Consider the following 62,044-nt stretch of genomic DNA (forward strand, 5'->3'; position numbering starts at 1 on the left):
GGCGTCTTGTGGTCCTTTTACCGGTGGAAGATCAAGTAAGGGACCAGCCCACCTGAGTGCGATCTTTCCAGACAGTGCTGAGCAAAGATCGAGTGGGAGGTGTCGCGCTGACCTAGTAGGTGTGGCTGTTATTCCTCTTTTCCTCCTCCTGCCCTCTACCTGTTCGGTGCTGCTGCTTACCCATGGCCGCTGATTAGACCTTGGGTGCAATCAACAACTAAGCACGGCCTGGTGTGCGCCGCCCTGCCAGGTGAGCCACATTAGAGCAATCAAGGGTGGGCGTGCCGAGTAAACCTTTAAATGCATGCAGCAGTCATTTGACCCGTGCAACATACTGAGAGGACGGCAAACAAAGCACTTTTCCACTGTGAGGAAGACTTTGAACAAGACAGGCTATCGGTAAGCTCTTGAGTTCACATTTTGCTTTTGCAGATGTATCTGGGACTATGGAAGCTCAGTTGTGCAAATGTTTTACGCTTAGGGAAATAGTTGCTGCATTTAAGTTATATTATTATATTATATTATTAAGTTAAATTATATTGACAAAAATGAATGTTTAAGTTTTAATAAATTGTTTGTGCAGTTAGTGTTCCCACATATTTATGTTAATTAATATTAAAAATAGTTACCCCAAATCCTTGGGTGGATCGTAAAACTAGTGAATAAATGTTTGGTTTTGATTTAAAGAAAATAATTCTTTGTAAAGAAAATCCTTAGTTAAAGTCTATTAAAATGTTTGTGAACTCTAAAATGTATACTTTAAAATACAATTGTTTATAAAAAAGTGTTAATGCAAAGAAGACACATTTTGTATATTTAAGAACCACAGTTAAATTAACACAGTTAACCACATGGTAAATGGCTTTACTGAAGTGTATTTTGTTATTTCATCTGTCTTCTGTGTAATGCATGTAATTTATCTGAATGGTTAATGAAATGTTCTTTATTTTTGTGTTGAAAGGTTTTTTACCTGCTGCTACCTACCAGCTATCAAACTAGTTGGTCTAAATAAAGTTGAGTGAAATTCAAAGTCTGGTCTTTTTCAAGTGTGGACACCTCACAGTCAGAGGAACACTTGACACCTACCAAGTGGGGGGAGGGAGGAGGAGCTGTATGCATCCTTGACGTTAGCATACAGTAAGTCTAAAGTTTTCTCTCCCCTGGTGGGACAGTCCACATATTGTCTGAATGTTGGTGTATTGTCCAGTGATACATGGTTGAAGTCACCCGAGATCACAATAAAGGCACTCGGGTGCTGAGTCTGTAACAGAGCTATGGCAGAGTGGATAGTGTCACATGCAGCTGTGGGGTTAGCAGAGGGGGGAACATAGACAGCCACCAAGATGACGTGAGAGAATTCCCTGGGTAAATAATACGGCCTGAGTCCAACAGCACACAGTTCAGTGTCCGGGCAACAAATCCTTTCTTTGATTGTTATGTTGGCAGGGTTACACAACCGGTTGTTAACTAAAACAGCAAGCCCACCTCCTTTCCACTTACCGCTAGCGATGCTGTCCCTGTCTGCCCGAACAGTGTGGAAGCCTTCCACGGAAGCATTCTCATCGGGAATGTCCTGGTGCATCCATGATTTGGTGAAACACATCAGGCTACACTCTCGGTATTCCCTCTGACTCCGTACCAGTGCTGAGAGCTCGTCGATTTTATTTGCCAACGATCGCACATTTCCCATCACGATAGACGGCAGACACGGTTTATACCTCCTCCTCGCTTCGAGCCTCCGCTGTCTCACCGTCTCCTTTTTTCTTCTCTTCTGTCCTTGACCTCTGCACCCCCCGATGTGTTTCCCTCCAAATTTCAGCTGGTACAGCGAGCCGGCCGGCATCAGGGCGATCAGATGATCTCTGGAGTAAACAGTCCGTGCATGTAGAAGATGTGCCGCGGTCCCGTTCCTTGATAAAAGTAACAGTTCCACGGCCACCAGAAGAACAAAAACTCTCAATCCACATGATTGAGTAAGAGCTAAACTAAGAGAAAAGCAGGAGTGACTGTAACAGGCTGCACGCTGGTTGGCGCATGCGCACATAAAGGGTGGGGACAAAGTGAGGTCAAGCTGTAAACTTTTGAGCCAAAGCTTGGTCTGTCTGTCGTCCCAATTCTGTTAATCTATCCATTTGTGTTGTGGTCTTGCGCATAGCGCATTGCACACTCGTAAGCAGGCATAAGTTTTGGAAGCTTGGTTTTGCCTTTGCTGGATACTGATCTGAAAACTCTTTTCTTGCTGCGTCACGACTGACTTTTTAGCTAACGTAAGCTAAAGTGGCAGTGTCTGTTTTTGTTTTTGACGCTGTCGCCGGTACGAGATTCCGGAATGGCACCACTTACCTCAACATCCAGCTGTGAAAGCTGCATCAACCTGAGCCAAAAAGTGATCGAATTGGAACAAAGGATATCCACGCTATACCAAATCCAGGGGGCTGAATGCGAACTTGACACGATCCTCCTTGGCAAAGATCAAACCACCACTACTAGCGCTGAGCTAGCCGACACAGTGCACCATCCAGCTGCTGTGTCCCAAGATCCCGCCAACAGTCAACACAGGCTCTCAACTTGCGTCGCTGGTGCTTCTGCCAAGGACGAGAACTCCTGGTTTCAGCTAGGGGCCAGACCCAAGGCTCTGGTCAGCTCCACTCCACTCCAACCAGCACCATGGACCATGGTTGAGACACATGGTGGCTGCAGAGGGGGCAGGAGGATCCGTCTCTCGCACCCTCACCCCTCTGGTGCGGTAGTATTGGAGAATAAATTCAATGTCCTGGATCCTGTGGACTTTCCTCCTCTGACCGCTAGCCCTCGCCATCCCGCTGTGTCACTGAGGTCTGCGCCATCTCCACCACTACGCCCCCGGAGCCGCGGCGGGCAACCAGACGCTGTGGTGCAAACTCACCGCGGAGAGCTGTGCTTTACCCCGGCTCCTCGGAGAAGAGGACCCACGGCGCGGCTACCTGGGAGTCACTCACGCAGTCCGGCTGGCGCATCTCCATCTGAACACCCCCGGTGTCGCGGCGTGGGCATCTCAGATGGCCAACAGCCCCCGGTGGCACCTCCTCTCTCCACGCTGGTCCTCGGGGATTCCATCGTCAGGAACGTGCGGATGAGGGGGGCTCACGCTGTCGTTCCCGGGAGCCACTGTTGTTGACATAGTGGACAGAATTCCCAACATTCTGGCATCCCACCCACAGGTTAACCGGCTCATCATCCACATCGGCACCAATGACATCCCCAAACAGCAATCTGAGCTGCTGAAGTTGGACTTCCTCGAACTCTTCAGCCTCCTTGGTTAGTTGCAGGTGAGTGCTTTTATCTCTGGGCCCACCCCCACCTGTGGCAGAGGGATAGGCCGTTTCAGCCGGCTGCTCAGCCTTAACACCTGGCTTTCCTCCGCCTGTGTCTCCCACGGCTTGGGTTTTATTAACAACTTTGATGCCTTCTGGGAGAGGAGGCATCTTTTTGGGGCAGACGGGCTCCACCTCAACGCCTGGGGACGCAGTTTGCTGTCCGCCAATTTGGCATTTGGCGTACAGCACTCCCGCACATCGCCCTGTCACTACCCCAAACTGACATTACCTGCTGATCTGTCTGCCACTGACTGATGTTCCCCTGGTCCCAGCTCCTATATTTGTTCCACTTTTAACAGTAATACACAAAACTCTGGACTAGGACCTTTCTCTCCCACAGTCAACACAATACCCGTCATAATCACAGAGAGCAACAGAATTATCATAAATCCAGTAACTCCAAAAACATTAATAACCTCCGGCCTCTTCAAAAATATCAACATCCATTCAACTCTATTGTCAAAAATCCACCAGTCTCAATCAGTATGGCACTTTTTAATGTACGCTCTGTCGAACAAGTCTTTTATTATTAATGATTTAATTTTAGATAATAAACTTGACTGTTTATTTTTAACTGAAACATGGCTGGGTTCGGATGCACCAGTTGTTCTCACTGAGGCCTCCCCACCAAATTTTAATTTCTCTTTTTCTATTAGAAGTGGTAAGAGAGGTGGTGGGACTGCATCTTTAGCCAACAACACACTCACCACCAAACAAATTTTATTTGATCATTTTACCACTTTTGAATTCCATGCTATTGTTTTCAGCAGCCCTCCAGTTTTATCTGTCACAATTTATAGACCACCTAAAGACAGCGCTGCTTTTATCAAGGAATTCTCAGAATTTTTAACAAACATACATTCAAAATATAATATGATAATTTTAACCGGTGATTTTAACCTGCACATAGATAATCCTTCTGACCCTGCAACAAAAGAATTCTTAAACATTCTTCACTGTTTGGATTTTATCCAGCACGTCACGCAGCCGACTCACAACAGAGGACACACTCTGGACCTGGTCATCACCCATGGGCTGTCCACCAGCGTGTCCTCTGTTGTTGACTTGGCTGTCTCTGACCACTACTGTGTGTTTTTTAACATCACCGGTTTTATTCAGCGGGAGACCTCAGTGCGAACTGTGAGGAGGTGCTATCTAACCTCTGAAGTGGCTGCAAATTTTACCAGGGTTTTAGTCGAATGCCCCCCTGTGATTTTACCTGCACCCTGCGATTTGATCTTTAGTTATTTCAACAGCAAACTGAAGAAAAGCCTTGACTCCGTTGCTCCACTCACCACCAAAAAGATTAACGTAAAACATGCATCACCCTGGAGAAACGAAGAAGTCAAAAAACTCAAAAGAAATTGCAGGGCAGCAGAAAGGAGATGGAGGAAAAATAAAAATACTATCAACCATTAAATATTTTCCGAGCAACTTAAAATGTACAATAATACATTAAGGAAATCAAGAAATTCATACTTCGCCAAAATAATCAGTATTAACAAAAATAATCCCAAGGTCCTCTTTTCCACTATAGATCATTTATTTAACCCTGATTTTAAAAGCTCCAAAAGAACCCCCACAGACTCGCTCTGTGAGCAGTTTGCAGACCACTTCAGGGGAAAGATCAGCGCCATCAGATCTGATATTTTATCTAATCGCGATATGATTTTAAACACATCTGAGGGCTCGATTGTACCTGAGGAGACACTGGACAGCTTTGTCCTGGTTAATGCTGAGAACCTTCAGAAAGTTTTCTCCACAGTGAGACCCACCACATGTCTTTTAGATCCAATCCCTTCTTCACTCTTTAAAACACTTTATGGATTTTTTGAGGCTGAGCTTTTATGCATGATGAATTGCTCTCTTCAGTTGGGTGTCTTCCCTGCTGCCTTTAAAACGGCGGTGGTGAGGCCCATTCTGAAGAAGAGCAATTTGGATTGTAATGATTTTAATAACTACAGACCTGTATCCAACTTACCATTTTTAAGTAAAGTCTTAGAAAAACTTGTTTTTACTCAGATTACTGATTTTCTCAATGATAGACAGATCCTGGAGATATTCCAGTCTGGATTTAGGGTGAACCACAGCACAGAGACGGCTCTCCTAAAGGTTTTAAATGATCTTAGATGTAACTGGGACGCCCAAAAGCTCTCAGTCCTGGTGCTACTGGATCTAAGCGCAGCCTTTGATACAGTAGACCACGCTATTCTTTTAAACAGACTGAAACACATGGTGGGCCTCTCTGGTGCTGTACACAACTGGTTCACTTCCTATCTCTCTGACAGATCTTTTATGGTGAGTATGGATACATGCTCCTCTAAGATCCATAAAATGACATGTGGTGTGCCTCAAGGGTCGGTTCTAGGCCCTGTACTTTTTAATTTGTATATGCTGCCTCTCGGCAGTGTCATCAGGAGGCATGGAGTGAACTTCCACAGTTACGCTGATGACACGCAGCTGTACATCTCCGTGTCTCCTGATGACACCAGACCAATGGATGCCCTTTTTAACTGTATCTTGGATATAAGATCTTGGATGGCAGAAAACTTTTTACAGCTTAACCAGGACAAGACTGAAGTTTTAATTGTCGGTCCTGAGGCTCAGAGAGAGAAACTCTTGTCTAAATTAGAGGCATTTTCACTATGTCCTTCGCTACAAGTGAAAAACCTGGGTGTTATTTTTGACTCTGAGCTTGGTTTTATCCCACATGTTAAACATGTAACCAAAATTGGATTTTATCATCTAAAAAATATAGCCAGAGTCCGCCCTATTCTCTCTCGGGCCAACACGGAGATGCTGATGCATGCTTTTATTACCGGTCGCATTGATTACTGTAATGCCCTGCTCTCTGGTCTTCCTAAGAAGAATATTTCAACTTTACAACTCTTGCAAAACTCGGCAGCTCATGTGCTGACGAAGACCAGAGGGCGGGCCCACATTACACCGGTTTTAGAATCGCTGCACTGGCTCCCCGTGTGTTTCAGGATCGATTTTAAAGTTCTTTTATTGGTTTTTAAATGTCTTAATGGTCTTGGGCCTTCTTATCTCTCAGATCTGCTTTTACCATACGAACCCTCGCGGACCCTGAGGTCCTCTGGTACTGGCCTTTTGATTGTCCCTAAAGTCAGGACACATACTCACGGAGAGGCAGCTTTTCAGTGGTATGGTCCTCGTCTGTGGAACAGCCTGCCGGAGGAGCTCAGGGCCGCAGAGAACGTACATGTTTTTAAGAACAGGCTCAAGACCCACCTTTTTAATTTAGCTTTTACTTAGCGTTTATTTATTTTATGCTTATTTATTCTATCCTGTTATTCTATTATTAATTTAGGATTTACCTAATATTTTTTGATTTTATTCTTATTCATTTTTTAATCTTCTTACTCTATTTATATTTATATTGTATCCTGTTCTTATTTATTTTATCATTTTACCCGGTATATATCGTATTGCGTCATATCTCCAGTGTTTCCTCGGAGGGCGCTCTCTGCACCGTGGCTGTGATTGACCGTGGCTGCTGGGTCTCTGGGGGTCCTCTCAGCCTGGCTGGGGGGCTCCTTGGCCTCCCTCCTGCTGTGTGCCCAGCCTGGAGGCTGCAGTCTGTGACCGGCTCCCGGTGCAGACGGCTCCCTGTTATAGTGTTTCCTCACTTGGCTCATGCGAGCCCAGCCCAATTTTTACTCTTTAAGTGTGCGCGTGTGTGTATGTGTGTGTGGGTGGGGGTGGGGGGATATATGTGTATTGAGAGTGTGGGGAGTGAGTTGGAGGGTGGGGTGGGCTGCTTTTAACTATGTAAAGCACTTTGTGCTACATTTTTTCTGTATGAAAAGTGCTTTATAAATAAAGATTGATTGATTGATTGATTTGCCGCTGTACTCAGGTTTCCAGGTTGAGAGAAATCCACCTGTATTAACACACTAAAACATTCACTTACTATTTCTTTTCTGAAAACATCGATTCGCTTTTAGATTTTACTCTCTTGGTGCATACTTCACGCAATCAGGCAGTTGCCTTTTATGGGCATGCAGAGTTCCTGTCACACACACAGCTACTCACTCCAGCAGCTGCAAAGCTGTCTTCACGTCCTCTCTCCACGCTCTCAGCCACAATCCTCCGTCCTCAATATGAATGTATAAAACCAGTAATAATTATCCCTAGAAACACACACTCAAGACAATTCACTGTATTCAGTCATTTATTCATACTCACTGTGACAAATGCAATTCATGTAAAGAAGATCCCCTATAGGTGAAACTTCAATTCGGCACGACCCCGAAATAAGCATGCCTTTTATCTAAATCAAATGAAATTACTACACCACCTCTAGTGCTGAAATTCGTGCTTGATCACACCCTATATTATGATAAAACCAACCGTAAATCAAATGTAACTGCCTATATTATTGAACTGAACCAAGAGTCACTTAAAAATCTTATAAATCCTGCTTCACACCACAAAACTGAAACAAATCACCCCCCGTATTTATCACTCAAACTCCTCCACTCAACTGAAATGCCCTGCCGACTGAAGTGCCGGTCTAAATCATGCACGATTTGTCTCTTCTATATCAAAACCCAGCCATATATCAAACATTCACAACTTTATTTGTAATATTATAATCAGCAAAATCAGCGTCTTATTTACAGGTCTTTAACAGTATTTGCAAATCATAATTATAAAACTCAAAAATACGCTAAACAGGAAGCGAAAGTCCTCTGTGCGCTTCACAGCAGCCACCTCATTTGCATGTTGACACACTGTCTAAAAAAAGCTAGCAGCGCGCTGACGTCACACACAGCCTCGTTTCACACCCAATTCTCTATTTTATATTACAAAGAAATCTTATATTTACAATCACTCTCAGGCCTGACAGCTTTAGCGCCTACACAATTTTGACCAATTTAAGTTAACGGGTCCAACCGAAGAAGGTCCAACTTTTTTGTAATCAATTAACCAGTATCAGACTCTAACTGTTTCTGGCCTAATCTCTAAAGTCCCTAACTCAATTTAAAAGTGTCCAAAAAGCACAGATAACGTTGCAAACGGTAGTTATTCTGGAGTGCCCCAAGCTCCACAGTGACCAACTGACTATCCCTCAAAGAGGACAAGGCCTAGGCGTCCCCGGCCTTGGCAAGCATTACCTCTGAGCACTGCACTTCTTAGCGATTCTAACCCCGTTCTATAATAATTTATAACACTTTGAAACAGCAGTCAACACCCCAAAACAAGAGTATGACTGAGGCAGGTGCAACCCTATGATCAACGGAGCCTCTAACTCACAAAATGACCAATTCCCTATTAAACTACTTGGGCTTCTGACCCAATTTCACTGTTTTCCTTTTCTTTGGGCCTCTAACCCAGTACTGTAACTTACAAACTTACTTCAACTTTCTAATCTCATGAGATTTTTTTCATCAAAATCAAAACAGGCCATCTACCAGTAATTTCAGTGAGTAGACTTAAATTTTTTTCATGTCCAATTTGGCACACTTTGGAAATAGATTCAACAGGTAGTGCCTTACCTTTGTATAAGCCGGCTTATGCCCACTCACGTCAGACCACTGGCTCGTGCCTGTCCGTTCGACAACCGCGGACCGTCCAAACCTCCAACTTCCACCCCAATACCACAGGACGAGCCCCCAAACTGTTGTGGATTCAAATATTGGGGATGGATACAAGAAGAAAAACCACAATAACAACACTGGTCCGGCCAGGTTGAGTCAAACAATGATTTTAATGAATACACGTGTGGGAGATGGACACCGTACGCAGACAGCATCAGATCTCAAAATGGTGGAGCATTGATCAAACTCTTATAGCCTCTGGTGCCCCCACCTTATCATAAAAGCTTAAACATTCACATGCTTTCTCTCACACAGCGCCTAAGCTACGACCTTGGCTCCCTGTTTATCTGCTCCTGCTGAGATGGGGCAGAAAACTCCAGTATGTTCTGTTCTCTTCTAATCAGACAAATAAGGCGATGACTTTCTGCGAACAGTATTTCTTATAACTCAGCAGTATAATGCATCATAAAACAATATCATTCATCCACAATAAATCAGCAGTCTAATGTAATGCAAATCAGTTTAACTAATGCAATAGTTATCAGCTTCTTCTAATTCAGGAGAATAATGCAAACTAAAACTACATAATAATTCACAATCTTTAATTAAGGGTCTAACATTGCATAAAATAATATTATAATCTAACACTATGTTTTCCCATCTGATGTTGTTAAACTGTAGCTGCTGCAGACCTCCAGACAAAGAGGAAGGTCTTTGAGAAGGTGATGGCTGTGAGGCGCCTGAGAGAGGAGGAGATTATCCTTTGCAGGGAGATGCGGCATCACTGGACAGTGTTGCGAATGCAATCTGTGGTGTTGGGGACAATCTCCTCAGACTGTAAGCACATTATTTATTTATTAATTTTTCGATGAATCGATTGAAAATAGGAGCAGATGCTAAAGTCTTACTGGATCTTTTACCTATATCTAGGTTGGTGGCTAACACTGCCTTCTCCCTTTAAAAAAAATGTTTAATTACAGGATCCTAATTCCTTGTGTTTATGAGGTGTGACAAAGTGGGTGAGAAGACCATTTGTCTATATTCTTAACATTCTTGTTTTGATTTAACCATATTTCACATATAATCTGCAATAGGCAAACATCTACTATCCCGGGTTTGTTTATGTTTTGCACTTTTACAGATTATATAATATAACATCTTGGTTTAAATCAATTCCTACAAGTTTGTTAAGTTAACATGTTCTTTATTTCAACTGTTAATTTGTATTGTTTAGAACTTACCTTACCTACCTGTCTTCCAGAAACAAAAGGAGGAAATGTAGTTTTACTTCCTGCTTTATACCTTCTGGGTTCATCTGAGGTCACAGGAAGAGACCAAGTGCAGGAGGGGAAGAACTCTTATAATTTAATAAAGTTGATTTTAGAGGGTTTGTGAAGAAATAGATTTATTGTTGTAATATGTATTGATTACACCAGAGTTAGGGGTTAGGGTTAGGAAACTATAGCTTAGGGTTAGGTGTTGAGTAAGAAACAGGCCACCAGCAAGCTGGCAGCCTGGAGTGCACGGGCCATCGATGGGGCCGGGTAGTGGTGTCCCTGCCCTGGTTCAAAAAATTACCCATTTCTAGGGTGTAGTGCACTTCATTGGGCCTTCGCGACGTTTCGGCGTAGTTTCGCCTTCCTCAGGCTGGCCCAATGTGTCTCTGACTGCTTGTTCTCTGTTCTGCCTCTCTTGGCTTTTATACTGTCACTTGACTCCTCCTTCTTTTAGGTTTTCTATTTGTGTTTTTCTGCTTTCTCTATTTCTGCCTCTCTTGGCTTTCATACGTGACTTCTTATTCTCAGCTTTACCTGCTTTACTTTTCTTACGTTTTTCTCTGTTTCTGCCTCTCTTGGCTTTTATACTTTTATTACGTGACTTTATCTTGTCTTACGTTTTTCTCTGTTTCTGCCTGTCTTGGCTTTTATACTTTTATTTCTCTTACGTGACTTTATCTTGTCTTACGTTTAGGGTTAGGGTTAGGGGGGTTAGGATTAGGGTTAGGGGGTTAGGGAGAGGAAAAGTGTTCCGGCCCCCGAAGGGACGCGGAGGTGCACGGTGCTTCCCTTGGGCCCTCCCGCTACTCCACTGCCTGTTACGGCCACCAGGCACAAGACGCCGTCCCCGGTACCGTACAGGGATCCAATCCTGGTCCTCATCCAGGTAGACCATTATTGTCTCGTCTGTGATGAAGCCTTTAGGGTTAGGGGAAATCAAAGTTGGGAGCACGGTCCCCGAAGGGGGCCGTGCTCCAATGCACAGACCATACCTGCTCCCTTCTCAGGCGTCCAGGACCCCACCAGTGGGGTTTCAAACTCGTGTCCAATCAGATTGGCAAATGGTTAGGCTTAGGGCAGGGGGTCAATTATTCTGGGGGTCACTGAGGTTAGGGTTAGGGCCAATTTCAAGGCCAGGATGCTCCCTTGTGAGACCTGAAAAGGCGAGGTCCCCAGAGCAGTGACAAAATGTCCATAAGTACACACATGAAAGTAATGAAATGTTAACTATATACACGTTGTTGTATTAATACCTCCTATAACCCTTTTCGTTGAGGCCATTTGGATAAACTGTATTTAGTTTAGCTATCCAAATCCTCTCAGCTCTCCATCTCTGTTGTGTTGTCCACCCTGAGTTGATTTGAATGGCTGTAGCTGTGACAGAATCCCAGCCATGCAATAGAAAGTGTTTGACCAGGTGAGTGTGAGTGTTCTTTTTCCGTGTGATGTTGTACCTGTGTTGAGTGAATCTGGTGAGCAGTGTGTTACCAGTTTCTCCCACATACTGGATCCCACATCTCTTGCATGTAATCAAATATATACAGTTAGGGTTAGGGTTAGGGGGTAGGGGTTAGGGTTAGGGTTTGTGAAAGAAAACGCAATGATCCCTCCCCACTTCGTCCGACGACTGGGTGGTTGGATGGAGGGCCACTGGAAAGGCACGGGCCACCGCACGTCATGCTCAGTCCCCATTTCCCTTCCCCGTCACAGTCCTCCTCCTTCTGTCCTTGAGAAGTGACCAGCTTGCCCCCAGGAGGCCCTGAGACAGCACTTTTGGCCACTCCCCATGTATATGATGCCCTTCATTTACACACTTAACCTTATTGTTTAAATACTCTTCTTAGTCTGAATCCATGTTCTTTTCAATCCTTTATTATTTATTGTTACGTGTTCTTTTTATTTATTTTATTGTATTATCTTTTTATTGTCTCCTTAATTTGACATTATTGTGTATTTTAATTTTTTAAGGTAATATTTAAGGACACATCATCAGTAGTGGACCTTGGAATCATTGGGTGTTTCGGCCATTTATCACTAGACACCCTCTTCCAAGGAAGGCCCCGCCCAGGTTGATCGAGCCTTGGGGTGTGTCATCAACTAAACAAAATAACAGTAATTAATTAATGCCTTTCTGGGCTTTAATTTTTAAAGTTTCCAAGGGGTCAATGTTGTATCATTAATTGTTGTTCACATTTAATGACATACTGTCTTGTTGAGTCGCATTTCAAAGAGTTAATGAGGCCCTATTTGGGCTCATGGAAGTCTAACGTATATACGTGACTTTGAAAATTTGACTCATTAGTTCACAATTCAACCAAATAAAATAACAGTAATTAATTAATGCCAATCTGGGCTTTAATTTTTAAAGTTTCCAAGGGGCCAATTAGGCCCTGTCAAGTTCAGTCCAAATCCAACGAGGTGCCGTGATTTTGTAAAATCCTAACGTTAGTCGTTTTATCTTCATTTCAATAAAACCATCCAAAATCAAGTATTCCTGTTGTACCGTTAATTGTTGTTCACATTTAATGATATACTGTCTTGTTGAGCCGCATTTTAAAGAGCTAACGAGGCCCTATTTGGGCTCATGGAAATCTAACGTATGTACGTGACTTTGAAAATTTTACTCATTAGCTCACAATTATTCGCTTTTAGCTTCTACAAATTTAAAGTATTAATATCATCACATAGATGCTTCTCCTTCATTCGTTTCCTATATTTGTTATCATGTATTCCCACTTACTTGTACCTTGTTCTTCAAATGAGGCTTCCTCACTGCCTGACCTGTCTGCCATCTGCTCCCTGAGCTCCATGTGCTCTGCCTGGTCTGACTTCCTGGTTCCCATCATGCACTTGGTCAGTATCCAGGGCAACCACTTTTGTATCCTTGAACTGCCATTTTGAAATCCGCCATCTTCTCTCCACGGTAACCATTTTGTTTATAATCGCCATCTTGGATCATTAGCTTTAGCCATAGTGCAATGTTAGCTTCCATATTAGCATCAACGAAATTCAATATAAAGTTGACTAGTCACATGTACATATTGTCCTATATCATGTGTCACTGTCATATAATTGTTAGCATTAGCTTAGCATTAGCATTAGCCCTCCACCATTTTGTAACCAAGGGCGACTGTATTTGTTTACAACGAACCGCCATATTGGATCTGGATAAGTTCCTCCACCATCTTGGGTCTTCCATCTTCTTGTCACCAGGGGCAACCAGTCCATGTCCAGCTGGACCACCATTTTGGATCCTGATGAGCACAGGCAGCCATTTTGTTCCCACTGATTTAAAAAAAGAGGTGAGAAAGAAAAAAGGAGAGAGAGAGAGAGAGAGAGAGAGAGAAAGAAAAGAGAAGGAATAGCCTATTTAATCCTATATTAATTTATTGTATTTTATTTTATTTTATTTCCTATATTATTCTATTTTATTTCTATATTATTTACTATTATCCATTATTAATATTATAAGTATTTACTATTAGTATTATTAGTACTATTGTTATTATTATTATTATAATTTACTATTAGTATTATTAGCACTATTATTATTTATTATTATTAGTATTATTATGTACTATTAGTATTATTTATTATTAGTATTATCTACTATTATTTAATATTAGTATTATTAGGACTATTATATCATTATTGTTATTCCTTCTCTTGAGAGGTGAGGAAGCAGAAGAGAGGGAGGGAGAGAGAGAGAGAAAAAGAAGAGAGGGAGGGAGAGAGAGAGAGAAAAAGAGAGAGAGAGAGGAAGGAAAAGGAAGAGCCAGGAGGGGTCCGCCAGTCTGGCAGGGTCCCCTCCCTGCCGGATCGGGCTGGCCCACACTCATTCCTCCCCTCAGCCCCCAAGAGATGGATAGACAGAGGGGAGAGAAGAGTGATGAAACAGAACAAATTCATCTAAATTAAGTCCATCCTTGGTTAGGGTTAGGATTAAAATCCCTGGTCAGGACATCCCACGGTTAGGGTTAGGATTGGATTTCTTGGCTAGGGTCCCCCACGGTTAGGTTAAGGGGTTGGAGTCCTGGGTAAGGATGTCCATCTCCGGTGTTGGTCCAATTTTAACCAAAAAAGTATACTTATCACTTCACGAACAATCTCCGATCGTATAAGGGCACAAGTAGGTACTTGGAGGGGGTCCGGACGAGGATCACTGGACTCTAGAGGGACCTGTATTCCGAAGGCACTGGCTGGTTAGGGTTTGTGAAAGAAAACGCAATGATCCCTCCCCACTTCGTCCGACGACTGGGTGGTTGGATGGAGGGCCACTGGAAAGGCACGGGCCACCGCACGTCATGCTCAGTCCCCATTTCCCTTCCCCGTCACAGTCCTCCTCCTTCTGTCCTTGAGAAGTGACCAGCTTGCCCCCAGGAGGCCCTGAGACAGCACTTTTGGCCACTCCCCATGTATATGATGCCCTTCATTTACACACTTAACCTTATTGTTTAAATACTCTTCTTAGTCTGAATCCATGTTCTTTTCAATCCTTTATTATTTATTGTTACGTGTTCTTTTTATTTATTTTATTGTATTATCTTTTTATTGTCTCCTTAATTTGACATTATTGTGTATTTTAATTTTTTAAGGTAATATTTAAGGACACATCATCAGTAGTGGACCTTGGAATCATTGGGTGTTTCGGCCATTTATCACTAGACACCCTCTTCCAAGGAAGGCCCCGCCCAGGTTGATCAAGCCTTGGGGTGTGTCATCAACTAAACAAAATAACAGTAATTAATTAATGCCTTTCTGGGCTTTAATTTTTAAAGTTTCCAAGGGGTCAATGTTGTATCATTAATTGTTGTTCACATTTAATGACATACTGTCTTGTTGAGTCGCATTTCAAAGAGTTAATGAGGCCCTATTTGGGCTCATGGAAGTCTAACGTATATACGTGACTTTGAAAATTTGACTCATTAGTTCACAATTCAACCAAATAAAATAACAGTAATTAATTAATGCCAATCTGGGCTTTAATTTTTAAAGTTTCCAAGGGGCCAATTAGGCCCTGTCAAGTTCAGTCCAAATCCAACGAGGTGCCGTGATTTTGTAAAATCCTAACGTTAGTCGTTTTATCTTCATTTCAATAAAACCATCCAAAATCAAGTATTCCTGTTGTACCGTTAATTGTTGTTCACATTTAATGATATACTGTCTTGTTGAGCCGCATTTTAAAGAGCTAACGAGGCCCTATTTGGGCTCATGGAAATCTAACGTATGTACGTGACTTTGAAAATTTTACTCATTAGCTCACAATTATTCGCTTTTAGCTTCTACAAATTTAAAGTATTAATATCATCACATAGATGCTTCTCCTTCATTCGTTTCCTATATTTGTTATCATGTATTCCCACTTACTTGTACCTTGTTCTTCAAATGAGGCTTCCTCACTGCCTGACCTGTCTGCCATCTGCTCCCTGAGCTCCATGTGCTCTGCCTGGTCTGACTTCCTGGTTCCCATCATGCACTTGGTCAGTATCCAGGGCAACCACTTTTGTATCCTTGAACTGCCATTTTGAAATCCGCCATCTTCTCTCCACGGTAACCATTTTGTTTATAATCGCCATCTTGGATCATTAGCTTTAGCCATAGTGCAATGTTAGCTTCCATATTAGCATCAACGAAATTCAATATAAAGTTGACTAGTCACATGTACATATTGTCCTATATCATGTGTCACTGTCATATAATTGTTAGCATTAGCTTAGCATTAGCATTAGCCCTCCACCATTTTGTAACCAAGGGCGACTGTATTTGTTTACAACGAACCGCCATATTGGATCTGGATAAGTTCCTCCACCATCTTGGGTCTTCCATCTTCTTGTCACCAGGGGCAACCAGTCCATGTCCAGCTGGACCACCATTTTGGATCCTGATGAGCACAGGCAGCCATTTTGTTCCCACTGATTTAAAAAAAGAGGTGAGAAAGAAAAAAGGAGAGAGAGAGAGAGAGAGAGAGAGAGAAAGAAAAGAGAAGGAATAGCCTATTTAATCCTATATTAATTTATTGTATTTTATTTTATTTTATTTCCTATATTATTCTATTTTATTTCTATATTATTTACTATTATCCATTATTAATATTATAAGTATTTACTATTAGTATTATTAGTACTATTGTTATTATTATTATTATAATTTACTATTAGTATTATTAGCACTATTATTATTTATTATTATTAGTATTATTATGTACTATTAGTATTATTTATTATTAGTATTATCTACTATTATTTAATATTAGTATTATTAGGACTATTATATCATTATTGTTATTCCTTCTCTTGAGAGGTGAGGAAGCAGAAGAGAGGGAGGGAGAGAGAGAGAGAAAAAGAAGAGAGGGAGGGAGAGAGAGAGAGAAAAAGAGAGAGAGAGAGGAAGGAAAAGGAAGAGCCAGGAGGGGTCCGCCAGTCTGGCAGGGTCCCCTCCCTGCCGGATCGGGCTGGCCCACACTCATTCCTCCCCTCAGCCCCCAAGAGATGGATAGACAGAGGGGAGAGAAGAGTGATGAAACAGAACAAATTCATCTAAATTAAGTCCATCCTTGGTTAGGGTTAGGATTAAAATCCCTGGTCAGGACATCCCACGGTTAGGGTTAGGATTGGATTTCTTGGCTAGGGTCCCCCACGGTTAGGTTAAGGGGTTGGAGTAGGGTTAGGGTTAGGGTTAGGGGTTAGGGGTTAGGATGAGTGTTTGGGCCCCTCCTCCAATTGGAGGCGGGCGGTGCACGGGCCATCCCTCGGTAAGGGGCCTGGACCTTGGATTGTCCACGGCGTCCGCCATGGCGCACCAGGGTCCAGTCAGAAGTCCATCCAACCATGGTGAGTTGGATGGAGGCGAGTGTTTTTTTAATTGGTTTTTCTACCAAATTTTAAATTAAATTTTTAAAGTAAATTTTTAAAGCTTTAACTTAAATATGTAATTTTTAACTTAAATTTTTAAAGAAATAAAATTAAAAAATGAATTGGTTTTGAAAAAAACCTTTTAGTTATTAAAGAAAAAAGAAATCAAATTACAATAGGCCAAATGAATATGAATTTGTGTGCCTATGTGGCAACGTTTCGACCTGTGAAGGTCTTCTTCAGGCCAGGCACACAGAAAAACAAATGAAAAACAAGCTTGCTCTCAGAGGTCTGCTCTGTCCGATGGCTTGGAATGAAATGAGCAGCGAGTGCCTTCCCCTTCTATTTATACCCTCCCACTTTTTTTCAGTTTGAATTTAGTTTTAGAAAGCCAAATTAGTGTTTTTACCCTTTCGCTTTTAATTTTTCGAATAGAATTTTTACAAATGTATTTTTTAATCACTCCTCACTGGCAAAAACATATTTTTAGAAAGATTTTAACTTTTTAACCATGTAAATAATTTATAATCGTAGAAACAATTTTTAACCACATTTAACCATGTCTACTGTATTTTTTTATTATTGTGTATGTAGCATTTTGTTGTAAGTCATGAATTGAGTGTTTTTAATTAATTGTAAATAATTTTTATCCAGTAATTAGGGTTAGGGCCAAATCAAAAAATATTTAATTATGAATTATGAACCCAATTAATTAGGGTTAAGGCCAGAACATCAAGTGGTTAGGGTTTGTCACGTGGGTTGGGGCTAAAGTAAGGAAGGGTTAGGGTTAGGGGTTAGGGTTAGGGGGTTAGGGGTTAGGGTTAGGGGTTAGGGTTAGGGTTAGGGGGTTAGGGGTTAGGTGAAAACAGGCCACCAAGGGCCTGGCAGGCACTGACCATCGTGGGGGCCGAGGGTTCTTGCCGGGAGGTGGAGACCCTGCCCGGGTGTTCCAAAAATTGCCCATATCTTGGGTTAACTGTCTTGGGGCCGTCGCGACGTTTCGGCTGAGTTGTGCCTTCTTCAGACTGGCCCGGTAATAATGACTCTTTTTACTTAGGTTCTTTCTCTCCCTTTTATTTAGGTTTTTTCAGGTAAGTATATTTTAACTTTACTTTTTCTTCTTTTTTTAGGTTCTGCGACAGGTAAGTATTTTTTTACTTTATTATTTCTTCTCCCTTCTTTTTTTAGGTTTTTTTCTTCCCTCTTTTTAGGTTTTTTGTTCAAAGTTGAATTTCAAACCCCCCCCTGGTTAGGGTAAGGGTTTGGGACAGGCAGGGGCATCTCCCACCCCCACGAGGCACGGGCAAAGTTAGGGGTTAGGTGAAAACAGGCCACCAAGGGCCTGGCAGGCACTGACCATCGTGGGGGCCGAGGGTTCTTGCCGGGAGGTGGAGACCCTGCCCGGGTGTTCCAAAAATTGCCCATATCTTGGGTTAACTGTCTTGGGGCCGTCGCGACGTTTCGGCTGAGTTGTGCCTTCTTCAGACTGGCCCGGTAATAATGACTCTTTTTACTTAGGTTCTTTCTCTCCCTTTTATTTAGGTTTTTTCAGGTAAGTATATTTTAACTTTACTTTTTCTTCTTTTTTTAGGTTCTGCGACAGGTAAGTATTTTTTTACTTTATTATTTCTTCTCCCTTCTTTTTTTAGGTTTTTTTCTTCCCTCTTTTTAGGTTTTTTGTTCAAAGTTGAATTTCAAACCCCCCCCTGGTTAGGGTAAGGGTTTGGGACAGGCAGGGGCATCTCCCACCCCCACGAGGCACGGGCAAAGTTAGGGGTTAGGTGAAAACAGGCCACCAAGGGCCTGGCAGGCACTGACCATCGTGGGGGCCGAGGGTTCTTGCCGGGAGGTGGAGACCCTGCCCGGGTGTTCCAAAAATTGCCCATATCTTGGGTTAACTGTCTTGGGGCCGTCGCGACGTTTCGGCTGAGTTGTGCCTTCTTCAGACTGGCCCGGTAATAATGACTCTTTTTACTTAGGTTCTTTCTCTCCCTTTTATTTAGGTTTTTTCAGGTAAGTATATTTTAACTTTACTTTTTCTTCTTTTTTTAGGTTCTGCGACAGGTAAGTATTTTTTTACTTTATTATTTCTTCTCCCTTCTTTTTTTAGGTTTTTTTCTTCCCTCTTTTTAGGTTTTTTGTTCAAAGTTGAATTTCAAACCCCCCCCTGGTTAGGGTAAGGGTTTGGGACAGGCAGGGGCATCTCCCACCCCCACGAGGCACGGGCAAAGTTAGGGGTTAGGTGAAAACAGGCCACCAAGGGCCTGGCAGGCACTGACCATCGTGGGGGCCGAGGGTTCTTGCCGGGAGGTGGAGACCCTGCCCGGGTGTTCCAAAAATTGCCCATATCTTGGGTTAACTGTCTTGGGGCCGTCGCGACGTTTCGGCTGAGTTGTGCCTTCTTCAGACTGGCCCGGTAATAATGACTCTTTTTACTTAGGTTCTTTCTCTCCCTTTTATTTAGGTTTTTTCAGGTAAGTATATTTTAACTTTACTTTTTCTTCTTTTTTTAGGTTCTGCGACAGGTAAGTATTTTTTTACTTTATTATTTCTTCTCCCTTCTTTTTTTAGGTTTTTTTCTTCCCTCTTTTTAGGTTTTTTGTTCAAAGTTGAATTTCAAACCCCCCCCTGGTTAGGGTAAGGGTTTGGGACAGGCAGGGGCATCTCCCACCCCCACGAGGCACGGGCAAAGTTAGGGGTTAGGTGAAAACAGGCCACCAAGGGCCTGGCAGGCACTGACCATCGTGGGGGCCGAGGGTTCTTGCCGGGAGGTGGAGACCCTGCCCGGGTGTTCCAAAAATTGCCCATATCTTGGGTTAACTGTCTTGGGGCCGTCGCGACGTTTCGGCTGAGTTGTGCCTTCTTCAGACTGGCCCGGTAATAATGACTCTTTTTACTTAGGTTCTTTCTCTCCCTTTTATTTAGGTTTTTTCAGGTAAGTATATTTTAACTTTACTTTTTCTTCTTTTTTTAGGTTCTGCGACAGGTAAGTATTTTTTTACTTTATTATTTCTTCTCCCTTCTTTTTTTAGGTTTTTTTCTTCCCTCTTTTTAGGTTTTTTGTTCAAAGTTGAATTTCAAACCCCCCCCTGGTTAGGGTAAGGGTTTGGGACAGGCAGGGGCATCTCCCACCCCCACGAGGGTAGGGTTAGGGTTAGGGGGTTAGGGTTAGGATGAGGAAAATAATCCCTTCTCCGAAAGGAAAAGGAGCGTGCACGGTCCATCCCTCCCTGCGGCCCTCCGTACCCGTCCCAGAAGACTTGGCGGTCACGTTGGCGGCGGCGGCCATAGCGCACCACCGTCCAGCCATCGTCCATGGCGTCCAGAATTTTTTTGTCTTTTTTCGTTTTTCCCAAAAAAAATTAAATGTGCTTCAAAAAATATTTATTCAATCTTAATGTGAACAAAAAACGCCTTCCAAAATGTGGAAAGGAAAAAATCACGAAAAAATAGTAAACAACAAAAGAAGGTGTGCCAAAAAAAACTGTTTATTCAAAAATAAACACAAAAAACACAACGTTTCGACCGTACACGGTCTTCTTCAGGTGTGGCACACAGAAAACTGTAAGCTAGGTTAGCTGGCAACAGTTGGACTGGCAGAGATGTGCTCCCATCGAGTGCCGAGTGGAAAATGAGCTCCTGTGTGAGCTCCGCCTTTTATATTCTCCCCTCGGCTGTGTAAAATCCCATTCGTCTTTTTTAACTTTGGTTCGGTAAAAATGAATTTGGTCTTTATTTTTTAATCTACATTACATTTTAACTGTTTTTTAGCCAAAAATAACCTATTTGCACTCCATGAAATTACTGTTAATGAATTTTAAAGCCAAATTAATTTAATCACTGTTTTTATTCCCAATTTGTTTTTTAATCCATTTTTAACTGTAAATAGTCTTGCAAACCCTATGAATTGTGCTAATAAATTATATGAACCCTGGTTTTTAGAATTTTTAAGCCAATTTTCCAATTCCTCACTAATTAAGTCCCCCTTTATTAAATAACATATACCGAGGGCCAGGAGGTGGGGATAAAGTGGTTAGGGTTAGGGCTAACATACAGGGCTGGGGTTAGGGTTAGGATAAGACAAAGGACTGGGGTTAGACTGACATAGGGCTTACAGTGAGGTTAGGTTTAGGGATGGGGCTTGGGTTGGGGCTAGGGTAGTGTAAAACAGTGGAGAACAAAAACGGGGGGTGGGTTTTGGGGTCAAAACGAAATCGGGTTTAAATTAACATACTGAGACCAATAGGGTTAAAGAGGTTGAGGTTAGGGTGGGATTTAAGGTTTGGAAATTAACCAAAACCTTCCCCAATAAAAGTCTAATTCCATTTTATGTTAAGTCCCAATGGTTCTTTAGTTCCCAATGCATAAATCCAATATCTCTCCCTCTTTTTTCGTTCCCAATCTGTCCAATCCATGCCTTGTTGTAGTCCAGCCATTCTCAGCGAATCCCAGCCATGTTTAAGAAAATGTACAACTAAAGGTGCATCAGGTTCCTTCTTTTTCCTGATGTTATACACATGTTGGTACAATCTACTGTACAAATCATTTCTAGTTTCACCCACGTACTTCATACCACACTTTGAGCAAAAAATAACATAAACACAATTCTTTGTTTGTGGGCTGAAACTTTGCGTAACTGAAATAATAGTCCTGTCCTTGACATTCCTAACAAACTCCAGCTTCGTAAACAGGGCCTCCAAGTACCTCGGTTTGCTCGAGTCGAGCCGTGGAAGTCTGGCCCTTACAAGCAGGTCAGCTAAGTTCTTGTTCCTCCGAAAGGCCGAAATGACCCTTGAATTTGGGATAAGAGCTGCCTGACCTATGACCTCATCAAAATGAGTCTTCATGTGTCTGTTAAAATACCTGCTATTGGAGGAAAATGTGCTAATGAGCGGGAGTAAGTCCCCCTTGACCTTCTCACTGTCCTCCTGAAAGGTCTTAAGACATTTCTTTAAAAAAGGTCGAGAATATCCCCTTTCACGCAATGCCTTAAATAAGGTGATTACTGCCTTTCTAAAGTCCGTCGGTTGGGTACAAATCCGCCGAAATCTGAGAAGCTGGGACTTAACGATACCACGGAAAGTGTGTTTTGGGTGGAAACTAAATTTGTGTAACAGGGCGTGCGTGTCTGTACTTTTGAAGAAAACTTTGACATCGAGTTTACGGGTGATGTTAAACGTCGGCCCTTTGAACACCGTGGTGTCCAAAAAGTCTATGGCCTCCCTATTGATTTCAAATTTTAATTGAATTGATGGATCATGGGAATTCAACGTTTGCACAAATTCTGTAAATTCCAATTCAGAGCCGGTCCAAATCCCCCAAATATCATCCAAATACCTCAAATAATGGGCCGGCTTCTTTTTACACTTCGGGAGCACTTCTGCTTCCCAATTGGCCATGAATATATTTGCATACGCCGGTGCAAATTTCTTGCCCATTGCGGTTCCTTTAACTTGCAAATAAAATCGTTCATCAAACATGAAATCATTCTTTGTCAAATTAATTTCTAGCAACTGTAGCAATTCCAGATCAGGCCTTTTAGGATCTGGAAATTTCTGAAAAATATTCCTTACAGTAGCGATTCCCGCCTCAATTGGAATATTAGTGTACAAGTTTTCTACGTCCATGGAGAAAAAATAAAACTCCGCAGCTATTTTTAAGTTTTTAACTATGTCAATGAAATGATATGTGTCCTTCACATATGCAGGATGCTTTACAGATAATGGATTCAAATAAAAATCCAGAAATTCCGCTGTACGATAAGTCTCGCTCTCGCAATCCGAAACAATGGGCCTCCCCGGGGGGATCTCGTACGGGATGGTCCATTTGTCTGGAGCCTTGTGTATTTTCGGCAATATGTAAAACCGCCTCTCTCTAGGCTGCGAACTGCCCAATAGGTATTTATACTGCTTAGAATTAATGAATTTTTTGTCCTTTAATGATTTAAGTATGTTTTTAACAATAGGGATTGTATCCAAATACAATGGTTTGTCCAATTTCCTGTAATATGTGGTGTCCTGTAATTGTCGTTGTACTTCAAACGTGTATTGTTCTCGACTTAAAATTACAACCGCCGATCCTTTATCGGCTGGCTTTATTACTATATGTTTAGCGTTTTTTAGCTCTCGCAGAGCTCTGACTTCTGCCAATGAAATGTTCTGTTTTTCTCTAATTGGTTTATAACACCTTTTAAACTTTTCCAAATCCCTATGAATTAAAGTTTCCACCTCTGGTGGAAGCTCCTGCACCGGCGGTGACCAATCCGACGGCCCCGTGAAAGGCATTTTATCCCTCCTTTTTGAGTTTCTAAAATACGTAGCCAACTTAACTTTTCTATGGTAAGCTTGCATATCAAATTCAAACTTAAGCTTTTCATTCTTACCTATATACAATGCTGGGACAAAGAACAGTCCTTTTCTCAACAGTTCCCGTTGTGGCCCCGAGAGTCTAAAGTTCTTTGCCAAGACCACCACGTCCTGACCTTGAAGGCCCAGTCCACTGTCGTCCCCATACTGGTCCAGACTCAGGGGGTGTCGCAGTTTAAAAAGGACGTCCAATGTTGAAACATGGCCTCGCCCGTTTCCGCCGTCCAATGGATGTCATCTTCCTCGGTATGGAACAAGTCCTCGTCCAAGAGGGGAATGTGAACCCTATTCCGGTAGATATAGTCATTCAGGACCTGCAGATTCGACTTGTCTTCAGCTGGCAGGTTCTCCGAGAAATTAATCTGGGGAACCCAAATTTCTGCATATGGGAACCGCGTCCTCGCAGCCCTCACCGCCGCCTGCACATTCTTGATGGTCGTTTCCTTAGGCTTGTTGGCCCTGCTATTGATCCCAAAGGACAAGACCATCTTCTCCACCACCAAACCCTGTGGCGGTACCGTTTTCCTCAACAAGGCTTCTGCGTGGCGGAAGTCCGCCCCTGGAAAGCTCTCCACCTGCAAGTTCGTGTTGGAGAAGTCAGGGAATTTGGTGAGGTTCGAATCTCCCAAGAAAATCCATTTGCGATTCGCCACCCAGCTCCAATCAATCATCTTTCTTGTGGTGTTCTGATGACGATTCACCCGGAAACGAGGACCCCTGGAACTCTCGACCTCATCAAACAGGTCCCCTGAAAGATCCATCCACGGCTCCTCACCCTCAGAGCCTTCGTGATGGACCTGGGCTTGAACTTGCACATCCCGTGTTGAAGGCTGGGAAGATTGTCCCCGCTCCTCTGCTGCTTGGGCCTCTCTCTCGGCCTCTGCTTCCGCTCTAGCCCTGGCCTCATCTCGTGCCTCCTCTGCTCGCATCTCATCAAACATGGCCTCCAACTCCAACAGGGAGGCTGTACGTTCCGGAGGAAACACGGGGTCAGCGTCTGACAGGTGGTCCTCCTGCACGTCTTCCAGAAAAAGATCCTCGTCATGAAGAACATCTTCCTCAGGAAGAACCACCCCTTCGGGTCTCCTCGTCCCCCTTTGGACTTCCCTCCGTCCGAGGGGAGATGGCATCCAGTCCGCCATGTTGGGGCTTGACCAGCTAGCCGCTGCATCAGGGACCCGGTCTGTCATGGTGGCCACCGAGGCCTTTGGCGCTACCCGCCGACGAACCTGAGGTGAGTCACCCGCGAGCTTAGTTGAGATGAGAGCCTCAGCGTGGTCAATGATGCTCCGCGTGATCCGTCTTAGGTTCCGCTTGGCCCAGCGGGAGGCCACCTCGAAGGCCTTCTTCCATTCACGAGTGTCCATGCTGGAGAGTTCTTCCAGAAACCTCTCCAAGCATCCTTCATAATGTTCCATCAAAATCTGGAGGGTCATCTGACCCCAATTTCGTGCATTCCCCACGATCATGTCTGCTGTATCCCGCCGTGGGTATGCCGGCTTAATCATCCCAGCTAGGATATCCACCATCTTAACAATCATCCTGGGCTCCGGCCTGCCTGGCTCTGGAGTCACGTTCTGGAGATGGTGCACCATCTTTATGATGCCATGCAGCTTACGAATCAGTCTTCCAAAATCGGGACTTGCCGCTTCTCTTATTACATCATCCTCTCTGGTCCTGGAAGAGCTCCCTCTTCGGGCCGGTTGGAAACGTCCCTGCCGGACCACAGCTGCATACGAGCGGGATGGGACTTGGGGACCAAAGTACCGGGGGACCCGGGGGGGAGGCACTGGCGGGTTAGGATGAGGAAAATAATCCCTTCTCCGAAAGGAAAAGGAGCGTGCACGGTCCATCCCTCCCTGCGGCCCTCCGTACCCGTCCCAGAAGACTTGGCGGTCACGTTGGCGGCGGCGGCCATAGCGCACCACCGTCCAGCCATCGTCCATGGCGTCCAGAATTTTTTTGTCTTTTTTCGTTTTTCCCAAAAAAAATTAAATGTGCTTCAAAAAATATTTATTCAATCTTAATGTGAACAAAAAACGCCTTCCAAAATGTGGAAAGGAAAAAATCACGAAAAAATAGTAAACAACAAAAGAAGGTGTGCCAAAAAAAACTGTTTATTCAAAAATAAACACAAAAAACACAACGTTTCGACCGTACACGGTCTTCTTCAGGTGTGGCACACAGAAAACTGTAAGCTAGGTTAGCTGGCAACAGTTGGACTGGCAGAGATGTGCTCCCATCGAGTGCCGAGTGGAAAATGAGCTCCTGTGTGAGCTCCGCCTTTTATATTCTCCCCTCGGCTGTGTAAAATCCCATTCGTCTTTTTTAACTTTGGTTCGGTAAAAATGAATTTGGTCTTTATTTTTTAATCTACATTACATTTTAACTGTTTTTTAGCCAAAAATAACCTATTTGCACTCCATGAAATTACTGTTAATGAATTTTAAAGCCAAATTAATTTAATCACTGTTTTTATTCCCAATTTGTTTTTTAATCCATTTTTAACTGTAAATAGTCTTGCAAACCCTATGAATTGTGCTAATAAATTATATGAACCCTGGTTTTTAGAATTTTTAAGCCAATTTTCCAATTCCTCACTAATTAAGTCCCCCTTTATTAAATAACATATACCGAGGGCCAGGAGGTGGGGATAAAGTGGTTAGGGTTAGGGCTAACATACAGGGCTGGGGTTAGGGTTAGGATAAGACAAAGGACTGGGGTTAGACTGACATAGGGCTTACAGTGAGGTTAGGTTTAGGGATGGGGCTTGGGTTGGGGCTAGGGTAGTGTAAAACAGTGGAGAACAAAAACGGGGGGTGGGTTTTGGGGTCAAAACGAAATCGGGTTTAAATTAACATACTGAGACCAATAGGGTTAAAGAGGTTGAGGTTAGGGTGGGATTTAAGGTTTGGAAATTAACCAAAACCTTCCCCAATAAAAGTCTAATTCCATTTTATGTTAAGTCCCAATGGTTCTTTAGTTCCCAATGCATAAATCCAATATCTCTCCCTCTTTTTTCGTTCCCAATCTGTCCAATCCATGCCTTGTTGTAGTCCAGCCATTCTCAGCGAATCCCAGCCATGTTTAAGAAAATGTACAACTAAAGGTGCATCAGGTTCCTTCTTTTTCCTGATGTTATACACATGTTGGTACAATCTACTGTACAAATCATTTCTAGTTTCACCCACGTACTTCATACCACACTTTGAGCAAAAAATAACATAAACACAATTCTTTGTTTGTGGGCTGAAACTTTGCGTAACTGAAATAATAGTCCTGTCCTTGACATTCCTAACAAACTCCAGCTTCGTAAACAGGGCCTCCAAGTACCTCGGTTTGCTCGAGTCGAGCCGTGGAAGTCTGGCCCTTACAAGCAGGTCAGCTAAGTTCTTGTTCCTCCGAAAGGCCGAAATGACCCTTGAATTTGGGATAAGAGCTGCCTGACCTATGACCTCATCAAAATGAGTCTTCATGTGTCTGTTAAAATACCTGCTATTGGAGGAAAATGTGCTAATGAGCGGGAGTAAGTCCCCCTTGACCTTCTCACTGTCCTCCTGAAAGGTCTTAAGACATTTCTTTAAAAAAGGTCGAGAATATCCCCTTTCACGCAATGCCTTAAATAAGGTGATTACTGCCTTTCTAAAGTCCGTCGGTTGGGTACAAATCCGCCGAAATCTGAGAAGCTGGGACTTAACGATACCACGGAAAGTGTGTTTTGGGTGGAAACTAAATTTGTGTAACAGGGCGTGCGTGTCTGTACTTTTGAAGAAAACTTTGACATCGAGTTTACGGGTGATGTTAAACGTCGGCCCTTTGAACACCGTGGTGTCCAAAAAGTCTATGGCCTCCCTATTGATTTCAAATTTTAATTGAATTGATGGATCATGGGAATTCAACGTTTGCACAAATTCTGTAAATTCCAATTCAGAGCCGGTCCAAATCCCCCAAATATCATCCAAATACCTCAAATAATGGGCCGGCTTCTTTTTACACTTCGGGAGCACTTCTGCTTCCCAATTGGCCATGAATATATTTGCATACGCCGGTGCAAATTTCTTGCCCATTGCGGTTCCTTTAACTTGCAAATAAAATCGTTCATCAAACATGAAATCATTCTTTGTCAAATTAATTTCTAGCAACTGTAGCAATTCCAGATCAGGCCTTTTAGGATCTGGAAATTTCTGAAAAATATTCCTTACAGTAGCGATTCCCGCCTCAATTGGAATATTAGTGTACAAGTTTTCTACGTCCATGGAGAAAAAATAAAACTCCGCAGCTATTTTTAAGTTTTTAACTATGTCAATGAAATGATATGTGTCCTTCACATATGCAGGATGCTTTACAGATAATGGATTCAAATAAAAATCCAGAAATTCCGCTGTACGATAAGTCTCGCTCTCGCAATCCGAAACAATGGGCCTCCCCGGGGGGATCTCGTACGGGATGGTCCATTTGTCTGGAGCCTTGTGTATTTTCGGCAATATGTAAAACCGCCTCTCTCTAGGCTGCGAACTGCCCAATAGGTATTTATACTGCTTAGAATTAATGAATTTTTTGTCCTTTAATGATTTAAGTATGTTTTTAACAATAGGGATTGTATCCAAATACAATGGTTTGTCCAATTTCCTGTAATATGTGGTGTCCTGTAATTGTCGTTGTACTTCAAACGTGTATTGTTCTCGACTTAAAATTACAACCGCCGATCCTTTATCGGCTGGCTTTATTACTATATGTTTAGCGTTTTTTAGCTCTCGCAGAGCTCTGACTTCTGCCAATGAAATGTTCTGTTTTTCTCTAATTGGTTTATAACACCTTTTAAACTTTTCCAAATCCCTATGAATTAAAGTTTCCACCTCTGGTGGAAGCTCCTGCACCGGCGGTGACCAATCCGACGGCCCCGTGAAAGGCATTTTATCCCTCCTTTTTGAGTTTCTAAAATACGTAGCCAACTTAACTTTTCTATGGTAAGCTTGCATATCAAATTCAAACTTAAGCTTTTCATTCTTACCTATATACAATGCTGGGACAAAGAACAGTCCTTTTCTCAACAGTTCCCGTTGTGGCCCCGAGAGTCTAAAGTTCTTTGCCAAGACCACCACGTCCTGACCTTGAAGGCCCAGTCCACTGTCGTCCCCATACTGGTCCAGACTCAGGGGGTGTCGCAGTTTAAAAAGGACGTCCAATGTTGAAACATGGCCTCGCCCGTTTCCGCCGTCCAATGGATGTCATCTTCCTCGGTATGGAACAAGTCCTCGTCCAAGAGGGGAATGTGAACCCTATTCCGGTAGATATAGTCATTCAGGACCTGCAGATTCGACTTGTCTTCAGCTGGCAGGTTCTCCGAGAAATTAATCTGGGGAACCCAAATTTCTGCATATGGGAACCGCGTCCTCGCAGCCCTCACCGCCGCCTGCACATTCTTGATGGTCGTTTCCTTAGGCTTGTTGGCCCTGCTATTGATCCCAAAGGACAAGACCATCTTCTCCACCACCAAACCCTGTGGCGGTACCGTTTTCCTCAACAAGGCTTCTGCGTGGCGGAAGTCCGCCCCTGGAAAGCTCTCCACCTGCAAGTTCGTGTTGGAGAAGTCAGGGAATTTGGTGAGGTTCGAATCTCCCAAGAAAATCCATTTGCGATTCGCCACCCAGCTCCAATCAATCATCTTTCTTGTGGTGTTCTGATGACGATTCACCCGGAAACGAGGACCCCTGGAACTCTCGACCTCATCAAACAGGTCCCCTGAAAGATCCATCCACGGCTCCTCACCCTCAGAGCCTTCGTGATGGACCTGGGCTTGAACTTGCACATCCCGTGTTGAAGGCTGGGAAGATTGTCCCCGCTCCTCTGCTGCTTGGGCCTCTCTCTCGGCCTCTGCTTCCGCTCTAGCCCTGGCCTCATCTCGTGCCTCCTCTGCTCGCATCTCATCAAACATGGCCTCCAACTCCAACAGGGAGGCTGTACGTTCCGGAGGAAACACGGGGTCAGCGTCTGACAGGTGGTCCTCCTGCACGTCTTCCAGAAAAAGATCCTCGTCATGAAGAACATCTTCCTCAGGAAGAACCACCCCTTCGGGTCTCCTCGTCCCCCTTTGGACTTCCCTCCGTCCGAGGGGAGATGGCATCCAGTCCGCCATGTTGGGGCTTGACCAGCTAGCCGCTGCATCAGGGACCCGGTCTGTCATGGTGGCCACCGAGGCCTTTGGCGCTACCCGCCGACGAACCTGAGGTGAGTCACCCGCGAGCTTAGTTGAGATGAGAGCCTCAGCGTGGTCAATGATGCTCCGCGTGATCCGTCTTAGGTTCCGCTTGGCCCAGCGGGAGGCCACCTCGAAGGCCTTCTTCCATTCACGAGTGTCCATGCTGGAGAGTTCTTCCAGAAACCTCTCCAAGCATCCTTCATAATGTTCCATCAAAATCTGGAGGGTCATCTGACCCCAATTTCGTGCATTCCCCACGATCATGTCTGCTGTATCCCGCCGTGGGTATGCCGGCTTAATCATCCCAGCTAGGATATCCACCATCTTAACAATCATCCTGGGCTCCGGCCTGCCTGGCTCTGGAGTCACGTTCTGGAGATGGTGCACCATCTTTATGATGCCATGCAGCTTACGAATCAGTCTTCCAAAATCGGGACTTGCCGCTTCTCTTATTACATCATCCTCTCTGGTCCTGGAAGAGCTCCCTCTTCGGGCCGGTTGGAAACGTCCCTGCCGGACCACAGCTGCATACGAGCGGGATGGGACTTGGGGACCAAAGTACCGGGGGACCCGGGGGGGAGGCACTGGCGGGTTAGGATGAGGAAAATAATCCCTTCTCCGAAAGGAAAAGGAGCGTGCACGGTCCATCCCTCCCTGCGGCCCTCCGTACCCGTCCCAGAAGACTTGGCGGTCACGTTGGCGGCGGCGGCCATAGCGCACCACCGTCCAGCCATCGTCCATGGCGTCCAGAATTTTTTTGTCTTTTTTCGTTTTTCCCAAAAAAAATTAAATGTGCTTCAAAAAATATTTATTCAATCTTAATGTGAACAAAAAACGCCTTCCAAAATGTGGAAAGGAAAAAATCACGAAAAAATAGTAAACAACAAAAGAAGGTGTGCCAAAAAAAACTGTTTATTCAAAAATAAACACAAAAAACACAACGTTTCGACCGTACACGGTCTTCTTCAGGTGTGGCACACAGAAAACTGTAAGCTAGGTTAGCTGGCAACAGTTGGACTGGCAGAGATGTGCTCCCATCGAGTGCCGAGTGGAAAATGAGCTCCTGTGTGAGCTCCGCCTTTTATATTCTCCCCTCGGCTGTGTAAAATCCCATTCGTCTTTTTTAACTTTGGTTCGGTAAAAATGAATTTGGTCTTTATTTTTTAATCTACATTACATTTTAACTGTTTTTTAGCCAAAAATAACCTATTTGCACTCCATGAAATTACTGTTAATGAATTTTAAAGCCAAATTAATTTAATCACTGTTTTTATTCCCAATTTGTTTTTTAATCCATTTTTAACTGTAAATAGTCTTGCAAACCCTATGAATTGTGCTAATAAATTATATGAACCCTGGTTTTTAGAATTTTTAAGCCAATTTTCCAATTCCTCACTAATTAAGTCCCCCTTTATTAAATAACATATACCGAGGGCCAGGAGGTGGGGATAAAGTGGTTAGGGTTAGGGCTAACATACAGGGCTGGGGTTAGGGTTAGGATAAGACAAAGGACTGGGGTTAGACTGACATAGGGCTTACAGTGAGGTTAGGTTTAGGGATGGGGCTTGGGTTGGGGCTAGGGTAGTGTAAAACAGTGGAGAACAAAAACGGGGGGTGGGTTTTGGGGTCAAAACGAAATCGGGTTTAAATTAACATACTGAGACCAATAGGGTTAAAGAGGTTGAGGTTAGGGTGGGATTTAAGGTTTGGAAATTAACCAAAACCTTCCCCAATAAAAGTCTAATTCCATTTTATGTTAAGTCCCAATGGTTCTTTAGTTCCCAATGCATAAATCCAATATCTCTCCCTCTTTTTTCGTTCCCAATCTGTCCAATCCATGCCTTGTTGTAGTCCAGCCATTCTCAGCGAATCCCAGCCATGTTTAAGAAAATGTACAACTAAAGGTGCATCAGGTTCCTTCTTTTTCCTGATGTTATACACATGTTGGTACAATCTACTGTACAAATCATTTCTAGTTTCACCCACGTACTTCATACCACACTTTGAGCAAAAAATAACATAAACACAATTCTTTGTTTGTGGGCTGAAACTTTGCGTAACTGAAATAATAGTCCTGTCCTTGACATTCCTAACAAACTCCAGCTTCGTAAACAGGGCCTCCAAGTACCTCGGTTTGCTCGAGTCGAGCCGTGGAAGTCTGGCCCTTACAAGCAGGTCAGCTAAGTTCTTGTTCCTCCGAAAGGCCGAAATGACCCTTGAATTTGGGATAAGAGCTGCCTGACCTATGACCTCATCAAAATGAGTCTTCATGTGTCTGTTAAAATACCTGCTATTGGAGGAAAATGTGCTAATGAGCGGGAGTAAGTCCCCCTTGACCTTCTCACTGTCCTCCTGAAAGGTCTTAAGACATTTCTTTAAAAAAGGTCGAGAATATCCCCTTTCACGCAATGCCTTAAATAAGGTGATTACTGCCTTTCTAAAGTCCGTCGGTTGGGTACAAATCCGCCGAAATCTGAGAAGCTGGGACTTAACGATACCACGGAAAGTGTGTTTTGGGTGGAAACTAAATTTGTGTAACAGGGCGTGCGTGTCTGTACTTTTGAAGAAAACTTTGACATCGAGTTTACGGGTGATGTTAAACGTCGGCCCTTTGAACACCGTGGTGTCCAAAAAGTCTATGGCCTCCCTATTGATTTCAAATTTTAATTGAATTGATGGATCATGGGAATTCAACGTTTGCACAAATTCTGTAAATTCCAATTCAGAGCCGGTCCAAATCCCCCAAATATCATCCAAATACCTCAAATAATGGGCCGGCTTCTTTTTACACTTCGGGAGCACTTCTGCTTCCCAATTGGCCATGAATATATTTGCATACGCCGGTGCAAATTTCTTGCCCATTGCGGTTCCTTTAACTTGCAAATAAAATCGTTCATCAAACATGAAATCATTCTTTGTCAAATTAATTTCTAGCAACTGTAGCAATTCCAGATCAGGCCTTTTAGGATCTGGAAATTTCTGAAAAATATTCCTTACAGTAGCGATTCCCGCCTCAATTGGAATATTAGTGTACAAGTTTTCTACGTCCATGGAGAAAAAATAAAACTCCGCAGCTATTTTTAAGTTTTTAACTATGTCAATGAAATGATATGTGTCCTTCACATATGCAGGATGCTTTACAGATAATGGATTCAAATAAAAATCCAGAAATTCCGCTGTACGATAAGTCTCGCTCTCGCAATCCGAAACAATGGGCCTCCCCGGGGGGATCTCGTACGGGATGGTCCATTTGTCTGGAGCCTTGTGTATTTTCGGCAATATGTAAAACCGCCTCTCTCTAGGCTGCGAACTGCCCAATAGGTATTTATACTGCTTAGAATTAATGAATTTTTTGTCCTTTAATGATTTAAGTATGTTTTTAACAATAGGGATTGTATCCAAATACAATGGTTTGTCCAATTTCCTGTAATATGTGGTGTCCTGTAATTGTCGTTGTACTTCAAACGTGTATTGTTCTCGACTTAAAATTACAACCGCCGATCCTTTATCGGCTGGCTTTATTACTATATGTTTAGCGTTTTTTAGCTCTCGCAGAGCTCTGACTTCTGCCAATGAAATGTTCTGTTTTTCTCTAATTGGTTTATAACACCTTTTAAACTTTTCCAAATCCCTATGAATTAAAGTTTCCACCTCTGGTGGAAGCTCCTGCACCGGCGGTGACCAATCCGACGGCCCCGTGAAAGGCATTTTATCCCTCCTTTTTGAGTTTCTAAAATACGTAGCCAACTTAACTTTTCTATGGTAAGCTTGCATATCAAATTCAAACTTAAGCTTTTCATTCTTACCTATATACAATGCTGGGACAAAGAACAGTCCTTTTCTCAACAGTTCCCGTTGTGGCCCCGAGAGTCTAAAGTTCTTTGCCAAGACCACCACGTCCTGACCTTGAAGGCCCAGTCCACTGTCGTCCCCATACTGGTCCAGACTCAGGGGGTGTCGCAGTTTAAAAAGGACGTCCAATGTTGAAACATGGCCTCGCCCGTTTCCGCCGTCCAATGGATGTCATCTTCCTCGGTATGGAACAAGTCCTCGTCCAAGAGGGGAATGTGAACCCTATTCCGGTAGATATAGTCATTCAGGACCTGCAGATTCGACTTGTCTTCAGCTGGCAGGTTCTCCGAGAAATTAATCTGGGGAACCCAAATTTCTGCATATGGGAACCGCGTCCTCGCAGCCCTCACCGCCGCCTGCACATTCTTGATGGTCGTTTCCTTAGGCTTGTTGGCCCTGCTATTGATCCCAAAGGACAAGACCATCTTCTCCACCACCAAACCCTGTGGCGGTACCGTTTTCCTCAACAAGGCTTCTGCGTGGCGGAAGTCCGCCCCTGGAAAGCTCTCCACCTGCAAGTTCGTGTTGGAGAAGTCAGGGAATTTGGTGAGGTTCGAATCTCCCAAGAAAATCCATTTGCGATTCGCCACCCAGCTCCAATCAATCATCTTTCTTGTGGTGTTCTGATGACGATTCACCCGGAAACGAGGACCCCTGGAACTCTCGACCTCATCAAACAGGTCCCCTGAAAGATCCATCCACGGCTCCTCACCCTCAGAGCCTTCGTGATGGACCTGGGCTTGAACTTGCACATCCCGTGTTGAAGGCTGGGAAGATTGTCCCCGCTCCTCTGCTGCTTGGGCCTCTCTCTCGGCCTCTGCTTCCGCTCTAGCCCTGGCCTCATCTCGTGCCTCCTCTGCTCGCATCTCATCAAACATGGCCTCCAACTCCAACAGGGAGGCTGTACGTTCCGGAGGAAACACGGGGTCAGCGTCTGACAGGTGGTCCTCCTGCACGTCTTCCAGAAAAAGATCCTCGTCATGAAGAACATCTTCCTCAGGAAGAACCACCCCTTCGGGTCTCCTCGTCCCCCTTTGGACTTCCCTCCGTCCGAGGGGAGATGGCATCCAGTCCGCCATGTTGGGGCTTGACCAGCTAGCCGCTGCATCAGGGACCCGGTCTGTCATGGTGGCCACCGAGGCCTTTGGCGCTACCCGCCGACGAACCTGAGGTGAGTCACCCGCGAGCTTAGTTGAGATGAGAGCCTCAGCGTGGTCAATGATGCTCCGCGTGATCCGTCTTAGGTTCCGCTTGGCCCAGCGGGAGGCCACCTCGAAGGCCTTCTTCCATTCACGAGTGTCCATGCTGGAGAGTTCTTCCAGAAACCTCTCCAAGCATCCTTCATAATGTTCCATCAAAATCTGGAGGGTCATCTGACCCCAATTTCGTGCATTCCCCACGATCATGTCTGCTGTATCCCGCCGTGGGTATGCCGGCTTAATCATCCCAGCTAGGATATCCACCATCTTAACAATCATCCTGGGCTCCGGCCTGCCTGGCTCTGGAGTCACGTTCTGGAGATGGTGCACCATCTTTATGATGCCATGCAGCTTACGAATCAGTCTTCCAAAATCGGGACTTGCCGCTTCTCTTATTACATCATCCTCTCTGGTCCTGGAAGAGCTCCCTCTTCGGGCCGGTTGGAAACGTCCCTGCCGGACCACAGCTGCATACGAGCGGGATGGGACTTGGGGACCAAAGTACCGGGGGACCCGGGGGGGAGGCACTGGCGGGTTAGGATGAGGAAAATAATCCCTTCTCCGAAAGGAAAAGGAGCGTGCACGGTCCATCCCTCCCTGCGGCCCTCCGTACCCGTCCCAGAAGACTTGGCGGTCACGTTGGCGGCGGCGGCCATAGCGCACCACCGTCCAGCCATCGTCCATGGCGTCCAGAATTTTTTTGTCTTTTTTCGTTTTTCCCAAAAAAAATTAAATGTGCTTCAAAAAATATTTATTCAATCTTAATGTGAACAAAAAACGCCTTCCAAAATGTGGAAAGGAAAAAATCACGAAAAAATAGTAAACAACAAAAGAAGGTGTGCCAAAAAAAACTGTTTATTCAAAAATAAACACAAAAAACACAACGTTTCGACCGTACACGGTCTTCTTCAGGTGTGGCACACAGAAAACTGTAAGCTAGGTTAGCTGGCAACAGTTGGACTGGCAGAGATGTGCTCCCATCGAGTGCCGAGTGGAAAATGAGCTCCTGTGTGAGCTCCGCCTTTTATATTCTCCCCTCGGCTGTGTAAAATCCCATTCGTCTTTTTTAACTTTGGTTCGGTAAAAATGAATTTGGTCTTTATTTTTTAATCTACATTACATTTTAACTGTTTTTTAGCCAAAAATAACCTATTTGCACTCCATGAAATTACTGTTAATGAATTTTAAAGCCAAATTAATTTAATCACTGTTTTTATTCCCAATTTGTTTTTTAATCCATTTTTAACTGTAAATAGTCTTGCAAACCCTATGAATTGTGCTAATAAATTATATGAACCCTGGTTTTTAGAATTTTTAAGCCAATTTTCCAATTCCTCACTAATTAAGTCCCCCTTTATTAAATAACATATACCGAGGGCCAGGAGGTGGGGATAAAGTGGTTAGGGTTAGGGCTAACATACAGGGCTGGGGTTAGGGTTAGGATAAGACAAAGGACTGGGGTTAGACTGACATAGGGCTTACAGTGAGGTTAGGTTTAGGGATGGGGCTTGGGTTGGGGCTAGGGTAGTGTAAAACAGTGGAGAACAAAAACGGGGGGTGGGTTTTGGGGTCAAAACGAAATCGGGTTTAAATTAACATACTGAGACCAATAGGGTTAAAGAGGTTGAGGTTAGGGTGGGATTTAAGGTTTGGAAATTAACCAAAACCTTCCCCAATAAAAGTCTAATTCCATTTTATGTTAAGTCCCAATGGTTCTTTAGTTCCCAATGCATAAATCCAATATCTCTCCCTCTTTTTTCGTTCCCAATCTGTCCAATCCATGCCTTGTTGTAGTCCAGCCATTCTCAGCGAATCCCAGCCATGTTTAAGAAAATGTACAACTAAAGGTGCATCAGGTTCCTTCTTTTTCCTGATGTTATACACATGTTGGTACAATCTACTGTACAAATCATTTCTAGTTTCACCCACGTACTTCATACCACACTTTGAGCAAAAAATAACATAAACACAATTCTTTGTTTGTGGGCTGAAACTTTGCGTAACTGAAATAATAGTCCTGTCCTTGACATTCCTAACAAACTCCAGCTTCGTAAACAGGGCCTCCAAGTACCTCGGTTTGCTCGAGTCGAGCCGTGGAAGTCTGGCCCTTACAAGCAGGTCAGCTAAGTTCTTGTTCCTCCGAAAGGCCGAAATGACCCTTGAATTTGGGATAAGAGCTGCCTGACCTATGACCTCATCAAAATGAGTCTTCATGTGTCTGTTAAAATACCTGCTATTGGAGGAAAATGTGCTAATGAGCGGGAGTAAGTCCCCCTTGACCTTCTCACTGTCCTCCTGAAAGGTCTTAAGACATTTCTTTAAAAAAGGTCGAGAATATCCCCTTTCACGCAATGCCTTAAATAAGGTGATTACTGCCTTTCTAAAGTCCGTCGGTTGGGTACAAATCCGCCGAAATCTGAGAAGCTGGGACTTAACGATACCACGGAAAGTGTGTTTTGGGTGGAAACTAAATTTGTGTAACAGGGCGTGCGTGTCTGTACTTTTGAAGAAAACTTTGACATCGAGTTTACGGGTGATGTTAAACGTCGGCCCTTTGAACACCGTGGTGTCCAAAAAGTCTATGGCCTCCCTATTGATTTCAAATTTTAATTGAATTGATGGATCATGGGAATTCAACGTTTGCACAAATTCTGTAAATTCCAATTCAGAGCCGGTCCAAATCCCCCAAATATCATCCAAATACCTCAAATAATGGGCCGGCTTCTTTTTACACTTCGGGAGCACTTCTGCTTCCCAATTGGCCATGAATATATTTGCATACGCCGGTGCAAATTTCTTGCCCATTGCGGTTCCTTTAACTTGCAAATAAAATCGTTCATCAAACATGAAATCATTCTTTGTCAAATTAATTTCTAGCAACTGTAGCAATTCCAGATCAGGCCTTTTAGGATCTGGAAATTTCTGAAAAATATTCCTTACAGTAGCGATTCCCGCCTCAATTGGAATATTAGTGTACAAGTTTTCTACGTCCATGGAGAAAAAATAAAACTCCGCAGCTATTTTTAAGTTTTTAACTATGTCAATGAAATGATATGTGTCCTTCACATATGCAGGATGCTTTACAGATAATGGATTCAAATAAAAATCCAGAAATTCCGCTGTACGATAAGTCTCGCTCTCGCAATCCGAAACAATGGGCCTCCCCGGGGGGATCTCGTACGGGATGGTCCATTTGTCTGGAGCCTTGTGTATTTTCGGCAATATGTAAAACCGCCTCTCTCTAGGCTGCGAACTGCCCAATAGGTATTTATACTGCTTAGAATTAATGAATTTTTTGTCCTTTAATGATTTAAGTATGTTTTTAACAATAGGGATTGTATCCAAATACAATGGTTTGTCCAATTTCCTGTAATATGTGGTGTCCTGTAATTGTCGTTGTACTTCAAACGTGTATTGTTCTCGACTTAAAATTACAACCGCCGATCCTTTATCGGCTGGCTTTATTACTATATGTTTAGCGTTTTTTAGCTCTCGCAGAGCTCTGACTTCTGCCAATGAAATGTTCTGTTTTTCTCTAATTGGTTTATAACACCTTTTAAACTTTTCCAAATCCCTATGAATTAAAGTTTCCACCTCTGGTGGAAGCTCCTGCACCGGCGGTGACCAATCCGACGGCCCCGTGAAAGGCATTTTATCCCTCCTTTTTGAGTTTCTAAAATACGTAGCCAACTTAACTTTTCTATGGTAAGCTTGCATATCAAATTCAAACTTAAGCTTTTCATTCTTACCTATATACAATGCTGGGACAAAGAACAGTCCTTTTCTCAACAGTTCCCGTTGTGGCCCCGAGAGTCTAAAGTTCTTTGCCAAGACCACCACGTCCTGACCTTGAAGGCCCAGTCCACTGTCGTCCCCATACTGGTCCAGACTCAGGGGGTGTCGCAGTTTAAAAAGGACGTCCAATGTTGAAACATGGCCTCGCCCGTTTCCGCCGTCCAATGGATGTCATCTTCCTCGGTATGGAACAAGTCCTCGTCCAAGAGGGGAATGTGAACCCTATTCCGGTAGATATAGTCATTCAGGACCTGCAGATTCGACTTGTCTTCAGCTGGCAGGTTCTCCGAGAAATTAATCTGGGGAACCCAAATTTCTGCATATGGGAACCGCGTCCTCGCAGCCCTCACCGCCGCCTGCACATTCTTGATGGTCGTTTCCTTAGGCTTGTTGGCCCTGCTATTGATCCCAAAGGACAAGACCATCTTCTCCACCACCAAACCCTGTGGCGGTACCGTTTTCCTCAACAAGGCTTCTGCGTGGCGGAAGTCCGCCCCTGGAAAGCTCTCCACCTGCAAGTTCGTGTTGGAGAAGTCAGGGAATTTGGTGAGGTTCGAATCTCCCAAGAAAATCCATTTGCGATTCGCCACCCAGCTCCAATCAATCATCTTTCTTGTGGTGTTCTGATGACGATTCACCCGGAAACGAGGACCCCTGGAACTCTCGACCTCATCAAACAGGTCCCCTGAAAGATCCATCCACGGCTCCTCACCCTCAGAGCCTTCGTGATGGACCTGGGCTTGAACTTGCACATCCCGTGTTGAAGGCTGGGAAGATTGTCCCCGCTCCTCTGCTGCTTGGGCCTCTCTCTCGGCCTCTGCTTCCGCTCTAGCCCTGGCCTCATCTCGTGCCTCCTCTGCTCGCATCTCATCAAACATGGCCTCCAACTCCAACAGGGAGGCTGTACGTTCCGGAGGAAACACGGGGTCAGCGTCTGACAGGTGGTCCTCCTGCACGTCTTCCAGAAAAAGATCCTCGTCATGAAGAACATCTTCCTCAGGAAGAACCACCCCTTCGGGTCTCCTCGTCCCCCTTTGGACTTCCCTCCGTCCGAGGGGAGATGGCATCCAGTCCGCCATGTTGGGGCTTGACCAGCTAGCCGCTGCATCAGGGACCCGGTCTGTCATGGTGGCCACCGAGGCCTTTGGCGCTACCCGCCGACGAACCTGAGGTGAGTCACCCGCGAGCTTAGTTGAGATGAGAGCCTCAGCGTGGTCAATGATGCTCCGCGTGATCCGTCTTAGGTTCCGCTTGGCCCAGCGGGAGGCCACCTCGAAGGCCTTCTTCCATTCACGAGTGTCCATGCTGGAGAGTTCTTCCAGAAACCTCTCCAAGCATCCTTCATAATGTTCCATCAAAATCTGGAGGGTCATCTGACCCCAATTTCGTGCATTCCCCACGATCATGTCTGCTGTATCCCGCCGTGGGTATGCCGGCTTAATCATCCCAGCTAGGATATCCACCATCTTAACAATCATCCTGGGCTCCGGCCTGCCTGGCTCTGGAGTCACGTTCTGGAGATGGTGCACCATCTTTATGATGCCATGCAGCTTACAAATCAGTCTTCCAAAATCGGGACTTGCCGCTTCTCTTATTACATCATCCTCTCTGGTCCTGGAAGAGCTCCCTCTTCGGGCCGGTTGGAAACGTCCCTGCCGGACCACAGCTGCATACGAGCGGGATGGGACTTGGGGACCAAAGTACCGGGGGACCCGGGGGGGAGGCACTGGCGGGTTAGGATGAGGAAAATAATCCCTTCTCCGAAAGGAAAAGGAGCGTGCACGGTCCATCCCTCCCTGCGGCCCTCCGTACCCGTCCCAGAAGACTTGGCGGTCACGTTGGCGGCGGCGGCCATAGCGCACCACCGTCCAGCCATCGTCCATGGCGTCCAGAATTTTTTTGTCTTTTTTCGTTTTTCCCAAAAAAAATTAAATGTGCTTCAAAAAATATTTATTCAATCTTAATGTGAACAAAAAACGCCTTCCAAAATGTGGAAAGGAAAAAATCACGAAAAAATAGTAAACAACAAAAGAAGGTGTGCCAAAAAAAACTGTTTATTCAAAAATAAACACAAAAAACACAACGTTTCGACCGTACACGGTCTTCTTCAGGTGTGGCACACAGAAAACTGTAAGCTAGGTTAGCTGGCAACAGTTGGACTGGCAGAGATGTGCTCCCATCGAGTGCCGAGTGGAAAATGAGCTCCTGTGTGAGCTCCGCCTTTTATATTCTCCCCTCGGCTGTGTAAAATCCCATTCGTCTTTTTTAACTTTGGTTCGGTAAAAATGAATTTGGTCTTTATTTTTTAATCTACATTACATTTTAACTGTTTTTTAGCCAAAAATAACCTATTTGCACTCCATGAAATTACTGTTAATGAATTTTAAAGCCAAATTAATTTAATCACTGTTTTTATTCCCAATTTGTTTTTTAATCCATTTTTAACTGTAAATAGTCTTGCAAACCCTATGAATTGTGCTAATAAATTATATGAACCCTGGTTTTTAGAATTTTTAAGCCAATTTTCCAATTCCTCACTAATTAAGTCCCCCTTTATTAAATAACATATACCGAGGGCCAGGAGGTGGGGATAAAGTGGTTAGGGTTAGGGCTAACATACAGGGCTGGGGTTAGGGTTAGGATAAGACAAAGGACTGGGGTTAGACTGACATAGGGCTTACAGTGAGGTTAGGTTTAGGGATGGGGCTTGGGTTGGGGCTAGGGTAGTGTAAAACAGTGGAGAACAAAAACGGGGGGTGGGTTTTGGGGTCAAAACGAAATCGGGTTTAAATTAACATACTGAGACCAATAGGGTTAAAGAGGTTGAGGTTAGGGTGGGATTTAAGGTTTGGAAATTAACCAAAACCTTCCCCAATAAAAGTCTAATTCCATTTTATGTTAAGTCCCAATGGTTCTTTAGTTCCCAATGCATAAATCCAATATCTCTCCCTCTTTTTTCGTTCCCAATCTGTCCAATCCATGCCTTGTTGTAGTCCAGCCATTCTCAGCGAATCCCAGCCATGTTTAAGAAAATGTACAACTAAAGGTGCATCAGGTTCCTTCTTTTTCCTGATGTTATACACATGTTGGTACAATCTACTGTACAAATCATTTCTAGTTTCACCCACGTACTTCATACCACACTTTGAGCAAAAAATAACATAAACACAATTCTTTGTTTGTGGGCTGAAACTTTGCGTAACTGAAATAATAGTCCTGTCCTTGACATTCCTAACAAACTCCAGCTTCGTAAACAGGGCCTCCAAGTACCTCGGTTTGCTCGAGTCGAGCCGTGGAAGTCTGGCCCTTACAAGCAGGTCAGCTAAGTTCTTGTTCCTCCGAAAGGCCGAAATGACCCTTGAATTTGGGATAAGAGCTGCCTGACCTATGACCTCATCAAAATGAGTCTTCATGTGTCTGTTAAAATACCTGCTATTGGAGGAAAATGTGCTAATGAGCGGGAGTAAGTCCCCCTTGACCTTCTCACTGTCCTCCTGAAAGGTCTTAAGACATTTCTTTAAAAAAGGTCGAGAATATCCCCTTTCACGCAATGCCTTAAATAAGGTGATTACTGCCTTTCTAAAGTCCGTCGGTTGGGTACAAATCCGCCGAAATCTGAGAAGCTGGGACTTAACGATACCACGGAAAGTGTGTTTTGGGTGGAAACTAAATTTGTGTAACAGGGCGTGCGTGTCTGTACTTTTGAAGAAAACTTTGACATCGAGTTTACGGGTGATGTTAAACGTCGGCCCTTTGAACACCGTGGTGTCCAAAAAGTCTATGGCCTCCCTATTGATTTCAAATTTTAATTGAATTGATGGATCATGGGAATTCAACGTTTGCACAAATTCTGTAAATTCCAATTCAGAGCCGGTCCAAATCCCCCAAATATCATCCAAATACCTCAAATAATGGGCCGGCTTCTTTTTACACTTCGGGAGCACTTCTGCTTCCCAATTGGCCATGAATATATTTGCATACGCCGGTGCAAATTTCTTGCCCATTGCGGTTCCTTTAACTTGCAAATAAAATCGTTCATCAAACATGAAATCATTCTTTGTCAAATTAATTTCTAGCAACTGTAGCAATTCCAGATCAGGCCTTTTAGGATCTGGAAATTTCTGAAAAATATTCCTTACAGTAGCGATTCCCGCCTCAATTGGAATATTAGTGTACAAGTTTTCTACGTCCATGGAGAAAAAATAAAACTCCGCAGCTATTTTTAAGTTTTTAACTATGTCAATGAAATGATATGTGTCCTTCACATATGCAGGATGCTTTACAGATAATGGATTCAAATAAAAATCCAGAAATTCCGCTGTACGATAAGTCTCGCTCTCGCAATCCGAAACAATGGGCCTCCCCGGGGGGATCTCGTACGGGATGGTCCATTTGTCTGGAGCCTTGTGTATTTTCGGCAATATGTAAAACCGCCTCTCTCTAGGCTGCGAACTGCCCAATAGGTATTTATACTGCTTAGAATTAATGAATTTTTTGTCCTTTAATGATTTAAGTATGTTTTTAACAATAGGGATTGTATCCAAATACAATGGTTTGTCCAATTTCCTGTAATATGTGGTGTCCTGTAATTGTCGTTGTACTTCAAACGTGTATTGTTCTCGACTTAAAATTACAACCGCCGATCCTTTATCGGCTGGCTTTATTACTATATGTTTAGCGTTTTTTAGCTCTCGCAGAGCTCTGACTTCTGCCAATGAAATGTTCTGTTTTTCTCTAATTGGTTTATAACACCTTTTAAACTTTTCCAAATCCCTATGAATTAAAGTTTCCACCTCTGGTGGAAGCTCCTGCACCGGCGGTGACCAATCCGACGGCCCCGTGAAAGGCATTTTATCCCTCCTTTTTGAGTTTCTAAAATACGTAGCCAACTTAACTTTTCTATGGTAAGCTTGCATATCAAATTCAAACTTAAGCTTTTCATTCTTACCTATATACAATGCTGGGACAAAGAACAGTCCTTTTCTCAACAGTTCCCGTTGTGGCCCCGAGAGTCTAAAGTTCTTTGCCAAGACCACCACGTCCTGACCTTGAAGGCCCAGTCCACTGTCGTCCCCATACTGGTCCAGACTCAGGGGGTGTCGCAGTTTAAAAAGGACGTCCAATGTTGAAACATGGCCTCGCCCGTTTCCGCCGTCCAATGGATGTCATCTTCCTCGGTATGGAACAAGTCCTCGTCCAAGAGGGGAATGTGAACCCTATTCCGGTAGATATAGTCATTCAGGACCTGCAGATTCGACTTGTCTTCAGCTGGCAGGTTCTCCGAGAAATTAATCTGGGGAACCCAAATTTCTGCATATGGGAACCGCGTCCTCGCAGCCCTCACCGCCGCCTGCACATTCTTGATGGTCGTTTCCTTAGGCTTGTTGGCCCTGCTATTGATCCCAAAGGACAAGACCATCTTCTCCACCACCAAACCCTGTGGCGGTACCGTTTTCCTCAACAAGGCTTCTGCGTGGCGGAAGTCCGCCCCTGGAAAGCTCTCCACCTGCAAGTTCGTGTTGGAGAAGTCAGGGAATTTGGTGAGGTTCGAATCTCCCAAGAAAATCCATTTGCGATTCGCCACCCAGCTCCAATCAATCATCTTTCTTGTGGTGTTCTGATGACGATTCACCCGGAAACGAGGACCCCTGGAACTCTCGACCTCATCAAACAGGTCCCCTGAAAGATCCATCCACGGCTCCTCACCCTCAGAGCCTTCGTGATGGACCTGGGCTTGAACTTGCACATCCCGTGTTGAAGGCTGGGAAGATTGTCCCCGCTCCTCTGCTGCTTGGGCCTCTCTCTCGGCCTCTGCTTCCGCTCTAGCCCTGGCCTCATCTCGTGCCTCCTCTGCTCGCATCTCATCAAACATGGCCTCCAACTCCAACAGGGAGGCTGTACGTTCCGGAGGAAACACGGGGTCAGCGTCTGACAGGTGGTCCTCCTGCACGTCTTCCAGAAAAAGATCCTCGTCATGAAGAACATCTTCCTCAGGAAGAACCACCCCTTCGGGTCTCCTCGTCCCCCTTTGGACTTCCCTCCGTCCGAGGGGAGATGGCATCCAGTCCGCCATGTTGGGGCTTGACCAGCTAGCCGCTGCATCAGGGACCCGGTCTGTCATGGTGGCCACCGAGGCCTTTGGCGCTACCCGCCGACGAACCTGAGGTGAGTCACCCGCGAGCTTAGTTGAGATGAGAGCCTCAGCGTGGTCAATGATGCTCCGCGTGATCCGTCTTAGGTTCCGCTTGGCCCAGCGGGAGGCCACCTCGAAGGCCTTCTTCCATTCACGAGTGTCCATGCTGGAGAGTTCTTCCAGAAACCTCTCCAAGCATCCTTCATAATGTTCCATCAAAATCTGGAGGGTCATCTGACCCCAATTTCGTGCATTCCCCACGATCATGTCTGCTGTATCCCGCCGTGGGTATGCCGGCTTAATCATCCCAGCTAGGATATCCACCATCTTAACAATCATCCTGGGCTCCGGCCTGCCTGGCTCTGGAGTCACGTTCTGGAGATGGTGCACCATCTTTATGATGCCATGCAGCTTACGAATCAGTCTTCCAAAATCGGGACTTGCCGCTTCTCTTATTACATCATCCTCTCTGGTCCTGGAAGAGCTCCCTCTTCGGGCCGGTTGGAAACGTCCCTGCCGGACCACAGCTGCATACGAGCGGGATGGGACTTGGGGACCAAAGTACCGGGGGACCCGGGGGGGAGGCACTGGCGGGTTAGGATGAGGAAAATAATCCCTTCTCCGAAAGGAAAAGGAGCGTGCACGGTCCATCCCTCCCTGCGGCCCTCCGTACCCGTCCCAGAAGACTTGGCGGTCACGTTGGCGGCGGCGGCCATAGCGCACCACCGTCCAGCCATCGTCCATGGCGTCCAGAATTTTTTTGTCTTTTTTCGTTTTTCCCAAAAAAAATTAAATGTGCTTCAAAAAATATTTATTCAATCTTAATGTGAACAAAAAACGCCTTCCAAAATGTGGAAAGGAAAAAATCACGAAAAAATAGTAAACAACAAAAGAAGGTGTGCCAAAAAAAACTGTTTATTCAAAAATAAACACAAAAAACACAACGTTTCGACCGTACACGGTCTTCTTCAGGTGTGGCACACAGAAAACTGTAAGCTAGGTTAGCTGGCAACAGTTGGACTGGCAGAGATGTGCTCCCATCGAGTGCCGAGTGGAAAATGAGCTCCTGTGTGAGCTCCGCCTTTTATATTCTCCCCTCGGCTGTGTAAAATCCCATTCGTCTTTTTTAACTTTGGTTCGGTAAAAATGAATTTGGTCTTTATTTTTTAATCTACATTACATTTTAACTGTTTTTTAGCCAAAAATAACCTATTTGCACTCCATGAAATTACTGTTAATGAATTTTAAAGCCAAATTAATTTAATCACTGTTTTTATTCCCAATTTGTTTTTTAATCCATTTTTAACTGTAAATAGTCTTGCAAACCCTATGAATTGTGCTAATAAATTATATGAACCCTGGTTTTTAGAATTTTTAAGCCAATTTTCCAATTCCTCACTAATTAAGTCCCCCTTTATTAAATAACATATACCGAGGGCCAGGAGGTGGGGATAAAGTGGTTAGGGTTAGGGCTAACATACAGGGCTGGGGTTAGGGTTAGGATAAGACAAAGGACTGGGGTTAGACTGACATAGGGCTTACAGTGAGGTTAGGTTTAGGGATGGGGCTTGGGTTGGGGCTAGGGTAGTGTAAAACAGTGGAGAACAAAAACGGGGGGTGGGTTTTGGGGTCAAAACGAAATCGGGTTTAAATTAACATACTGAGACCAATAGGGTTAAAGAGGTTGAGGTTAGGGTGGGATTTAAGGTTTGGAAATTAACCAAAACCTTCCCCAATAAAAGTCTAATTCCATTTTATGTTAAGTCCCAATGGTTCTTTAGTTCCCAATGCATAAATCCAATATCTCTCCCTCTTTTTTCGTTCCCAATCTGTCCAATCCATGCCTTGTTGTAGTCCAGCCATTCTCAGCGAATCCCAGCCATGTTTAAGAAAATGTACAACTAAAGGTGCATCAGGTTCCTTCTTTTTCCTGATGTTATACACATGTTGGTACAATCTACTGTACAAATCATTTCTAGTTTCACCCACGTACTTCATACCACACTTTGAGCAAAAAATAACATAAACACAATTCTTTGTTTGTGGGCTGAAACTTTGCGTAACTGAAATAATAGTCCTGTCCTTGACATTCCTAACAAACTCCAGCTTCGTAAACAGGGCCTCCAAGTACCTCGGTTTGCTCGAGTCGAGCCGTGGAAGTCTGGCCCTTACAAGCAGGTCAGCTAAGTTCTTGTTCCTCCGAAAGGCCGAAATGACCCTTGAATTTGGGATAAGAGCTGCCTGACCTATGACCTCATCAAAATGAGTCTTCATGTGTCTGTTAAAATACCTGCTATTGGAGGAAAATGTGCTAATGAGCGGGAGTAAGTCCCCCTTGACCTTCTCACTGTCCTCCTGAAAGGTCTTAAGACATTTCTTTAAAAAAGGTCGAGAATATCCCCTTTCACGCAATGCCTTAAATAAGGTGATTACTGCCTTTCTAAAGTCCGTCGGTTGGGTACAAATCCGCCGAAATCTGAGAAGCTGGGACTTAACGATACCACGGAAAGTGTGTTTTGGGTGGAAACTAAATTTGTGTAACAGGGCGTGCGTGTCTGTACTTTTGAAGAAAACTTTGACATCGAGTTTACGGGTGATGTTAAACGTCGGCCCTTTGAACACCGTGGTGTCCAAAAAGTCTATGGCCTCCCTATTGATTTCAAATTTTAATTGAATTGATGGATCATGGGAATTCAACGTTTGCACAAATTCTGTAAATTCCAATTCAGAGCCGGTCCAAATCCCCCAAATATCATCCAAATACCTCAAATAATGGGCCGGCTTCTTTTTACACTTCGGGAGCACTTCTGCTTCCCAATTGGCCATGAATATATTTGCATACGCCGGTGCAAATTTCTTGCCCATTGCGGTTCCTTTAACTTGCAAATAAAATCGTTCATCAAACATGAAATCATTCTTTGTCAAATTAATTTCTAGCAACTGTAGCAATTCCAGATCAGGCCTTTTAGGATCTGGAAATTTCTGAAAAATATTCCTTACAGTAGCGATTCCCGCCTCAATTGGAATATTAGTGTACAAGTTTTCTACGTCCATGGAGAAAAAATAAAACTCCGCAGCTATTTTTAAGTTTTTAACTATGTCAATGAAATGATATGTGTCCTTCACATATGCAGGATGCTTTACAGATAATGGATTCAAATAAAAATCCAGAAATTCCGCTGTACGATAAGTCTCGCTCTCGCAATCCGAAACAATGGGCCTCCCCGGGGGGATCTCGTACGGGATGGTCCATTTGTCTGGAGCCTTGTGTATTTTCGGCAATATGTAAAACCGCCTCTCTCTAGGCTGCGAACTGCCCAATAGGTATTTATACTGCTTAGAATTAATGAATTTTTTGTCCTTTAATGATTTAAGTATGTTTTTAACAATAGGGATTGTATCCAAATACAATGGTTTGTCCAATTTCCTGTAATATGTGGTGTCCTGTAATTGTCGTTGTACTTCAAACGTGTATTGTTCTCGACTTAAAATTACAACCGCCGATCCTTTATCGGCTGGCTTTATTACTATATGTTTAGCGTTTTTTAGCTCTCGCAGAGCTCTGACTTCTGCCAATGAAATGTTCTGTTTTTCTCTAATTGGTTTATAACACCTTTTAAACTTTTCCAAATCCCTATGAATTAAAGTTTCCACCTCTGGTGGAAGCTCCTGCACCGGCGGTGACCAATCCGACGGCCCCGTGAAAGGCATTTTATCCCTCCTTTTTGAGTTTCTAAAATACGTAGCCAACTTAACTTTTCTATGGTAAGCTTGCATATCAAATTCAAACTTAAGCTTTTCATTCTTACCTATATACAATGCTGGGACAAAGAACAGTCCTTTTCTCAACAGTTCCCGTTGTGGCCCCGAGAGTCTAAAGTTCTTTGCCAAGACCACCACGTCCTGACCTTGAAGGCCCAGTCCACTGTCGTCCCCATACTGGTCCAGACTCAGGGGGTGTCGCAGTTTAAAAAGGACGTCCAATGTTGAAACATGGCCTCGCCCGTTTCCGCCGTCCAATGGATGTCATCTTCCTCGGTATGGAACAAGTCCTCGTCCAAGAGGGGAATGTGAACCCTATTCCGGTAGATATAGTCATTCAGGACCTGCAGATTCGACTTGTCTTCAGCTGGCAGGTTCTCCGAGAAATTAATCTGGGGAACCCAAATTTCTGCATATGGGAACCGCGTCCTCGCAGCCCTCACCGCCGCCTGCACATTCTTGATGGTCGTTTCCTTAGGCTTGTTGGCCCTGCTATTGATCCCAAAGGACAAGACCATCTTCTCCACCACCAAACCCTGTGGCGGTACCGTTTTCCTCAACAAGGCTTCTGCGTGGCGGAAGTCCGCCCCTGGAAAGCTCTCCACCTGCAAGTTCGTGTTGGAGAAGTCAGGGAATTTGGTGAGGTTCGAATCTCCCAAGAAAATCCATTTGCGATTCGCCACCCAGCTCCAATCAATCATCTTTCTTGTGGTGTTCTGATGACGATTCACCCGGAAACGAGGACCCCTGGAACTCTCGACCTCATCAAACAGGTCCCCTGAAAGATCCATCCACGGCTCCTCACCCTCAGAGCCTTCGTGATGGACCTGGGCTTGAACTTGCACATCCCGTGTTGAAGGCTGGGAAGATTGTCCCCGCTCCTCTGCTGCTTGGGCCTCTCTCTCGGCCTCTGCTTCCGCTCTAGCCCTGGCCTCATCTCGTGCCTCCTCTGCTCGCATCTCATCAAACATGGCCTCCAACTCCAACAGGGAGGCTGTACGTTCCGGAGGAAACACGGGGTCAGCGTCTGACAGGTGGTCCTCCTGCACGTCTTCCAGAAAAAGATCCTCGTCATGAAGAACATCTTCCTCAGGAAGAACCACCCCTTCGGGTCTCCTCGTCCCCCTTTGGACTTCCCTCCGTCCGAGGGGAGATGGCATCCAGTCCGCCATGTTGGGGCTTGACCAGCTAGCCGCTGCATCAGGGACCCGGTCTGTCATGGTGGCCACCGAGGCCTTTGGCGCTACCCGCCGACGAACCTGAGGTGAGTCACCCGCGAGCTTAGTTGAGATGAGAGCCTCAGCGTGGTCAATGATGCTCCGCGTGATCCGTCTTAGGTTCCGCTTGGCCCAGCGGGAGGCCACCTCGAAGGCCTTCTTCCATTCACGAGTGTCCATGCTGGAGAGTTCTTCCAGAAACCTCTCCAAGCATCCTTCATAATGTTCCATCAAAATCTGGAGGGTCATCTGACCCCAATTTCGTGCATTCCCCACGATCATGTCTGCTGTATCCCGCCGTGGGTATGCCGGCTTAATCATCCCAGCTAGGATATCCACCATCTTAACAATCATCCTGGGCTCCGGCCTGCCTGGCTCTGGAGTCACGTTCTGGAGATGGTGCACCATCTTTATGATGCCATGCAGCTTACGAATCAGTCTTCCAAAATCGGGACTTGCCGCTTCTCTTATTACATCATCCTCTCTGGTCCTGGAAGAGCTCCCTCTTCGGGCCGGTTGGAAACGTCCCTGCCGGACCACAGCTGCATACGAGCGGGATGGGACTTGGGGACCAAAGTACCGGGGGACCCGGGGGGGAGGCACTGGCGGGTTAGGATGAGGAAAATAATCCCTTCTCCGAAAGGAAAAGGAGCGTGCACGGTCCATCCCTCCCTGCGGCCCTCCGTACCCGTCCCAGAAGACTTGGCGGTCACGTTGGCGGCGGCGGCCATAGCGCACCACCGTCCAGCCATCGTCCATGGCGTCCAGAATTTTTTTGTCTTTTTTCGTTTTTCCCAAAAAAAATTAAATGTGCTTCAAAAAATATTTATTCAATCTTAATGTGAACAAAAAACGCCTTCCAAAATGTGGAAAGGAAAAAATCACGAAAAAATAGTAAACAACAAAAGAAGGTGTGCCAAAAAAAACTGTTTATTCAAAAATAAACACAAAAAACACAACGTTTCGACCGTACACGGTCTTCTTCAGGTGTGGCACACAGAAAACTGTAAGCTAGGTTAGCTGGCAACAGTTGGACTGGCAGAGATGTGCTCCCATCGAGTGCCGAGTGGAAAATGAGCTCCTGTGTGAGCTCCGCCTTTTATATTCTCCCCTCGGCTGTGTAAAATCCCATTCGTCTTTTTTAACTTTGGTTCGGTAAAAATGAATTTGGTCTTTATTTTTTAATCTACATTACATTTTAACTGTTTTTTAGCCAAAAATAACCTATTTGCACTCCATGAAATTACTGTTAATGAATTTTAAAGCCAAATTAATTTAATCACTGTTTTTATTCCCAATTTGTTTTTTAATCCATTTTTAACTGTAAATAGTCTTGCAAACCCTATGAATTGTGCTAATAAATTATATGAACCCTGGTTTTTAGAATTTTTAAGCCAATTTTCCAATTCCTCACTAATTAAGTCCCCCTTTATTAAATAACATATACCGAGGGCCAGGAGGTGGGGATAAAGTGGTTAGGGTTAGGGCTAACATACAGGGCTGGGGTTAGGGTTAGGATAAGACAAAGGACTGGGGTTAGACTGACATAGGGCTTACAGTGAGGTTAGGTTTAGGGATGGGGCTTGGGTTGGGGCTAGGGTAGTGTAAAACAGTGGAGAACAAAAACGGGGGGTGGGTTTTGGGGTCAAAACGAAATCGGGTTTAAATTAACATACTGAGACCAATAGGGTTAAAGAGGTTGAGGTTAGGGTGGGATTTAAGGTTTGGAAATTAACCAAAACCTTCCCCAATAAAAGTCTAATTCCATTTTATGTTAAGTCCCAATGGTTCTTTAGTTCCCAATGCATAAATCCAATATCTCTCCCTCTTTTTTCGTTCCCAATCTGTCCAATCCATGCCTTGTTGTAGTCCAGCCATTCTCAGCGAATCCCAGCCATGTTTAAGAAAATGTACAACTAAAGGTGCATCAGGTTCCTTCTTTTTCCTGATGTTATACACATGTTGGTACAATCTACTGTACAAATCATTTCTAGTTTCACCCACGTACTTCATACCACACTTTGAGCAAAAAATAACATAAACACAATTCTTTGTTTGTGGGCTGAAACTTTGCGTAACTGAAATAATAGTCCTGTCCTTGACATTCCTAACAAACTCCAGCTTCGTAAACAGGGCCTCCAAGTACCTCGGTTTGCTCGAGTCGAGCCGTGGAAGTCTGGCCCTTACAAGCAGGTCAGCTAAGTTCTTGTTCCTCCGAAAGGCCGAAATGACCCTTGAATTTGGGATAAGAGCTGCCTGACCTATGACCTCATCAAAATGAGTCTTCATGTGTCTGTTAAAATACCTGCTATTGGAGGAAAATGTGCTAATGAGCGGGAGTAAGTCCCCCTTGACCTTCTCACTGTCCTCCTGAAAGGTCTTAAGACATTTCTTTAAAAAAGGTCGAGAATATCCCCTTTCACGCAATGCCTTAAATAAGGTGATTACTGCCTTTCTAAAGTCCGTCGGTTGGGTACAAATCCGCCGAAATCTGAGAAGCTGGGACTTAACGATACCACGGAAAGTGTGTTTTGGGTGGAAACTAAATTTGTGTAACAGGGCGTGCGTGTCTGTACTTTTGAAGAAAACTTTGACATCGAGTTTACGGGTGATGTTAAACGTCGGCCCTTTGAACACCGTGGTGTCCAAAAAGTCTATGGCCTCCCTATTGATTTCAAATTTTAATTGAATTGATGGATCATGGGAATTCAACGTTTGCACAAATTCTGTAAATTCCAATTCAGAGCCGGTCCAAATCCCCCAAATATCATCCAAATACCTCAAATAATGGGCCGGCTTCTTTTTACACTTCGGGAGCACTTCTGCTTCCCAATTGGCCATGAATATATTTGCATACGCCGGTGCAAATTTCTTGCCCATTGCGGTTCCTTTAACTTGCAAATAAAATCGTTCATCAAACATGAAATCATTCTTTGTCAAATTAATTTCTAGCAACTGTAGCAATTCCAGATCAGGCCTTTTAGGATCTGGAAATTTCTGAAAAATATTCCTTACAGTAGCGATTCCCGCCTCAATTGGAATATTAGTGTACAAGTTTTCTACGTCCATGGAGAAAAAATAAAACTCCGCAGCTATTTTTAAGTTTTTAACTATGTCAATGAAATGATATGTGTCCTTCACATATGCAGGATGCTTTACAGATAATGGATTCAAATAAAAATCCAGAAATTCCGCTGTACGATAAGTCTCGCTCTCGCAATCCGAAACAATGGGCCTCCCCGGGGGGATCTCGTACGGGATGGTCCATTTGTCTGGAGCCTTGTGTATTTTCGGCAATATGTAAAACCGCCTCTCTCTAGGCTGCGAACTGCCCAATAGGTATTTATACTGCTTAGAATTAATGAATTTTTTGTCCTTTAATGATTTAAGTATGTTTTTAACAATAGGGATTGTATCCAAATACAATGGTTTGTCCAATTTCCTGTAATATGTGGTGTCCTGTAATTGTCGTTGTACTTCAAACGTGTATTGTTCTCGACTTAAAATTACAACCGCCGATCCTTTATCGGCTGGCTTTATTACTATATGTTTAGCGTTTTTTAGCTCTCGCAGAGCTCTGACTTCTGCCAATGAAATGTTCTGTTTTTCTCTAATTGGTTTATAACACCTTTTAAACTTTTCCAAATCCCTATGAATTAAAGTTTCCACCTCTGGTGGAAGCTCCTGCACCGGCGGTGACCAATCCGACGGCCCCGTGAAAGGCATTTTATCCCTCCTTTTTGAGTTTCTAAAATACGTAGCCAACTTAACTTTTCTATGGTAAGCTTGCATATCAAATTCAAACTTAAGCTTTTCATTCTTACCTATATACAATGCTGGGACAAAGAACAGTCCTTTTCTCAACAGTTCCCGTTGTGGCCCCGAGAGTCTAAAGTTCTTTGCCAAGACCACCACGTCCTGACCTTGAAGGCCCAGTCCACTGTCGTCCCCATACTGGTCCAGACTCAGGGGGTGTCGCAGTTTAAAAAGGACGTCCAATGTTGAAACATGGCCTCGCCCGTTTCCGCCGTCCAATGGATGTCATCTTCCTCGGTATGGAACAAGTCCTCGTCCAAGAGGGGAATGTGAACCCTATTCCGGTAGATATAGTCATTCAGGACCTGCAGATTCGACTTGTCTTCAGCTGGCAGGTTCTCCGAGAAATTAATCTGGGGAACCCAAATTTCTGCATATGGGAACCGCGTCCTCGCAGCCCTCACCGCCGCCTGCACATTCTTGATGGTCGTTTCCTTAGGCTTGTTGGCCCTGCTATTGATCCCAAAGGACAAGACCATCTTCTCCACCACCAAACCCTGTGGCGGTACCGTTTTCCTCAACAAGGCTTCTGCGTGGCGGAAGTCCGCCCCTGGAAAGCTCTCCACCTGCAAGTTCGTGTTGGAGAAGTCAGGGAATTTGGTGAGGTTCGAATCTCCCAAGAAAATCCATTTGCGATTCGCCACCCAGCTCCAATCAATCATCTTTCTTGTGGTGTTCTGATGACGATTCACCCGGAAACGAGGACCCCTGGAACTCTCGACCTCATCAAACAGGTCCCCTGAAAGATCCATCCACGGCTCCTCACCCTCAGAGCCTTCGTGATGGACCTGGGCTTGAACTTGCACATCCCGTGTTGAAGGCTGGGAAGATTGTCCCCGCTCCTCTGCTGCTTGGGCCTCTCTCTCGGCCTCTGCTTCCGCTCTAGCCCTGGCCTCATCTCGTGCCTCCTCTGCTCGCATCTCATCAAACATGGCCTCCAACTCCAACAGGGAGGCTGTACGTTCCGGAGGAAACACGGGGTCAGCGTCTGACAGGTGGTCCTCCTGCACGTCTTCCAGAAAAAGATCCTCGTCATGAAGAACATCTTCCTCAGGAAGAACCACCCCTTCGGGTCTCCTCGTCCCCCTTTGGACTTCCCTCCGTCCGAGGGGAGATGGCATCCAGTCCGCCATGTTGGGGCTTGACCAGCTAGCCGCTGCATCAGGGACCCGGTCTGTCATGGTGGCCACCGAGGCCTTTGGCGCTACCCGCCGACGAACCTGAGGTGAGTCACCCGCGAGCTTAGTTGAGATGAGAGCCTCAGCGTGGTCAATGATGCTCCGCGTGATCCGTCTTAGGTTCCGCTTGGCCCAGCGGGAGGCCACCTCGAAGGCCTTCTTCCATTCACGAGTGTCCATGCTGGAGAGTTCTTCCAGAAACCTCTCCAAGCATCCTTCATAATGTTCCATCAAAATCTGGAGGGTCATCTGACCCCAATTTCGTGCATTCCCCACGATCATGTCTGCTGTATCCCGCCGTGGGTATGCCGGCTTAATCATCCCAGCTAGGATATCCACCATCTTAACAATCATCCTGGGCTCCGGCCTGCCTGGCTCTGGAGTCACGTTCTGGAGATGGTGCACCATCTTTATGATGCCATGCAGCTTACGAATCAGTCTTCCAAAATCGGGACTTGCCGCTTCTCTTATTACATCATCCTCTCTGGTCCTGGAAGAGCTCCCTCTTCGGGCCGGTTGGAAACGTCCCTGCCGGACCACAGCTGCATACGAGCGGGATGGGACTTGGGGACCAAAGTACCGGGGGACCCGGGGGGGAGGCACTGGCGGGTTAGGATGAGGAAAATAATCCCTTCTCCGAAAGGAAAAGGAGCGTGCACGGTCCATCCCTCCCTGCGGCCCTCCGTACCCGTCCCAGAAGACTTGGCGGTCACGTTGGCGGCGGCGGCCATAGCGCACCACCGTCCAGCCATCGTCCATGGCGTCCAGAATTTTTTTGTCTTTTTTCGTTTTTCCCAAAAAAAATTAAATGTGCTTCAAAAAATATTTATTCAATCTTAATGTGAACAAAAAACGCCTTCCAAAATGTGGAAAGGAAAAAATCACGAAAAAATAGTAAACAACAAAAGAAGGTGTGCCAAAAAAAACTGTTTATTCAAAAATAAACACAAAAAACACAACGTTTCGACCGTACACGGTCTTCTTCAGGTGTGGCACACAGAAAACTGTAAGCTAGGTTAGCTGGCAACAGTTGGACTGGCAGAGATGTGCTCCCATCGAGTGCCGAGTGGAAAATGAGCTCCTGTGTGAGCTCCGCCTTTTATATTCTCCCCTCGGCTGTGTAAAATCCCATTCGTCTTTTTTAACTTTGGTTCGGTAAAAATGAATTTGGTCTTTATTTTTTAATCTACATTACATTTTAACTGTTTTTTAGCCAAAAATAACCTATTTGCACTCCATGAAATTACTGTTAATGAATTTTAAAGCCAAATTAATTTAATCACTGTTTTTATTCCCAATTTGTTTTTTAATCCATTTTTAACTGTAAATAGTCTTGCAAACCCTATGAATTGTGCTAATAAATTATATGAACCCTGGTTTTTAGAATTTTTAAGCCAATTTTCCAATTCCTCACTAATTAAGTCCCCCTTTATTAAATAACATATACCGAGGGCCAGGAGGTGGGGATAAAGTGGTTAGGGTTAGGGCTAACATACAGGGCTGGGGTTAGGGTTAGGATAAGACAAAGGACTGGGGTTAGACTGACATAGGGCTTACAGTGAGGTTAGGTTTAGGGATGGGGCTTGGGTTGGGGCTAGGGTAGTGTAAAACAGTGGAGAACAAAAACGGGGGGTGGGTTTTGGGGTCAAAACGAAATCGGGTTTAAATTAACATACTGAGACCAATAGGGTTAAAGAGGTTGAGGTTAGGGTGGGATTTAAGGTTTGGAAATTAACCAAAACCTTCCCCAATAAAAGTCTAATTCCATTTTATGTTAAGTCCCAATGGTTCTTTAGTTCCCAATGCATAAATCCAATATCTCTCCCTCTTTTTTCGTTCCCAATCTGTCCAATCCATGCCTTGTTGTAGTCCAGCCATTCTCAGCGAATCCCAGCCATGTTTAAGAAAATGTACAACTAAAGGTGCATCAGGTTCCTTCTTTTTCCTGATGTTATACACATGTTGGTACAATCTACTGTACAAATCATTTCTAGTTTCACCCACGTACTTCATACCACACTTTGAGCAAAAAATAACATAAACACAATTCTTTGTTTGTGGGCTGAAACTTTGCGTAACTGAAATAATAGTCCTGTCCTTGACATTCCTAACAAACTCCAGCTTCGTAAACAGGGCCTCCAAGTACCTCGGTTTGCTCGAGTCGAGCCGTGGAAGTCTGGCCCTTACAAGCAGGTCAGCTAAGTTCTTGTTCCTCCGAAAGGCCGAAATGACCCTTGAATTTGGGATAAGAGCTGCCTGACCTATGACCTCATCAAAATGAGTCTTCATGTGTCTGTTAAAATACCTGCTATTGGAGGAAAATGTGCTAATGAGCGGGAGTAAGTCCCCCTTGACCTTCTCACTGTCCTCCTGAAAGGTCTTAAGACATTTCTTTAAAAAAGGTCGAGAATATCCCCTTTCACGCAATGCCTTAAATAAGGTGATTACTGCCTTTCTAAAGTCCGTCGGTTGGGTACAAATCCGCCGAAATCTGAGAAGCTGGGACTTAACGATACCACGGAAAGTGTGTTTTGGGTGGAAACTAAATTTGTGTAACAGGGCGTGCGTGTCTGTACTTTTGAAGAAAACTTTGACATCGAGTTTACGGGTGATGTTAAACGTCGGCCCTTTGAACACCGTGGTGTCCAAAAAGTCTATGGCCTCCCTATTGATTTCAAATTTTAATTGAATTGATGGATCATGGGAATTCAACGTTTGCACAAATTCTGTAAATTCCAATTCAGAGCCGGTCCAAATCCCCCAAATATCATCCAAATACCTCAAATAATGGGCCGGCTTCTTTTTACACTTCGGGAGCACTTCTGCTTCCCAATTGGCCATGAATATATTTGCATACGCCGGTGCAAATTTCTTGCCCATTGCGGTTCCTTTAACTTGCAAATAAAATCGTTCATCAAACATGAAATCATTCTTTGTCAAATTAATTTCTAGCAACTGTAGCAATTCCAGATCAGGCCTTTTAGGATCTGGAAATTTCTGAAAAATATTCCTTACAGTAGCGATTCCCGCCTCAATTGGAATATTAGTGTACAAGTTTTCTACGTCCATGGAGAAAAAATAAAACTCCGCAGCTATTTTTAAGTTTTTAACTATGTCAATGAAATGATATGTGTCCTTCACATATGCAGGATGCTTTACAGATAATGGATTCAAATAAAAATCCAGAAATTCCGCTGTACGATAAGTCTCGCTCTCGCAATCCGAAACAATGGGCCTCCCCGGGGGGATCTCGTACGGGATGGTCCATTTGTCTGGAGCCTTGTGTATTTTCGGCAATATGTAAAACCGCCTCTCTCTAGGCTGCGAACTGCCCAATAGGTATTTATACTGCTTAGAATTAATGAATTTTTTGTCCTTTAATGATTTAAGTATGTTTTTAACAATAGGGATTGTATCCAAATACAATGGTTTGTCCAATTTCCTGTAATATGTGGTGTCCTGTAATTGTCGTTGTACTTCAAACGTGTATTGTTCTCGACTTAAAATTACAACCGCCGATCCTTTATCGGCTGGCTTTATTACTATATGTTTAGCGTTTTTTAGCTCTCGCAGAGCTCTGACTTCTGCCAATGAAATGTTCTGTTTTTCTCTAATTGGTTTATAACACCTTTTAAACTTTTCCAAATCCCTATGAATTAAAGTTTCCACCTCTGGTGGAAGCTCCTGCACCGGCGGTGACCAATCCGACGGCCCCGTGAAAGGCATTTTATCCCTCCTTTTTGAGTTTCTAAAATACGTAGCCAACTTAACTTTTCTATGGTAAGCTTGCATATCAAATTCAAACTTAAGCTTTTCATTCTTACCTATATACAATGCTGGGACAAAGAACAGTCCTTTTCTCAACAGTTCCCGTTGTGGCCCCGAGAGTCTAAAGTTCTTTGCCAAGACCACCACGTCCTGACCTTGAAGGCCCAGTCCACTGTCGTCCCCATACTGGTCCAGACTCAGGGGGTGTCGCAGTTTAAAAAGGACGTCCAATGTTGAAACATGGCCTCGCCCGTTTCCGCCGTCCAATGGATGTCATCTTCCTCGGTATGGAACAAGTCCTCGTCCAAGAGGGGAATGTGAACCCTATTCCGGTAGATATAGTCATTCAGGACCTGCAGATTCGACTTGTCTTCAGCTGGCAGGTTCTCCGAGAAATTAATCTGGGGAACCCAAATTTCTGCATATGGGAACCGCGTCCTCGCAGCCCTCACCGCCGCCTGCACATTCTTGATGGTCGTTTCCTTAGGCTTGTTGGCCCTGCTATTGATCCCAAAGGACAAGACCATCTTCTCCACCACCAAACCCTGTGGCGGTACCGTTTTCCTCAACAAGGCTTCTGCGTGGCGGAAGTCCGCCCCTGGAAAGCTCTCCACCTGCAAGTTCGTGTTGGAGAAGTCAGGGAATTTGGTGAGGTTCGAATCTCCCAAGAAAATCCATTTGCGATTCGCCACCCAGCTCCAATCAATCATCTTTCTTGTGGTGTTCTGATGACGATTCACCCGGAAACGAGGACCCCTGGAACTCTCGACCTCATCAAACAGGTCCCCTGAAAGATCCATCCACGGCTCCTCACCCTCAGAGCCTTCGTGATGGACCTGGGCTTGAACTTGCACATCCCGTGTTGAAGGCTGGGAAGATTGTCCCCGCTCCTCTGCTGCTTGGGCCTCTCTCTCGGCCTCTGCTTCCGCTCTAGCCCTGGCCTCATCTCGTGCCTCCTCTGCTCGCATCTCATCAAACATGGCCTCCAACTCCAACAGGGAGGCTGTACGTTCCGGAGGAAACACGGGGTCAGCGTCTGACAGGTGGTCCTCCTGCACGTCTTCCAGAAAAAGATCCTCGTCATGAAGAACATCTTCCTCAGGAAGAACCACCCCTTCGGGTCTCCTCGTCCCCCTTTGGACTTCCCTCCGTCCGAGGGGAGATGGCATCCAGTCCGCCATGTTGGGGCTTGACCAGCTAGCCGCTGCATCAGGGACCCGGTCTGTCATGGTGGCCACCGAGGCCTTTGGCGCTACCCGCCGACGAACCTGAGGTGAGTCACCCGCGAGCTTAGTTGAGATGAGAGCCTCAGCGTGGTCAATGATGCTCCGCGTGATCCGTCTTAGGTTCCGCTTGGCCCAGCGGGAGGCCACCTCGAAGGCCTTCTTCCATTCACGAGTGTCCATGCTGGAGAGTTCTTCCAGAAACCTCTCCAAGCATCCTTCATAATGTTCCATCAAAATCTGGAGGGTCATCTGACCCCAATTTCGTGCATTCCCCACGATCATGTCTGCTGTATCCCGCCGTGGGTATGCCGGCTTAATCATCCCAGCTAGGATATCCACCATCTTAACAATCATCCTGGGCTCCGGCCTGCCTGGCTCTGGAGTCACGTTCTGGAGATGGTGCACCATCTTTATGATGCCATGCAGCTTACGAATCAGTCTTCCAAAATCGGGACTTGCCGCTTCTCTTATTACATCATCCTCTCTGGTCCTGGAAGAGCTCCCTCTTCGGGCCGGTTGGAAACGTCCCTGCCGGACCACAGCTGCATACGAGCGGGATGGGACTTGGGGACCAAAGTACCGGGGGACCCGGGGGGGAGGCACTGGCGGGTTAGGATGAGGAAAATAATCCCTTCTCCGAAAGGAAAAGGAGCGTGCACGGTCCATCCCTCCCTGCGGCCCTCCGTACCCGTCCCAGAAGACTTGGCGGTCACGTTGGCGGCGGCGGCCATAGCGCACCACCGTCCAGCCATCGTCCATGGCGTCCAGAATTTTTTTGTCTTTTTTCGTTTTTCCCAAAAAAAATTAAATGTGCTTCAAAAAATATTTATTCAATCTTAATGTGAACAAAAAACGCCTTCCAAAATGTGGAAAGGAAAAAATCACGAAAAAATAGTAAACAACAAAAGAAGGTGTGCCAAAAAAAACTGTTTATTCAAAAATAAACACAAAAAACACAACGTTTCGACCGTACACGGTCTTCTTCAGGTGTGGCACACAGAAAACTGTAAGCTAGGTTAGCTGGCAACAGTTGGACTGGCAGAGATGTGCTCCCATCGAGTGCCGAGTGGAAAATGAGCTCCTGTGTGAGCTCCGCCTTTTATATTCTCCCCTCGGCTGTGTAAAATCCCATTCGTCTTTTTTAACTTTGGTTCGGTAAAAATGAATTTGGTCTTTATTTTTTAATCTACATTACATTTTAACTGTTTTTTAGCCAAAAATAACCTATTTGCACTCCATGAAATTACTGTTAATGAATTTTAAAGCCAAATTAATTTAATCACTGTTTTTATTCCCAATTTGTTTTTTAATCCATTTTTAACTGTAAATAGTCTTGCAAACCCTATGAATTGTGCTAATAAATTATATGAACCCTGGTTTTTAGAATTTTTAAGCCAATTTTCCAATTCCTCACTAATTAAGTCCCCCTTTATTAAATAACATATACCGAGGGCCAGGAGGTGGGGATAAAGTGGTTAGGGTTAGGGCTAACATACAGGGCTGGGGTTAGGGTTAGGATAAGACAAAGGACTGGGGTTAGACTGACATAGGGCTTACAGTGAGGTTAGGTTTAGGGATGGGGCTTGGGTTGGGGCTAGGGTAGTGTAAAACAGTGGAGAACAAAAACGGGGGGTGGGTTTTGGGGTCAAAACGAAATCGGGTTTAAATTAACATACTGAGACCAATAGGGTTAAAGAGGTTGAGGTTAGGGTGGGATTTAAGGTTTGGAAATTAACCAAAACCTTCCCCAATAAAAGTCTAATTCCATTTTATGTTAAGTCCCAATGGTTCTTTAGTTCCCAATGCATAAATCCAATATCTCTCCCTCTTTTTTCGTTCCCAATCTGTCCAATCCATGCCTTGTTGTAGTCCAGCCATTCTCAGCGAATCCCAGCCATGTTTAAGAAAATGTACAACTAAAGGTGCATCAGGTTCCTTCTTTTTCCTGATGTTATACACATGTTGGTACAATCTACTGTACAAATCATTTCTAGTTTCACCCACGTACTTCATACCACACTTTGAGCAAAAAATAACATAAACACAATTCTTTGTTTGTGGGCTGAAACTTTGCGTAACTGAAATAATAGTCCTGTCCTTGACATTCCTAACAAACTCCAGCTTCGTAAACAGGGCCTCCAAGTACCTCGGTTTGCTCGAGTCGAGCCGTGGAAGTCTGGCCCTTACAAGCAGGTCAGCTAAGTTCTTGTTCCTCCGAAAGGCCGAAATGACCCTTGAATTTGGGATAAGAGCTGCCTGACCTATGACCTCATCAAAATGAGTCTTCATGTGTCTGTTAAAATACCTGCTATTGGAGGAAAATGTGCTAATGAGCGGGAGTAAGTCCCCCTTGACCTTCTCACTGTCCTCCTGAAAGGTCTTAAGACATTTCTTTAAAAAAGGTCGAGAATATCCCCTTTCACGCAATGCCTTAAATAAGGTGATTACTGCCTTTCTAAAGTCCGTCGGTTGGGTACAAATCCGCC

At 44.5% G+C, this 62,044-nt stretch overlaps 8 protein-coding genes across 8 annotated transcripts; all 8 read right to left on the bottom strand.

The window, feature by feature from the left end:
* Positions 1-23,571: 23,571 nt before the first annotated feature.
* Positions 23,572-25,380, bottom strand: LOC147324174 (uncharacterized). Its single transcript, XM_086304911.1, has one exon. The coding sequence runs from the start codon at positions 25,357-25,359 to the stop codon at positions 23,572-23,574; it is 1,788 nt and encodes a 595-aa protein (XP_086161037.1). The 5' UTR covers positions 25,360-25,380.
* Positions 25,381-28,565: 3,185 nt separating this feature from the next.
* On the bottom strand, positions 28,566-30,374 carry LOC147324175 (uncharacterized). Its single transcript, XM_086304912.1, has one exon. The coding sequence runs from the start codon at positions 30,351-30,353 to the stop codon at positions 28,566-28,568; it is 1,788 nt and encodes a 595-aa protein (XP_086161038.1). The 5' UTR covers positions 30,354-30,374.
* A 3,185-nt stretch (positions 30,375-33,559) lies between these two features.
* On the bottom strand, positions 33,560-35,368 carry LOC147324176 (uncharacterized). Its single transcript, XM_086304913.1, has one exon. It carries the CDS (start codon positions 35,345-35,347, stop codon positions 33,560-33,562), a length of 1,788 nt encoding a protein of 595 aa, XP_086161039.1. The 5' UTR covers positions 35,348-35,368.
* A 3,185-nt stretch (positions 35,369-38,553) lies between these two features.
* Positions 38,554-40,362, bottom strand: LOC147324177 (uncharacterized). Its single transcript, XM_086304914.1, has one exon. The coding sequence runs from the start codon at positions 40,339-40,341 to the stop codon at positions 38,554-38,556; it is 1,788 nt and encodes a 595-aa protein (XP_086161040.1). The 5' UTR covers positions 40,342-40,362.
* A 3,185-nt stretch (positions 40,363-43,547) lies between these two features.
* LOC147324178 (uncharacterized) lies at positions 43,548-45,356 on the bottom strand. Its single transcript, XM_086304915.1, has one exon. It carries the CDS (start codon positions 45,333-45,335, stop codon positions 43,548-43,550), a length of 1,788 nt encoding a protein of 595 aa, XP_086161041.1. The 5' UTR covers positions 45,336-45,356.
* Positions 45,357-48,541: 3,185 nt separating this feature from the next.
* On the bottom strand, positions 48,542-50,350 carry LOC147324179 (uncharacterized). Its single transcript, XM_086304916.1, has one exon. The coding sequence runs from the start codon at positions 50,327-50,329 to the stop codon at positions 48,542-48,544; it is 1,788 nt and encodes a 595-aa protein (XP_086161042.1). The 5' UTR covers positions 50,330-50,350.
* Positions 50,351-53,535: 3,185 nt separating this feature from the next.
* Positions 53,536-55,344, bottom strand: LOC147324180 (uncharacterized). The gene has a single exon (XM_086304918.1). It carries the CDS (start codon positions 55,321-55,323, stop codon positions 53,536-53,538), a length of 1,788 nt encoding a protein of 595 aa, XP_086161044.1. The 5' UTR covers positions 55,324-55,344.
* A 3,185-nt stretch (positions 55,345-58,529) lies between these two features.
* On the bottom strand, positions 58,530-60,338 carry LOC147324181 (uncharacterized). Its single transcript, XM_086304919.1, has one exon. The coding sequence runs from the start codon at positions 60,315-60,317 to the stop codon at positions 58,530-58,532; it is 1,788 nt and encodes a 595-aa protein (XP_086161045.1). The 5' UTR covers positions 60,318-60,338.
* Positions 60,339-62,044: the final 1,706 nt, after the last annotated feature.

The sequence above is a fragment of the Aulonocara sp. 'chitande type north' Nkhata Bay genome, linkage group LG8 (genome assembly GCF_057382095.1).
Source record: "Aulonocara sp. 'chitande type north' Nkhata Bay isolate Kocher_YH1m ecotype deep benthic linkage group LG8, A_spYH_male_GT1.1, whole genome shotgun sequence".
NCBI lineage: Eukaryota > Metazoa > Chordata > Actinopteri > Cichliformes > Cichlidae > Aulonocara > Aulonocara sp. 'chitande type north' Nkhata Bay.

What these genes read in the sequence shown, in the direction of transcription:
- LOC147324174 (XM_086304911.1), bottom strand. Translation starts at nt 25,359, where the DNA reads ATGGACGATGGCTGGACGGTGGTGCGCTATGGCCGCCGCCGCCAACGT.
- LOC147324175 (XM_086304912.1), bottom strand. Translation starts at nt 30,353, where the DNA reads ATGGACGATGGCTGGACGGTGGTGCGCTATGGCCGCCGCCGCCAACGT.
- LOC147324176 (XM_086304913.1), bottom strand. Translation starts at nt 35,347, where the DNA reads ATGGACGATGGCTGGACGGTGGTGCGCTATGGCCGCCGCCGCCAACGT.
- LOC147324177 (XM_086304914.1), bottom strand. Translation starts at nt 40,341, where the DNA reads ATGGACGATGGCTGGACGGTGGTGCGCTATGGCCGCCGCCGCCAACGT.
- LOC147324178 (XM_086304915.1), bottom strand. Translation starts at nt 45,335, where the DNA reads ATGGACGATGGCTGGACGGTGGTGCGCTATGGCCGCCGCCGCCAACGT.
- LOC147324179 (XM_086304916.1), bottom strand. Translation starts at nt 50,329, where the DNA reads ATGGACGATGGCTGGACGGTGGTGCGCTATGGCCGCCGCCGCCAACGT.
- LOC147324180 (XM_086304918.1), bottom strand. Translation starts at nt 55,323, where the DNA reads ATGGACGATGGCTGGACGGTGGTGCGCTATGGCCGCCGCCGCCAACGT.
- LOC147324181 (XM_086304919.1), bottom strand. Translation starts at nt 60,317, where the DNA reads ATGGACGATGGCTGGACGGTGGTGCGCTATGGCCGCCGCCGCCAACGT.